Source organism: Arvicola amphibius, chromosome X (assembly GCF_903992535.2).
Source record: "Arvicola amphibius chromosome X, mArvAmp1.2, whole genome shotgun sequence".
Lineage (NCBI taxonomy): Eukaryota > Metazoa > Chordata > Mammalia > Rodentia > Cricetidae > Arvicola > Arvicola amphibius.
The window spans coordinates 130,684,693-130,756,781 of NC_052065.1; positions in this window are offsets into that span (position 1 = coordinate 130,684,693).

Below are 72,089 nucleotides of genomic sequence, written 5' to 3' on the forward strand. Positions count from 1 at the left end.
ATATGTTATAGATATGAATAATTTGCATTGGTATGGATTTTAAGGTCAATTTTGTTATATGGATATGTATTTCTGCTCTTGATTAAGGTATTGTGATAGTGTAGTTCAATTAAAAATATAATGTATATAATTAGGAAATATAGGTTGTTAATAGATAATCATCTATAATAGTCAAGCTTTTAGTCGTGTTAGTTAGATTTTCTAGATATATAAAGATATTTCAGTTAAATAGGCATTCTTCATATCTTTCAAAGACTACAGAACATGGCATTTAATGTTTTAATAAGTTAGGACTGTCCATGACAATGAGACATGTCTGCTCCTGGCAGTACCAGTGACTTCAAAAGAAAGATGGGCATTGAAGCAGCTCCTTATGTAGTTTGATAGCCATTTGGGCAAGAAACTGCTCTTGCCTGGACTGTTGCATAAACTGGACACAAAGAACTCACAGAGAGAGGACAGTTGAACTTGCCTAATGGTGAGACGGTCTTTTGGGGTTCTTGAAAGAGTCTGTGAGACATTCTGCAGGACACAGCAGATAGTAACTGAACTCCCTTTGATTTTTCTGATTCATGGAAATGTCTGCTGGAAACTATGGGCCTGTAGGCCGAAGATAGATGCCCCAATGGTACAGAGGAACTTTGGGTGACTGTCCAGGCAGTGAGATGTCTCTGTCATTTCTAGAGTTTTGAAGTTGCTTATCTCTTTTTAATTAGGTAATATTATATCCTTCTGGAGTCTTTGATGGAGTTGAAGAATGGATAGTTATAGTTTTCCTTAGTTAAGATAAAAGATAAAATAGATATAAATATTGTAACTGTAATTCTTGCTTGATAACTGTTTTGTTATATGTAATTTTACTATGCTAAAGTGAAAGCCTTTCTTTTTTGTTTAAACAGTAAAAGAGGAAATGATATAGGTGGGTCTTCTGTTTTGTGTTGATTTCATTGGTTAGATAAAGAAAATGCCTTGGCCCTTTGATGGGACTGAAAATTAGATAGGCAGAGTAGACAGAACAGAATGCTAAGAAGAAGGGAAGTGAGTCAGTCACCTATGATTCTGCAACCTGAGATAGACACAGGCTATAATCTTTCCTGGTAAGCCACCACCTCATGGTGTTACACAGATTATTAGAAATGGGTTAAGCAAGATGTGAGAGTTAGCAAATAAGAGTCTGGAACTAATGGGCCAGGCAGTGTTTAAATGAATACAATTTGGGTGTTGTTATTTCAGGTATAAGGCTAAGCAGGTGGCAGGACACAGCCTGCCGTTCCTTCTACAAGTTACAGATTCACAATATGCATAAAGTCTTATCTTGCATATTGAAACTGCTGAATTTATTCCAGATGATACAGAGTTGACTTCATTGTGTATCCAGGTACAAGACATAATCAGCAATAGGCTTTGTCTGATGTACTTAACACACATCTGGTCCCATATGGGTCTGCCTGATCCTCTAGCAAAAGGTAATGTTGAAATTGGCCAATAATTGATTAGAAGTGTGTTGCAGGCCTCAGAATTTCATAAAAAAATCACGTCAATAGTAAAGCCTTACAAAAAGAGTTTTCCATGATATGACAACAAGCTAAAGGCATTATTAAGAGGTGTCCTACTTGTTCTTTCTATAATCAAACACTGTTGCCTGCAGAGCATAACCCAAAGGGTATTCAAAGGAATAAAATCTGGCATATGGGTGTGTTCCACTTTATAGAATTTGGTAAATTAACATATGTACACCACACCATAGACACGTGTTCGGGTTTTTAATGGGCAACTGCCCTGAGCTCAGAAAAGGCTGATTTGGTAATCACACATTTATTCGAAGATATGGCCGTCATGAGTATATCTGCACAAATAAAGACAGACAATGGTCTAGCATATGTATCTAAGAAATGAAACACTTTTTTGATTATTATAATATAAAAACACATTACAGGTATACCAAATAATCCTACAGGTCAAGCAGTTATAGAAAGTTCATATCATACTATAAAGGATATGCTGAACAAACATAAAGGGACAGAAAATACCCCCAGAAATAGATTGCATAATGCTTATTAATCTTGAGTTTTCTTAACGCTAATGAGAAAGGAACAACAGCTTGCAGAAATACATTGGATAATGGAAAAGTCTGCTGAAGTAAATCAACCAGTTTATTTCAAAGATGTGCTGACCTCTCAATGGAATCCAGGAGATGTGTGGCGTTGGGGAAGGGTTTTTTGCTCTGTTTCCACAGGAGAAGAAAAATTGTGGATACCATCCAAAGTAATAATGGTTCAATTTGAAGAGAAGAAATCTCTTGGAAAGGAGAAATGACAGCTCATCGACAATGATGATATTCATACAGGTGGTAAGAAAAACACTTAGAATGGGGGCAGGGTTCTGTTCTATACTCTCTGCAGGAAAACACTCATTTTCAAAAATTCAAGTGACCTTGGATGTTTGAATACTGACAGATGGAAACTATTTACAACCCAATAAGAATCGGCCCAGAAAATTGAATAGGTCCATAAGTGAAATTATTCTACAACATATTTTTAAACTATGTATTAATGTGCATTTATTTATAATATATAGAGTTGGTTTTAAAGTTGGACCTCTGGCTCAGTCCCTCTCCAATTCCAAGCCTGTGGTAAGAGGAATCCAGAGTTTCTGTCTCATGTCAAGAGCCATGATATGGGACAGAATAATCATAACAACAACAACAATAATAATAATAATAAAATAATAATAATAATAATTTATAAACTTTCTTTGCCTTTCCTCATAATTGTTCTTTCTTTATCATACCTTTCATTGAATATGTCTGTATATACTTTATATGATTAATGTTTATGTTTTCCACAATGAACAATGAGTTTTTCCTGCAGTGACATTTGAAGTTTCAGGAAGAAGATGGGGGCCCCATAACAACAATTCCACCTGGTTGATATGATGTCATGATACTGATAGCGCTCCTACTAGACCTGTTTTGGGTACCAGCTGCACTAAGACGGATCCAACTTGGTTAGCTGAAATGGTGCACATCTTGTACAACATTCTGGCCAGACCTCCACAAAATACTCAGAGACTATTTGCAATTTTAAAAGATATTGATCTTGAAATTTAACCATCATTTTACTTTCACAGGATCTCCCAGAAAAAAATGTCACCCCCATGACAGCTGGAAGTAATTATAGAAGACGACATCCCCTCTCTCAGTAAAGTTTGTCCTTGTGTTTAGGGGACATCATTTAGGGGTGATTATAATTAGTATACGGTTAGAGGGATAGGGTTGGGGAAGGAATTTTCTTAACTCAGGGATTTTTTTTTTTTAAAAGGGATAATTAGATGATGGGATAATAGATTTGTACTTGTGAGTTATTTTTAGACAAATATTGGTATTGATTTTTGTATATTGATGCAAAGTTAAATTATGTTGACCATTGTATGCATGCATGCTTCTACCTCTGTTTAAAACATTTTTATGTATTTATATATATACATATATATGTGTGTGTGTATAAGATATGTGTGTGTATACACACATATATATATATTGTATTGATATATGTATATTTACCATATTGCGGTATACATTTCTACCTCTGATTAAGATAATTATATTGTTTATATATTGCTATATGTTTACCATATTGCAATGTATATTTGTACATTGTTTATATTTGGAGGTCATTGTCCTCATTTATTGGACAGTTGTTTATTGTCTTAGTCTTTAAATTAGATAGGTATTGAGAATTATACAGATCCATAGTCATCTATGTTTGTCATTTATAATTAGACTAATCAGGTTCATTAGATACATAGAGTTTATACTCAGTATAGATAGATAATCTTCAACCTCTTCAAAGAGCTGTAGAAAATAGCTTTTCTTTTAACTCAGAGTTCCATAGTAGTGAGACAAAATTCACTCCTGGCAACACCGATCTATTCCCAAGAGAATGTTGTAACACAAAAGACAGTCCACCTGGAGCCTTTCTTCTTGGCAAAAACTGGCCTTTGGGCAAAGAAATGCCCATACCTCAACCACTGACAGAGATAGAGAGTATCCGTAAATGGATAAAAACAGGATTGTCATATCCTGCCAAGACAGGGTAAGATAGTTTTGAAAAGTTTCTTGCTTTTGAAAATGGTTACGTCAGTTATGTTAGGCCTTAGCCAAAGTTGGTTGCTTCAATGCTGCAAGCATGATTTTGGGTGGTTGCCCAAGTAGCTAGTTGTCTCTGTGATTTGTTGCGTGTTTTGGAAGTTGTTTAATTGCAGTTCCCTAATTACTCGTGTAACATTATCTCCCTTCTCAGATCTTTGATGGGGTTGAATATTATATAAATGTAGTTACATTCCTCTCATGGACTTGGCCAAGTTTACTTATTATACAAGACTTAAGCTAGTTAGTATAGGTTTATTTGTACTTACTGTATATAATTTCATAGTAGGTTTAGAAACTCTCTTACTTAAACAAAAGGGGGAGGTGTTGTTGCGGGAGCTCCTTCTGCTGCTTCAGCCAATAGCTGCTGAGATACCAGCCCATTGTGGCATGGTTTCTCTCTCTTTAAAAAAAGCAGCATTTGCCCTCCCTCGCTCTCCTGGCTTCCTTCCTCTGCTTCCAGTGACTAGGCTCCCTTCCTGATTGAGCAGAGGACTGTTGTCTGGGATGGTGATCTGTAAGTTTTTCCCCTTTAAATAAATAACCATTCTATTAACCATAATTCTAAATTGGTGTAGGATTGTTTGTGATTTACACCTTCACCATACATCATCCATTGTGTGGTGTCATCAGCAGCTCAGCTTAGTAGGCACCTCCATGCAGCTTGAAGTTCTAAGGATGCTTAAAACGGGAGCAGGGCCAGAGATGCTCTGGACACAAGAGCCCCAAGCCAAATGGGGGTGTGGCCAGACTCATTGCTTGACATCTTTTGCCTCCTAGTGTACAGTTGCAGTATTGCACTCTTCAGTTGCCTTTCTTGTGACCTCTTCAGTAACATTCCCAGAAGTTCTTTTTTTCAGCTTTTTCAGACAGTCACTCATTTGCCCTCCCTCTCTTGTGCTCCCAGTTGATCAGAAAGAAAGTAGGTAATGTTGCATTAACCCATTCCTCTTCCTCAGAGTCTCCATGGATAAAAAAACATCACAAAATTTGATGAACAAATTCCCTTACCTTATAGGCTCACCCACTTCCCAGCAGTCACATAGGTATTCTCTCCTACTCAGGATGTTTCATATTTTGTATCATCTCAGTTCAATGCCAGTTTTGCTTTCTCATTAAGGTACCAGGCCTTCCCTTTTCATATTCCATTTAAAAATCAGAAAGAATGGAGCAGAAATTGCTTCAGAATCTCTTCAGTGGGGCTTCTTTACCTCCCTCTGTACCTAACCTTTCCTCATGCTAAAATAGAAGTTTCCTTCCTAACAGTGACACTGTTCTCTGTGTTCTGGATTGGATCTCTAACTCTCTCTGCAGCATCATGAAATCCTTTCTACTTCACCAGTCCCATCACCATGCACATTTGGTATTAATATCCCTCACCTTAAAAACCATTATTCCTTGACTTCTGTGTGTTCCCCTCTAGGAAGCACTACAGTTTTCTGCTCCATTTCTAAGCCCTTCTCTTTATTCCCTTATCTCTCCCATCCCAGAATACTCCTTAACATGAATGCACAGCCTAGGAGCCCACCCCTCCATGAAACCAGCTTATATCAAAGGGATTGAAAATTAGTAGGTTGACAAGTCTCCCTCTCACTCCCATGTTCTGTGGTTATTGGCAATGCTGATTCATCTGCCAACCATTCCCTTCTCTAGGTTCTTCATGGAGAGGAGCAGTCATCAAGGAAGTGTAACACTCTGCTTCATACACTGTGTCTCACATGCTTACTCTTCCTCTCAATATTGAAGGGCATCTTTGGGAAGTTAGATTTAATCTATATCCTTTTTACATCCTAGGTGAGCTCATGCACACACATACAAATGCATCCATGTACAAACATGACCCTTTATTAAGAAATGTTAAAACCTGTAAACTATTTACATTTACCACTAAAATATAAATACCTGGGTAGCCTCTCACTTCTAATTAACATGGAAGCAACTTCAAACCTGCTACTATCTTGCATCTTTCAGTGGATAGAGCCTCTATCTTCCAGTACAATTGGCTAGAAATGTGGTGTGGGGGTTTTATACATCTTTTCAAGATTCCGGTTATAAAATACAGTATGTGGGAATTTGGCATTTAAATTAGGCCACTGTAGAAGGAGACTGCTCTTTTTATTTCTTGGTTGTCCATTACCCAAATAATAACAAAGAATCTGTATTAATTATAAAACTGTTTGGCCAAAAACTTAGGCATATTTCTTCCTAGCTCTTACATCTTGAATTAATCCAATTGTATTACTCTGTGTATTGCCATGAGGCTGTGACTTACCGGGAAAAGGTTCTGTTCTGATGTCTCTTTCTCCTCTGTCAGCTACAAGGTGTCTCCTTGACTCTGCATACTCTCCTTTCTCTCTGTCTTTGTTTGGATTTCCTACAATGGCTTTGCTCTGCTAATGTACTGGCCCAAAACCACTTCTATTCATTAACCAATGATAATAAATAATAAAGCATATTCACAGCATACTCAGAGGTGAATCCCACATCAGGTTACTGTATCTCTACAGAATTCCTCTATTCACTGTGTAATGTCTGAAGACCCTAAGGCATATTCATGAAATCATGCACAGTAGTTGCTATAATAGTTATATGATGTTTAGGTGAAGTGACTTTGTGAAGTCATTAGAATTATATAAACTCATCAGAGTTCAAACTGTTTCATGCATATTATGATTGTATAGGAAGACAAGCAGTATGAACATGGTCAAATGTCACCATTCCCTACCTCTTAAAAATTCATCCTTCCACTGCTTTGAGACTCTGATAGCAAAGACAGCATTCATTTCCTCCCTTTGCAGCAAAATATTACCTACATCATACTGGTTGCTTTTTGAAAACTTATTGGCCCACTTTGTGTATTTTGTTATCAACAACAGAAAACAAAGCAAGTTCATCTTTTGTCACCCATGTTGAATGATCTCACAGCTGCCTGCAACTCCAGCTCCAGGGAATTCTGATTACTCTTTTCCAGTCCATTCCTCACATCTGTATGCATACAACACACACCCACCACAAAGAGAGAGCCGACGAGAGGAGATGCAGGACGGAGAGAGATGAGAGAGGCGTCAGTAGTTTGCTCCCGAGGGAGAACGACGCGACGGAGGAGAGAGGAGGAGAGAGGAGAGAGAGAGAGGAGGAGGGAGACCATACATAAATAATGATTATCAAATCTTATAAAGCAAATGGTATGTTGGATACCATTTGCATGGTGCCATTCGCCTTAGCCTACCTGTTCTTACAAATGCTCTACCTACACAGTAGTACCCCAACCATTCGCCTCTATCTTTCCATTTCTATGTTCCAATGCCTCTTTCTGTCACCATTCCTATTCCGTTGTTAGGTAGAATAGTCAATGAACATATGATGGATAAGAGGATCATTTTCATTGTGCACAGGAAATTATGAGATTTTTCTCATAGTATTCAGAATAACACATAAATCAAGATTTATGAATTATGTGTTGGAGAGATGGGAAATATGGAGGATGAGCAAAGTGGGTTTTTGTGTTTTTAATTAATTTTTTAAAACATATTTTTTGTGAGGGACACAACGGAAGGGAGGTATGGATATGGAGGTACTGGGAAAGTAGTGAGATTGGGGTGCATCATATAAAATTCTCAAATAATCAATAAAATTATGTTAAAAGTGGCAAACAAATGGAATTATTACTTGTGTGATGTAGGTGTGTCTTCTATATATCTGATGATTTCATTGGTTAATTAATAAAGAAACTGCATGGCCTATTAGGTTAGAACATATGTGGGTGGACTAGACAGAACAGAATGCTGGGAAGAAAGGAAGTTAGTCATTCATCATGCCTCTCCTTTCTTGCCAATCACCAAGCCTCTCCTCTCTGGGACAGTCGCCATGAAGCCAGCCAACAGGTCAGACATGCTGAATCTTTCTCTGTAAGACACCAGTTCATGGTGCTACACAGATTATTAAAAATGGGTTAATTAAGATGTGAGAATTAGACAATAAGAGGCTGGAACTAACGGGCCAGGCAGTGTTTAAATGAATACATTTTGTGTGTTGTTATTTCAGGGCATAAGCTAGCCAGGTGGCCAGGAGCCAGGTAGGAACACAGCCTGCAGCTCCTCACTACACTTGTGGTAATAAGCATAGAGTGGAGCATCTCTTGCATCCTCAGAACAATCATTAGGGTCAAAACCATGACCTAAGACTAGTCTACAACTGCAACACAGCATATTGCCCTTGCACAAAGCCACGATCATGGGTTAAAATGCGAATCCTCCATTTTTCTGTCAAAACTGTTACTTCCAATGCTACTATATTTGGAACAGGTTCTTGGGGGAAGTAATTAAAGTAAAGTGATATCAGAAGAAAGGGGCCCTAATGCAGTAAGTAGGCTGTGCACAGAAGAAAGTCATATTAATATAGAAATGTGGTGCTGGCTACACACCCTAAACAGGAATGACATTTGTAGTCACTGTGACCATGGAATTCTAGCTTTCAGCACTTTGAGAAACACATTACTATTGTTTAAGTCACTCCATCTATGGGTATTTTATTAGAATGACCCAAACTAGTAAATATAGGTACTCAGTTGGTGGCCCTTTGTTAGATAACTCAAGGAAAATAATATACCTAGGATATCCCTAGCTCTTTCTTTTTCTCAGCTCCCAACAGTCAAACAGTGAATCCTTTTGGCTCTGCCTCCAAATTTCATCTAGAATCCTTCTGCATTGTATCTCCAAAGAGCCATCATTATCCTTCACATGAGTTACTGCTATTTTTGCAACATTTTTTGAGACAGTGTGTCACTGTGTAACCCTGGCTGTGATGGAACTCACTATGTAGACCAGACTGGCCTGGAACTCACAGATATGCACCATCTTCTGGGACGGTGTGATGAGTGCAACCAGGCAGGATTTCCTTTCTTTCACTGAGCCTGCATGCAGCAAGCTAGTCCTTTTGTCTGTGAAGTCCCTGGACAGCAAAGTAGCCCTGTTCCTGTACCTGAAGATCCATTGGAGAGGTGAGTGTGTTCCTGCCTGGCCTGGAGAAGCCCCAGAAAAGAAGCACAGACACTCCCCAATCCCTTAAACTTTCTGGTCATTCTGCAGGGGATTCTCTCCGTGGCTACTTCCTCTCTCTTCCTATCCCATCCCAGCTTGCATCCAGTCACCCCTTCTCTTGTGTGGGGTCATAAGATCCCCCAGCTCAGCCTGTTTGGGGGCCAAGGCTCTGGGATGAGGTGGTAAGTGCAACTGGGCAGGAGTTCCTTGGTTTCAATGAGCCTGCAAGCCACAAGCTAGTCCTTTTGTCTGTGAGGTCCCTGACCAGCAAGTGGCCCTGATCCTGTACCAAAGGTTCCATCAGAGAGCATTTGAAGGAAGAGATGGGCTGGCGCCAGTGCAAGAATTCTTCCAACAATCTGAAAAATAAGCACAGCAAACATACAACAGGAAGACTTGAACACCCTAATTCAGAAAAAGTAGATAAAATAGATTATGAAATTGGTAGAGTCCCTTAAACGGGGGTGACAGACTCCCTTAAAGAAATGGATAAGAAGAATAACAAAAAGTTTGAAAACATGAATAAATCTGTAAAAGACACCATAGGAAACCAAGAAAAAAACAACCAAACTGATAATGGAAACAGTTCAAGACTTGAAAACTGAAATGGAGGCAAGGAAGAAAACACAAACCAAGGGTGGGCTATATATGGAAAATCTAGGTAAATGATCAGAGACTACAGAGACAAGCATAACCAACAAAATACAAGAGATAGAGGAAAGAATTTCAAATGCTGAAGACACCATAAAGAAAATAAATGCACTGACCAAACGAAACAGAAAATCCAACAAATTCTCATCACAAAACATCCAGAAAATATGGGACACCATAAAAAGACCAAACCTAAGAAAAATAGGGGTAGAAGAGGGAGAAGAATTACAGCTGAAAAACCCAGAAAATATATCAACAAAATTATTGAAGAAAACGTTCCCAACCTAAAGAAGGATATTCCTATAAAGGTTCAAGAAGCATGCAGAACACCAAATGGACTGAATAAAAAAATCCCCTCACCATATAATAAGCAAAACAAAACATACAGAATAAAGAAAGAATATTAAGAGCTGCAAAGGAAAAAGGTCAAATAACTTACAAAGGTAAACCTATCAGACTTACACCTGAATTATCTATGGAAATCATGAAAGCCAGAAGGTCTTGGATAGATGTGCTGCAGAAATTAAGAGACCATGGATGCAAGCTCAGAACTATACCCAGCCAAGCTTTCATTCATAATCAATGGAGAAATCAAAATATTCCAGGATAAAAACAAATTTATATAATAAATAGCCACAAATCCAGCCTTACCAAAAGTAATAGAAGGAAAAGCACAACCCATAAAATCCAACAATGCCCATAATAATGCAGACATCTAGCAACACTTCACCAGCACAACACAAAGAAGGGTAACACACAAACTCTACCAACAACAACAACAAAAAATAACCGGAGTTATCAACCACTGATCATTAATATCACTTATATCAATGGACCAAATTCACCTATAAAAAGGCACAGGCTAAGAGACTGGATGCGAAAATAGGATACAACATTCTGTTGTTTCAAGAAACACAAATCAACCACAAAGACAGAGATCTACTCAGAGAAAAGGGTTGGGATAAGGTTTTTCAAGGAAATAGACCCAAGAAACAAGCGGGTATGGCTATACTAATATCTAAAAAAAATGACTTCAAACTCAAATCACTCAGAAGAGACAGAGATGGACACTTTATACTCATAAAAGGAACAATTGATCAGGAGGAAGTCTCAGTCCTGAATATCTATGCCCCTAATATAAAAGCACCCACTTATATAAAGAAACATTACTAGAATTCAAGGCAGACATCAAACCCCACACACTAATAGGAGACTTCAACACTCTTCTCTCACCAATAGACAGGACAATCAGACAGAAACCTAACAGAGAATAAGAAAATTATTGAGGTAATGAATCAAGTAGACATAACAGAAATCTATAGAACATTCCACCCAAATAGGAAAGAATATACCTTCTTCTCTGCAGCTCATGGAACCTTCTCAAAAATTGACCACATACTCGGTAACAAAACAAACTTTCACAGTTACAAAAAAAAATATTAGTAACCACCTGTGTCTTATCAGAACACCATGGAATAAATTTGGAATTTAACAATAATTCTACCCCCAGAAAGCCTACAATCTCATGGAAGCTGAACAGTCAACTACTGAACCACTGCTGGGTCAGGGAAGAAATAATGAAAGAAATTAAAGAAAGTAAAGACACAACATACCCAAACTTATGGGGTACTAGAAAAGCAGTGCTAAGAAGAAAGTTCATAGCTCTAAGTGCCCTTATTAAAAAAATGGAGAAAACTCACATTAGAGTCTGAACAGCACAGCTGAAAGCTTACAAAAAGAAGAAGCAGATTCACCCAGGAGGAATAGAAGACTGGAAATAATCAAACAGAGGGCTGAAATCAACAAAATAGAAACACAGAAAACAATCCAAAGAATCAATGAAACAAAGAGCTGGTTCTTTGAGAAAGTCAACAAAATTGACAAACATTTATCAAAACTAATCAAAAGGCAGAGAGAGAACATGCAAATTAACAAGATCAGAAATGAAAAGGGGCGCATAACAACAGACCCTGAGGAGATTCAGAAAATCATTAGGTCATACTAAAAAAACTTATATGGCACAAAGTTGGAAAATGTAAACGAAATGGACTTGTTTTTAGATAAGTACCATTTATCAAAATTAAATCAAGACCAAGTGAACAATTTAAATAGATCTATAAGTCACGAGGAAATAGAAGCTGTCATAAAAAAACTTCCCAACCAAAAAAAGTCAAGGACAAGATGGTTTTAGTCAGAATTTTATCATAACTTCCAAAAAGAGCTGATACCTATACTCCTTAATGTGTTTCACATAATATAATCAGAAGAGTTATTGTCAAACTCATTTTATGAAGCTATAGTCACCCTGATTCCAAAACCACACAAAGACCCAACCAAGAAAGAGAATTACAGACCAATCTCACTCATGAATATCGATGCAAAAATTCTCAATAAAATTCTGGCAAACAGAATCCAAGAACACATTAAAAACATTATCCATTATGATCAAGTAGACTTCATCCCAGAGATGCAGGGCTAGTTCATCACATGAAAACTGATCAATGTAATCCATGATATAAATAAACTGAAAGAAAAAAAGATCATTTAATTAGATGCAGAAAATGCATTTGAAAAATTCAACACCCCTTTATGATAAGGGTTTTGGAGATGTTAGTTAAAAGGATCATACCTAAATATAATAAAAAGCAATATATAGCAAGCCAACAGCTAATATCAAATTAAATGGGGAGAAATTCAAAACCATTCCACTAAATTCAGGAACAAGACAAGGCTGTCCACTCTCACCATATCTCTTCAACATTGTTCTTGAAGTTCTAGCAACAGCTATAAGACAACATCACGAGATCAAGGGGATTCGAATCAGAAAGGAAGAAGTCAAACTTTCATTATTTGCAGATGATATGTTAGTGTATATTAGTGACCCCCAAAAACTCTACCAAAGAACTCCTACAGCTGATAAATACCTTCAGTGATCTGGTAGAATACAAGATCAACTCAAAAAAATCAGTAGCCCCCCTATACACAAAGGATAGAGAAGCAGAGAGAGAAATCAGAGAAACTTCACCTATTACGATAGCCACAAATAGTGTAAAGTATCTCGGGGTAACTCTAACCAAGCAAGTAAAAGATCTATGTGACAAGAACTTTGAGGCATCAAAGAAAGAACCTGAATAGGATACCAGTAAATGGAAGGCTCTCCCATGCTCTTGGATGGGTAGGATCAACATAGTAAAATGGCAATTCTACCAAAGGCAATCTATAAATTCAATGCCATCCCCATCAAAATTCCAACAAACTTCTTCACAGACATTGAGAGAACAATAATCAACTTTATATGGAAAAAAAAAATCAGGATAGCCCAAACAATCCTATACAATAAAGGAGCTTCCGGAGGCATTACCATTCTTGACTCCAAACTCTATTACAGAGCTATAGTATTGAAAACAGCTTGGTATTGGCATAAAAACAGAGAAGTTGACCCATAAAATTGAATAAAGGACCCAGATATTAACTCACAAACCTATGAACAACTGATTTTCAAAAAAGGAGCTAAAAGTATTCAATGGAAGAAAGAAAGCATCTTAAACAAATGGTGCTGGTATAACTGGATGTCAAACTAGAAGAATGAAAATAGCCTTTGTCTGCGAGCTCCTTGGCCAGCAAGGACACCTGATCTTAGCACCAGAAGATACATCCAGGAGGTGAGTGAGTTCCTGACCCCTTGGCAGCAGCCCAGGAGATGGAACACAGCCACTCCTCAACCCCTACACTTCCTGGTATTCTGGCTGAGGCTATTCTCCCTGGCTACTGCCTCTCTCTTCCTACCCCACCCAGCTTGCATCCAGAAAAACCCTCCCTTCTTCTTCCCCTCTTCGGGTTCATAACGTCTCCAGCTCAGCCTGATCGGGGCTCTAGAACTGGGTAGGGAGTGTAACCAGGTGGGCGGGAGTTTCTTTGTGTCAATAGTCTGCCTGCAGCAAGGTAGGCCCTTTGTCTGCAAGCTCTTTGGCCAGCAAGGATACATGATCTTAGTACCAGAAGATACATCCAGGAGGTGAGTGAGTTCCTAACCAATCGGCAGCAGCCTGGAAGAGGGAGCACAGCCACTCTTCAACCCCCTACACTTCCTGGTATTCTGCTGAGGCTATTCTCCATGGCTACTGCCGTCCTCTCTTCCTACCTCCCAGCACAGCTGCATCCAGAAAAACCACCCTCCCTTCTTCCTCCCCGCTCTTCAGGTTCATAATGCCTCCAGCTCAGCCTGATCGGGATGCTGGGACAGATAGGGAGTTCAACCAGCAGGCACTAGTTCTTTGTTTCAATAGCCTGCCTGCAGCAAGGGTAGGCCATTTGTCTGCGAGCTCCTTGGCAAGCAAGGACAACCTGATCCTGTAAAGAAGATCCATAGAGGATGCATTTGGAAGAAGAGATGGGCAGGCACCAATGCAAGAATTCCTCCAACAATCTGAAATACAACATGAAATCACCAGAACCCAGCAATCTTATACAAACAGGAGGACTTGAACAACTCAATCAAGAAGTAAAAAAAAATGATTTTTGAAAAAGTTGATAGAGGACCTTAAACAGGAGGGTGAAAAACTACCTTAAAGAAATGGATGAGAAGAATAAAAAAAAGTTTGAAGAATTGAGTAAATCCGTAAATGAATATCCTAGGGAAACCAAGCAAAAACAATCAAACAGATAATGGAAAACAAGCTCAAGACTTGAAAACTGAAATGGAGTCAAGGAAGAAAACACATCGACGAGGGCTGGCTGGATATGGAAAATCTAGGTAAATGAATAGAGACTACAGTAACAAGCATAACCAACAGAATACAAGAGATAGAAGAAAGAATCTCAGATTCTGAAGATACCATAGAGGAACATAAATGCATTGATCAAAGAAAACACAATCAAACAATTCTCATCACAAACATTCAAGAAATCTGGACAACAATAAAAAGATCAAACCTAAGAATAATTGGGATAAAGAAGAAGGAGGAAGAAGTACAGCTCAACGGTCCAGAAAATATATTTAATAAATATAGAAGAAACTTTCCAAATCTAAAGAAAGATATTCCTATGAAGGTTCAAGAAGCATACAGAACACCAAATAGACTGGATCACAAAATCCCTTGCCATATAATAATCAAAAAACACAAAACATATAGAATAAAGAAAGAATGTTAAGAGCTGCAAAGGAAAAATGTCAAGTAACTTATATTTATATCCTGTAGAGGCCATACAGATGCCAAGATTCTGGAGTAATTATACTTACATCTGCTCCTGTGTCCAGCAGGCCAGTATGAAAATGCCATTTACACACACTCTTAACTTTGGTGCTTTGATCACTTATAGAAGTTTTCCAAAATACACGTAATTCTTCTTCAGGCAGGCCGTTTTGCTTCTAACAGCAGACATGTTTTCTAATTGTTCTGACAAGGCATGTTTCTCCATAGTAACGGGAAAATGACTGGACCATATGTTGCCATGGGGGGCCTGCGAGAGGCCCCCATGGCGTTTCCTCACCACTTGTAGTGGATTTCCTTTGCCTATCTCTTGAACGATCTGTAGTCACTATCCCAATGTCTATAACCTTTTCCACATCTCCACATAAACCTGAAGGCTGAGGCCTCCTATTCCTGTTATTCGTGGATGGGGTGCATTATTATTATTTGTTCTGTAAATCCTGTGTCTGTAATTCCATTTCATATGTCCCATTTTGCCACAATTAAAACATTTGGCATGTTGATGTTTCTTTTAGACCATTGGCAATTGCTTCTTCTTCTCACCCAGGGCCTCTGTGCCAAGGTCGAACAATTTAACATTCATTGTATGTAAGACACATTTATCCAAAGGTGCTGATCTGATCTTTAGAGGCATCAAAACCCTTTTGGCACTCCACATGGGCATTCTCCATAAGCCAAGGGACTCAATTATTATATGTCTTGCTTCTGGGTCAGATATCCCTATTTGTACAGCTTTAGGTTAGTCTATGTAAAAAGTCAACAAATGGTTCTCTCGGACCCTGTGTTAAAACTCTGATATATGATTCCGTTCTCTGTCTTGGGTCTTGAACCCTGTCCCAAGCCTTTAAGGCTGCGGTAGTACTATGGATAAAGTGTGTTCATCATAATTAGCTTGTTCTAGAGGATCAGATTAAAGTCCTTCACCCAGAATTTCATCTAGGGTAATGTCAAACTCCCTTTGATCTTTCCTGCTGTTTTAAAAGCCTAGCCTCTTGTCTGAACATACACTTTCAGTTTGATTACGATCTGCTCTCTAGAACCACAGATACTAGATCAATCCAGTCCCTTGGCGTTGGTCTCGCATTGATGGACCACAATTTTAGCATCTCCTTAACAAAGGAGCTATGTATCCCAAAATTTATGACAGGCTTGTTTAATTTCTTTCAGATCATTCATATGGATGAGTTCCCATGTATATTCCTTGGTGACGTTAGGGTTTTTAGAACCAGTCACCTTCTCTGTTGTTATTACCGGAAAAATAGGCAGAGTCTTGTTTAAACTATCCTGGAGAGTTCTATTTACTGATGGGGTCAAGATTTTTTTTTTTGCACTATTTGCTCCTGTTTATCAGAGTCTATAATTTCCTCAATCTTTTTAAGTCTGTTACCATTGCCTTCTGCAATGCCTGAATCTCTTGCCCAGTATTATGTTCCAAGGCTTTCATAGAGGATTTAAAAGGCATGAAGTTTGTCTAACACCGATAATGTCCTCATCCTTGGACAGAATTTTTATGGCATGAATTGTGCCATCCTGTATTGAAATTCTGTCCAGTAATCTTTTATAGCCCTTTGATAAAGTCCTTGTTAATACATTCAACAATTCGGATCTTCTCAGATAATGCTTCAGTTCCTACAGACAGGGATTGTAATTTTGATTCAAATCAGCTGTTCCTGTCCGCCATATCCTGTACCTTTTTCTCAAATAATAAAGCCATCTACAGGGAAAGATCTATTATTCCTTTCTTTGAGAACTTTAAAACCTCTCCTCAAGAACTTCAAACTGTTTACAAATATCCTGCATATTTTTCTCAATTGACAAAGCCATCTCAGAGGAGATCTATTATTCCTTTCCTCGAGAATTTCAAACTTCTCCTCAAGAACTTTAAAACTGTTTGTTGGAGTGGTTGAAGCTGGTTTCCCAAACCAGTCTTGTCCTTCTTTAATTTTTAAACTTTTGCCTGTAAGGACTGTATCATTTTCTATGGTCCAACCACGTTGTAATGAAAAAAAAGAAAAATAAAGAAGATACCAGCCCTGTAGATATCCAGCCAAAAGAAACCACATTTGCAATCGCTCCAAACTTCAGTCATCGTGTAATTATACAAACTATAAAATCTGTTAACCGTGATATTATCAGACATTTTCAATCAGAATATTTAATTCAATTGAAAGAAAAATTACCTGTAATGACCGTTGTCTGCCAGTAGATGGAGCAATGCACCTAGATCCATGCAGCAGGGAAAATCAAAGATGGCGTCCTGGATCAGGGCACATGGATCGAGCAGCTGTGCACAGGGGATAGAAGGCGGTGGGCCTTGTGGAGGTGGGCAGCGGGTCAGGCAAGTAGATGGTGGATGTCCGGCCAGCTCCTCTCTCTTGGTTCCTCAGCAGCAGCAGCCAGTGGAGGGGGTGCGGATCAGGGGCCGATTTGTAGACGGGGGAACTCGGGCAGCTCAGAGGGGGAAAAAAAAACTGTGCACTGACGATCCGCTAGATTAAAATCATGTTGAATCTCTACAAAAGCTGCACAAGCGGAGTTTTTCCGCGTACCCGAGGGAGCGGGGTGGGCCGGCCGGGGAAACAGCGGTGCAGGACCTGGAACGTGGGGCTGAGGGGCGAGAAGGCGGGCCCCACGTTGGAATGCCAAACTGATGTGTGAGATTTGAAAATAACCCAAAATAGTCCTTTTAGAAATAATCAGTTTTAATAAGGGGAGAAAATAAATTTAAAGAGCCAAGATTCCAGGGAGAGCTGCGAACCAGGAGGAAGAAGCAGAGAGAGCACCTACCCCAAACCCGGTTCTTTTTAAGGTATCCTCCACCCCTTGGGGCAGCCATGCCCCGCAAAGAAGGGAGTGGTTAGCCACCCCAACAAAACCTATCAAACTTACACTTGAATTGTCTAAGGAAAACCAATGATAGCCAGAAGGTCCTGGATAGACGTATTGCAGAAACTAAGAGAACATAGATGCAGCCCAGACTATTATAACCCAGCCAAGCTATCATTCACTATAAGGGAGAAAACAAAATTTTCCAGGATAAAAAACAATTTAAAAAATATGTAGCCACAAAGTCAGCCTTACAGAAAGTAATAGAAGGAAAATCACAAACCAAGGAGTCCAACAATGCCTACAATAACTCAGACATCTAGAGACCCCTGCACCAGCACATCTCAAAGAAAGGAAACATACAATCTCTTACTACCAAAAAAAACTGATGACCGGAGTTAACAACCACTGTTCATTAATATCACTTAATATCAATGGACTCAATTCACCTATAAAAAGGCACAGGATAAGAGATTGGATATGAAAACAGGATCCAACATTCTGCTGTTTACAAGAAACACACCTCAACCACAAAGACAGATATCTACTCAGAATAAAGGGTTGGGAAAAGGTTTATCAAGCAAATGGACCTAAGAATCAAGCGGGTGTGGCCATACTAATTTCAAACAAAGTTGACTACAAACTAAAATCAATCAGAAGAGATGGAAAGGGACATTTATACTCATAACAGGAAAAAATCCATCAGAATGAAGTCTCAATCCTGAATATCTATGCCACTAATATAAAAACACACCCACTTATGTAAAGAAGCATTACTAGAACTCAAGGCAGAGCAACAAACCACACACACTAATAATAGGAGACTTCAAACACTCCTCTCTCACCAATGGACAGGTCAATCAGACAGAAACCTAACAGAGAATTAAAAGACTTAATGGAGGTAATGAAACAATGGACTTAACAGAAATCTATAGAATATTCACCCAAATAGGAAAGAATATACCTTCTTCTCTGCGGTTCATGGAACATTTCGAAAATTGACTATATACTCGGTAACAAAGCAAACGTCACAGTTACAAAGAATTAGTAACCACCTGTGTCTTAATCGGATCACCATGGATTAAAATTAGAATCAACAACAATGCTACCAACCCCCAGAAAGCCTACAAACTCATGGAAACTGAACAGTCAACTACTGGACCACACCTGGTCAAGGAAGAATAAAGAAAGAAATTAAAGTCGACCTTGAATTTAATGAAAACAAGACACAACATACTCAAACCTATGGGACACTATGAAAGCAGTGCTAAGAGGAAAGTTCATAGCACTAGTGCCCACTTAAAGAAAAACGGAGACAGCACACATTGGAAAATTAACAGCACACCTGAAAGCTCTAGAAAAAAAAGAAGCAGACTCACCTAGGAGGAGGCAGAGACTGGAAATAATCAAACTGAGTGCTGAAATCAACAAAATAGAAACACAGAAAATAATCCAAAGAATCAATGAAACAAAAAAGCTGGTTCCTGGAGAAAATCAACAAGACTGACAAACCCCTATCCAAACTAATCAAACGGCAGAGAGAGAACACACAAATTAATAAGATCAGAAATGAAAAGGGGACATAGACCACAGACGCAGAGAAAATTCAGAGAATCATTAGATCTTACTACAAAAAGCCTGTATGCCACAAAATTGAAAAATGTAAATGAAATGGACATTTTTTAGATAAGTACTATATAACCAAAGTTAAACCAGGAGCAGGTGAACAATCTATATAGTCATGTTAGTCCGCGAAGAAATAGAAACTGTTATCAAAAATTCCTACCAAAAGAGCCCAGGACCAGATGGTTTCAATGTAGAATTCTACCATAATTTCCAAGAAGACCTTATACCTATACTACTTAATGCATTCATAATATAGAAACAGAAGAGGTCATTGCAAAATTCCTTTATGAAGCTACAGTTACCCTGCTACCTAAACCACACAAAACTCAACCAAGAAAAAGAATTACAGCCAAATCTCACTCATGAACATTGATGCAATAATTCTCAATAAAATACTGGCAAACCGAATCCAAGAACACATTAGAAAAATTATCCACTATGATCAAGTAGGCTTCATCCCAGAGATGCAGGGCTGGTTCAACATATGATAATCTATCAATGTAATCCATCATATGAATAAACTGACAGAAAAAAAAAAACTATATGATCATCTCATTAGATGCTGAAAAAGCATTTGACAAAATTCACAACCCCTTTATGATAAAGGTCTTGGAGAGATTAGGGATACAAGGTCATTCCTAAATATAATAAAGGCTATCTACAGCAAGCCAACAGCTAATATCAATTAAATGGAGAGAAACTCAAGACCATCCCACTAAATTCAGGAGCATGACAAGGCTGTCCACTTTCTCCCTATCTCTTCAATAGAGGTGCTTAAAGTTCTAACAATAGCAATAAGACAAAATAAGGGGATCAAGGGGATTTGAATTGGAAAGGAAGCAGTTAAACTTTGTTATTGCAGATGATATGATAGTGTACATAAGCGTCCCCAAAAACTCCACCAAAGAACTCCTACAGCTGATCAACTCCTTTAGTAATATGGCAGGATACAAGACCAACTCCAAAAAATCAGTTGCCCTCCTATACACAAAGGATAAGGAAGCAGAAAGGAAAATCAGAGAAGTATCACCTTTCATGGTAGCCACAAAAAGCATAAAATATCTTGGGGTAACACTAAGCAAGGAAGTAAAAGATCTATGTGACAAGAACTATAAGTCTTTGAAGACAGAATTTGAAGAGGACACAGAAAATGGAAGGATCTCACTTGCCCTTGGATTGGGAGTATCAACATAATGAAAATGGCAATTCTACCAAAGGCAATCTATAGATTCAATGCAATCCCCATCAAGGTACCATCAAAATTCCTTCACAGATCTTGAGAGGACAATAATCAACTTTATATGGAAAAACAAGAAACCCAGGATAGCCAAAACAATCTTATACAATAAAGGAACTTCTGGAGGCATTACCATCCCTGATTTCAACACTATTACAGAGCTTACAGTATTGGAAAACAGCTTGGTATTGACATAAAAAACAGAGAAATAGACCAATAGAAATGAATAGAAGACATGGATCTCAACCCACAAACCTATGAACACCTGATTTTTGATAAAGGAGCCAAAAGTACACAATGGAAGAAAGAGGGCATCTTCAACAAATGGTGCTGGCAAACTGGATGTCAACCTGTAGAAGAATGAAAGTAGATCCATATCTATCACAATGCACAAAACTCAAGTCCAAATGGATTAAAGACATCAATATTAATCTGAAGACACTGAACCTGATAGAGGAGAAAGTGGGAAGTACACTATGACATGAGGGCAAAGGAGACTGATTCCTATATATAACCCCAGCAGCACAGACATTATGGGCAACATTGAATAAATGGGACCTCCTGAAGCTGAGCAGCTTCTGTAAAGCAAAGGACACTGTCACTAAGACACAAAGGCAGCCCTCTGACTGGGAAAAGATCTTCACCAACCCTGCAACTGACAAAGGTTGATCTCTAAAATATATAAGGAACTCAAGAGACTAGACTTCAAAATGCTAATTAACCCAATTAAAAAATGGGGCTCTGAACTGAACAGAGAATTCTCAACAGAAGAAGTTCAATGGCCATAAGACACTTAAGGTCATGCTCAACCTCCTTAGTGATCAGGGAAATACAAAATCAAAACACTCTGAGATACCATCTTACATGTCTCAGATTTGCTAAAATCAAAAACACCAACGATAGCTTTTGCTGGAGAGGGGTTGTGGGGTAAGGGATACTCTCATCCATTGTTGTGGGAATGCAAACTTGTGCAACCACTTTAAAAAAGCAGTGTGTTGGTTTCTCAGGAAATTCGGGATCAACATACCCCAGTACCCAGCAATTACACTCTTGGGAATATACCCAAGAGATGCCCTATCATATTACAAACATATTTGTTGTACTATGTTTCATAACAGCAGTACTTGTAATAGCCAGAACCTGGAAACAACCTAGATGCCCTTCAGTGGAAGAATGGGATGAAGTAACTGTGGAATATATACATTAGAGTTCTACTCAGTGTTAAAAATCAATGACATCTTGAATTTTGCATGCAAATGGATGAAATAGGAACATTATTCTGAGTGAGGTAACCCGACCCAAAAATATGAACATGGGATGTACTCACTCATAATTTGGTTTCTAGACATAATAAAGGACATCGAGCCTATAATTCGAGAGCCTATAGAACTAAATAAGAGATGACCAAAGAAAAAACCTATAGTTATCCTTTTGGATATTGGAAGTAGACAGATTGCCGGGCCAAAAATTGGAACTTGGGGCTGGTGGGATGGGGGTTAAGGGAGAGTGGGGGATAGAAATTTGTGAAGGGTTGGATGGGGAGAACTTGGGGGAATGGGATGGTTGGGATATAGGAGGGTGGATATGGGAGCAGGGAAGCATATATACTAATTAAGGGAGCCATTTTAGGGTTGTCAAAGACTTGACCCTAGAGGGGTTCCCAGGTATCCAGGGAGATGCCCCCAGCTGTTACTTGGGCAGCTGAGTAGAGGGAGTCGAAAAGGCCAGATCCCATAGCCATAATGATGGAATATCTTGCATATCACCATATAAACTTCATCTGGCATGGATGGAGCTAGAGACAGACCCACACACATGGAGCAACCAGACTGAGCTCCCAAGATCCAAACGAGCACAGAAGAAGGGAGAACATGAACAAGGAAGTTAGGACCACGAGGAGTGCACCCACCCACCAAGATGGTGGGGGGCTGACCTAATTGGAGCTCTCCAAGGCCACTGGACTGGGACTTAAAAACCATGATGAAACCGGACTCCCTGAACATGGCAGACAATGAGGGCTGCTGATAAGCCAAGGGACAATGGCATTGGATTTTGAGTCCTACTACACATACTTTTCTTTGGGGGGGCTAGCCAATTTGGATGCGCACCATCTTAGACCTGGATGGAAGGGGGAGGAACTTGGATTTCCCACAGGCAGGGAACCCTTACTGTTTTTCATGCATGAGAGGGAGGGGGAGGTAGAGGGAGAAGGGGGAGGTAAAATGGGAGGGTGGGGAGGAGGTGGAAACTTTTAATAAAAAATAATGAAAATAGATCCATATGTATCGCCATGCACAAAACTCAAGTCCAATGGATTAAAGACCTCAATATGAATTTGAAAACACTGAATCTGATAGAAGAGAGAGTGGGAAGTATTCTACAACACATGTACACCCAAGTAACAAGAACAATAAGGGCAACACTGAATAAAATGGGACCTCCTACATGAGAAGCTTCTGTAAAGCAAGGCACTGTCATTAGACAAAAGGCAACCTACTGTTTGGGAGAAGATCTTCACCAACCCCACAACAGACAAAGGTCTAATCTCCAAAATATATAAAGAAGTCTAGAAACTAGACTTTCAAATTCTAATTAACCCAATTAAAAAAAATGGGGTACTGAACTGAACAGAGAATTTTCAGCAGAAGAAGTTCAAATGGCCAAAACACACTTAAGGTCATCCTCAACCTCCTTAGTGAGCAGGGAAATGCAAATCAAAACAACTTTGAGATACCATCTTACACCTGTCAGAATGGTTAAAAGCCAAAACACCAATGATAGCCTCTGGTGGAGAGGTTGTGGAGTAAGGGGAACACTCATTCATTGCTGGTGGGAATGCAAACTTGTGCAACCACTATGGAAAACAGTGTGGCCGTTTCTCAGGAAAGTTGAGATCAACCTACTTTAGGATCAGCAGCAATACCACTCTGGGAATATACCCAAGATATGCCCAATCATACTACAAAAGCATTTGTTCGACTATGTTCATAGCAGCATTATTTGTAATAGCCAGAACCTGGAAACAACCTAGATGCCCCTCAATAGAAGAATGGATTTAAAAAGTGTGAAATATATAAGCATTAGAGTTCTACTTAGTGGTAAAAATCAATGGCATCTTGAATTTGCATGCAAATGGATGGAAATAGAAAACACTATCCTGAGTGAGGTAACCCAGACCCACAAAGATGAATATGGTATATACTCACTCATAAGTGGATTCTAGCAGTAAATAAGGGACACAGAGCCTATAATTCGTGATCATAGAGAAGCTAAATAAGAAGAAAAACATATATTTATCCTCCTGGATATTGGAAGTAGACAAGATTGCCAGGCAAATTTGGGAGCACAGGTCTGGGGATGGGCTGGTGTTCAGGAGAGATCCTGAGAGAGAAGGGAGAAGGGGAGGATGGGGAGAGCTTAGAAGAATGGGATGGTTGGGATGGAGGAAGGGGGGATTTGAGAGCAGGGAGGTAGATAATTAAGGGAGCCATTTTAGGGTTGGCAAAGAAGAGACTGGTCTCTAGAGGTGTTCCCAGGTGTATAAGGAGATATTCCCAGCTTTTCCTTGGGCAGCTGAGGAGAAGGCACCTGAACTGTCCTTATCCTATAGCCACACTGATGAATATCTTGCATATCACCATAGAACCTTCATCTGGTGATGGATGGAGATAGGACATAGAGACAGAGACCCACATTGGAGCACTGGACTGAGCACCCAAGGTCCAAATGAGGAGCAGAAGGAAAGAGATCATGTGCAAGGAAGTCAGGATAGGGAAGGGTGTACCCACTGACTGAGACGGTAGGACTGATCTAATAGGAGCCCACCAAGGCCAGCTGGACTGGGACTGATGGAGCATTTGATCAAACTGGACTCTCTGAATGTGGCTGACAATGAGGGCTGACTGAGAAGCCAAGGACAATGGCACTGGGTTTGGATCCTACTGCATGTACTGGCTTTGTGGGAACCTAGACTGTTTGAATGCTCACCTTCCTAGACCTTGATGGAGGGGGGAAGACCTTGGACTTCCCACAGGGCAGGGAACCCTGACTGCTCTTTGGACTGGAGAGGGAGGGGAATGGGAAGTTGGGGGAGGAGTGGGAAATAGGAGGAGAAGACGAGGTGGACATTTTTAACAAAAAATAAATTAATAAATAAGCCTTTCTTACACATTTAAAAAGAAAGAAAGAAAGAAAAAGAAAAAGAAAGAAAGGAAGGAAGGAAGGAAGGAGGAAGAGAAAGAAAGAAAGAGAGAAAGAGAAAGAAAGAAAAGAAGAAAGAAAGAAAGAAAAGAAAGAAAAAAGAAAGAAGAAGTCATAAAAAAATCTAATAGAAGCAAGTGGTAGCTTTAAAGTGAAGGTAAACATGAAGGAAAGGTAATTTCTAGCTAGTTTTGCAGGCTTTTCTTGGATTTTTACATAAAACCTCACCATGTAACTACAGAACAATGCATTTATCTTTAAAAGAAACTAACAAAAATACTTCAAGCAAGGCAACAAAGAAAAGAAAGGTGTAACAAATGTGTTACATCATGTGCCAAAAATCATGAAAAATTAATAAGGAACAACTAAACTCTTTAACTTTGCAATTTTTATCTACTGGATCCAAACTAGGTTCATGTTCTAATTTGAGAGAGTAACCATTTTCTGTACCTGCAAAATTTTAAGTCTACATACAAAGGAATAATTTATAATCATTTTAAAAATCTTTCAAATAAGAATTATATACTCAAAGCACAGTGTATACTTATACAAACATACTTTTATATGGCCCAATAGTATGTATAATAAATACAGAATATTAAACAAAATATGTAAGTTAAAAACAAAATTCTTAAAATAGCTAGAATCATTCGATAAAATATTTTAAAATTTATTAGTAGTATTAAATTATATTTATACCTTTGTCATTATTTGCAGATTTTGTGATTATACTTTCAATAACCAAAGATGACTAATACACATTTTAACAAAATATATGATTGTAGATTTTTTTACAAAAATTAGCATGTTTCTCACAAGCCAGAGATAACTAAAATATTAAGAAATCTTATTCAGAAGTCCAAGAAAATGTATGTATGTATATATATATATATATATATATATATATATATATATATTACATAGAAAATAATTTAAAACTAGAAAATTTATTGAGGGACTTTAAATAACCCTTTGGAAAACACAAAGCTTGGTGGGAGGGGAATATATATACATATACATATATATATGTATATATATGTATATGTGTGTGTATAGAGAGAGGGAGGGAGAGAGAGGAGAGAGAGAGAGAGAGAGAGAGAGAGAGAGAGAGAGAGAGAGAGAGAGAGAGAGAGAGAGAGAGATGTTAAGACAGGGTCCTGCTCTGTAGTCCCAGAAAGGCCAAAATTTCTTAAGAAAATCATGAAGACATTGAACTTTGGTGATCCTGTAGAACTCACTGGGAGCAAGAGCTGAGAGTGCCTATGGCTCTCCATATTATAACAGCTCTGCTAAAACCCCATGGCATCAATAGGCTGCTGCCAGCCTCAGAAGAACCTGGCAAATACCATCATGATACATGTTGAAATCTGGAAATAGCAGTTTCTAAAGATCAAAATCCCAAATGTCATAGTTCAGGAAGATTAAAAATACTGGATGTTAAAGTCCTAAAAGCCCCAAGCCCTGAAAACTGCAATCCTAGTAGGTTTTAAATAACACAAATATGTTAGAAGTGTTGACAGCTGAATTTCATAGACATAATTACTGTGTTTTCCATTTTATACAGAATAGTTGTTCAATTATTCAATAGGGAACTACTTCTCTCCTTTCACAGAAGGTATTATAGTTGCCTTCAAATAAAAGCAAAACAACAACAAAACTAAATGAATAACCAAAACCAATGTTTTAAAGTCCAGAAAATGGTGAGCAGTTCCCATAAGAAGCAGTTGTACACTCACCACTAGATCCACTTATTCTTCTTGGTGTGTTGTGAATCAAACACAGGCCTTCTGTATGCTAATCAAACATTGTATCACTTAGGAAAAGTTTAGTCCTTGTATCCACTGTTCATTTTTCAGATTTATTTATTCTATTATTTAATGTATTTGAGTGTTTGGCCTGTGTGCCTGTCTGTGTACCACATATATACCTGATGCCCAAGGAAGTCAGAAAAGGGAGTTGGATTCCTCCTTCCTTTCTTTTCTTTTCATTCATCATACTTTCCTTACTCCCACCCTCTCTTGTCCCTTTCCTCATTACCAGTAGTGCTTCTGCTAAATCAGTGTCAAAACAACAGTTCAGCACAGCTCACAAGATTGAAACTTTTTAGTATAGTATACATGTACATTGAGTCACAGAAATTTTTCTAAGAAGAACAGTGTGTGGCAACCACAGCTACTTATATTCACATAGTGCAAAGACCCTGTCATGTCCAGGAGACTCTTTCCCAGCAGTCTTTTCTGACCTCTAGTTCCTACAATCCTTCCACCTCCTCCTCACAGATGCCACCTTAGATTAATGTGCCTCTTGGTTCTCATCAGAGAACTTTCTGTACTGACTGTCATAGTTCACTGTAAAAAGAAGCCTTTGTGATGAGGGCTGGGAGCTGCACTCATCTGTGCTTATGATTACAGTTAAGACAGTTTGACACTATGTCTGTTTCACAAAGTAATAGTGGTGATATTTTTCCTTAGGTCTTACACCTCCTCTTCCATGGGTTACTGGACAGATACGAATTCCAGGCACAAGGTTTTTGTTGTAGAGTGGACCTTAAATCTAATTAGAAAGGTGTTGGTTACCACACAACAGTCAATTCCCAGCATGAATGGTGGAGGGATTAAGGAGGCCCAGCATACCTGAGAGACAATCTGCAGTTGATGGCTAAAGGGGGTACTTCAGGGCTGCAATCCATGGTAGCTGCTCATGCTCCAGTGAATGGTGTTAAGTCCATGCACATCCCAACAAAACTAATTATATACAATGAGTTATAGAATGAAAACAGAAGAGGACAGGAAGTAGCAAGCAGAAGAAAAGTTGAATAGTTCTTCACAGTGCAGGGTGAGTCATCTGCCCCTACAGCCTGCTTCCTTGCATGAGATTCTTAGTCTCTCTAACACCCTCTACCATGTTTTCTTTTTTATGCTATTTTCAGAAGTAGATATTAGTTTACAAAATTTGCTTTATTGTGTATTTCATCTGTTCATTATTCCCACTATTGAAAATATAAATGTAGTAGAACTTAAGAGACCCTTATTTTCTTTTGTGCTTTTTTTTCAAATGAGATGCCAAAGGTGCATTATGACAATGTTGAATTTGTGTGCAAGATTCCAGAATTTCCATATTAAGGAAACATTGTATCTTTCAGGGCTACTAAAAATGAGCAGAATAATTCCTCCCAAAAGCAAGTAAGAGTTAGCTATGATATATAATCTGTACTTAATCAGCAAAAACTCCACCCATGAAATCACCAAGATAATATTAAGAGAATAAATTTTTGTAATTCCCTTTGGGTGTTTGTGTGAAAAATGTTATGTGTTGAAAAAACATACAGTAATAGAAACCAACGTATTACAGGTTTATTTTACCAGATAATAGGTCATGGAGGGCTTTTTTAAAATTTATTTTATTCTTGCCCATGATATGGTGTGGTGTGTGTGTGTGTGTGTGTGTGTGTGTGTGTGTTGAGTGCAAGTATACCTGCCATGGTGCATATGTGGAGGTCACAAGACAACTTTTTGACTGTGATTCTCTCCTTTTATCTTTATATGGACTCCATATAAAGTGATTGAACTAAGGTCTTCAGCAAGTACCTTTAACCTCTTACTCATCATGCTGGCCTGGATGATAAATAATATATGTAATACAAATATTTCACCTGAATATTTTAATATTTTTAAATTATAATATAATTATATCATTCCCTCCTCCCCTTCTCCCTCCAACCTTCCAATGAACCTCACTTGCTCTCCTCAAATTCATAGCCTTTTTTCATATACCATATGTGTATACTATATATATGTGTGTGTGTGTGTGTTTTAAAACACAACACAACTTTCTTAATATGTAATATTGTACACACACACACATTCTCAGGCGAACCACTTATATTAGATAACCAATTGGGTTGTCCCTTGCAAAATGCAGATACACATGGAGACTCATCAACATGGCTAGCTAAACAAGATCTGAACAGTGATAACATCAAGGGACATGCTAATATGAAGAAATATTGTAGTGTCCAGCCCTAGAAAGAGAGCTACAGGCAACTGGGGAATGCTATGTGTAGCCTTCACTCACCTGAAGATTTTTCTAATGTGTACTTCGTGACTATTAATTTATGTGTTTCTTTGTTTTGTATCACAGACTCCACTTGAATTGTTTATGTATCTAAGGATAACCTTCAAATTCTGATTATCTCTACCTCCTAAGGGCTGGTATTAAAGGCCTGTGCTACTGCTTGCTTTGCTGGGTGCTGGGTGCTAGAGATAACCAGAGCTCAGGTTTTCCTGCATACTAGGAAATATTGTACCAAGTGAATTATCTCTCCATTTCTGTTCTTTTCAAATGAGAGCAAAATAATTAAAAATGCAACATACTAATTAAATGATATTAAATTGGTTTTGGATATTAAAATGAAACATATAATAAGCATTAAATAGTTTGCTCTGAGTAGAAAGATTTTGAATATTTAATTCCAAACATACAAGATATTAGGCTATGTGATGGAAATGAGAAAAAGAGCCACAGAGAAGCTGAGATAGCTCTCCTGTCCCTGTGCCTATGGAATTAACAATCTCATATGAGCATTTAGATTAAAATTTCAAAGTGTAAATATTCTAGAGAAAAGGAGCTGTTGTTAAGGCACAGAATGGAGAAGGTAATGCTATTTTGTAGTTGGGACATTAGACTACATCTACTGCAGAGGCAGCTGATGAAGTGGATTTGCTGAGCTCGCCTCCTGCCACTTTGTCCTGGTAATCACAGCTCTAGACACACTGAACTCATGTTTATATCCCAGGACCCTTTTCTACTAGAACTGGGATCAAGTGATCAAACAATAGGCAGACAATGGAAATGTGTTGTGTTTGTAAGGAGGCATTTCTGTGCTGCAGCAAAACATCTCATGTCTGAAGCTATGTGACAGAAAAGATGCAGACACCTAAGCTTGTAGGCTGCTAAACAAGGAACCAAGAGAGGTAACTTGTGAATAAAAAAGCATATCGTTCTCAGTTCTGGAGAATAAGAAGAATGAATTTGAAATAACAGAAGGTTCAGATCCTCACAGAAGAAACCTTCTCAAATGACTTCACATGTTCTAAAGACAGACTTCCTCAAGCTTCAATAATGCTGTTGTTCATGAGGGCTACATTGTTTAAGGCTCCATCTTCAAAAGTATCACATTGAGAATTAGGTTGCCATATATATATACTTTGGAAGTGCACATACATTTTGAGAATGACAGGACAAGGTGGAAAGTGGTATCCCTTGGAGAATGAAAATTCATGTCAGAAATTGCCCATTGTAGCCTTACCTAAGTGAGGAAAGGGAAAAAGCCTCTTTGTCTGCTTCTCAAGAAGCTTTCATCTTCTGATATCCCTGAGAGAACCAGGGACATTCTAATAGTTTAGTCACACGAGCCTTTTTTTGTGACTAGTGTTCAGTATTATACAGGGTTGCTTGGGTGTCACAAAGAGAAACTTTTGAATCTCAGACATGTCACTAACACTTTCCTGAGGGCCTTGACAATTGTAGTTTACTTTCATAGAATATTCTCCAAATAATACATAACTCTTCTTACCTCCCTTAAAGGAGCTCAACTGTTACTTCCCAGGAGCCATTAGCACAGTGAATGTCCAACTGTCATTTCTACTGCTACTCATACTACCTTTCTTCTTGGTCTTCCCCACAGGCCTGACACCATTACACACATTGGCACAGGTCAGAGATCCTAAAAGATATATTCCATATAGTTCCCACTTTTCCACTCTATTGTGTGTGTTGGGCTCTGAAGTGAGGGTGGCTTTCATGTGGCAATGCTGCACCTGCATTGGAGAAGAGACCCTAAATATGTAGGACATAGACATATGTGAGTCCAAAAGGGATTTAAGTGGAAGTAAATGTGAGCAAGTGCACTTCAACTTTATTCTGCCTGTAATTTACTTTTAAGGAAATAAATGGACAGAACTGTGATGATAAAAATTAATGACTGTAATACATTAATTAAGGTATTTTGAGTATAAAACAAGCACTTCACAGCTTAGCTGGCATTTCAGCTTATTTAATGGGTCATAAAATAGTTGTCACCTTAGATTTTATGGGATCTGACCTATACTGTGCTTATTTACTACTATGGCACCTGTTCTTTGTTGTGATGGCCCTGAAGGCACAGTCTTCAGTATTCTTGGCCTATTGCTATATTCTCAGCATCATGAGCACATCTGTACTTTATGGAGCTCAAGAGACACACGTGTGAGATACCTTGATCAGACTAATTCCAGATAGAAGGACAGACTCAAGGACTTGGGAGGCTACTATGACTCCACCTTGTTATAGGACCTCTCAAGTCTATCACCAGCCTCCTCAATCTTAAAGCTGCCATTTTGACCATTAGAAGTTCATTTAGTTTTCTTCATATTTTATTTGTTTGATATCCAAGGCAGTCTTGAAGTCTTTGTTATATTTCTATCTTAAGTTCTAATATGTTGAAATCACAGGTGTATACCAAAGGGCAGAGAATTCTGGTGGCCAGATAGGAAAGGAATATGTTTGCGAGAACAGAGACAAGACAGGGACAGAGAGAGAGAAGAGAAAGAGAGAGATACAGGGAGACTGGCAAAGGGGCACTAAGGCCGATATAGAAGCCTTATAGGGAAAAACTTTGGGCTAGAGCGATAGTTGTGGAAGTTAGGTTCTCCCAGAATCCTACATCCAAGTCACTGGACACACTGAGTGCTGCATGCAGAGTTCTAATTCTCCTAGAATTACTAGCCCTCTACAACATACAAATGAAGACATGAGAATAGGATGATTGAAAGGAACCCAGATGACTTCTGGGCATTATAGTGTCTGACAAGTGTTAATTATTGGCTTTTTTATCTTCAAACAGAAAAGTTTTCTGAAAGGATAATGATCATACAGTGAAAGGCAGTATCACTGAAGAAACACCTTTTTTTTTTTCAAGACAGGTTTGCTCTGTGTAGTTTGGAGCCTGTCCTGGAATTCACTCTGTAGACTAGGCTGTCCTCAAACTCACAGAGATCTGCCTGTCGCTGCCTCCCAGGTGCTGGGATTAAAGGCATGTGTCACCACCACCTGGCAACTTCTTCCTTTTTTTGGAAGGGCCAGCTTCTATCTTTTTATCATTCACTGATATCCCTGAAGTCTCAGGGTCCTGCACCATAGGATGAAGGCTTCCAAGGAATACTATTGGGTATTTGCATAAAAGAAATTGTTATGGGTTGAGTGAGTCATAAGCTGAACTAACAACACAAGCCCCAACCTCTATATCCTTGCTTCTTGAGCCTGTTTATCCTCCTAGTGTTTGACAAGAGAAATTCAGAGATCATTGGTACCAAGTCAGGCAGTGGATGAAAGTAGAAACTTCCACCCCTCTGCTGACATGAAGACTCCCAGGCTTAGTTGAAGACTGAGATATCCAGAAGAATTAAAGATGCTGTTGTATCTTCCACTCAGAATGCAAGAAGGCAGACACATTGATTTACTCGTAGTAGGTACTGAATTAGATGTGTGGGGTTTCTACTTATTGGCTGTTGGAAATACTGCTTTAGTAAATATGAAAGCACAGGTATCTCCTTTCAGTGTATACTCAGTATCATTACATGCTGGAGAGAATATGACAATTCTATTTTCAATGTTTGGAGCAACTTTCACATTCATTCAATAATGACTGTATTAATTTATATTCCCTCCACAGCATACAAGGCGTCCATTTTCTCATGTCCTTGTCAAAACTTATCAGGATTATGATGTATACACACAATGAAATAATAATTTGGCACAAAATAAGAAAATCCTGTCATTTGTAATATAATGTATAATATAATGTAATATAATATAATATAATAAATATAATATAATAGAAGTCACATTAAGTGTAAAATCTGTCAGGCACAAAAGAAAAGTATCACAGGCTTTCACTTTTATGTGGAAACTAAAGAAATCAAACAAACAGAAACCCCTAGAGTATAAAATGTCGACAATAGGGGTTAAGGTGGCAGAAGTGATAAGAATGAGGAGAATCTATCAGAGGGCATAAGATTTCCCCACAACATAATATTTTATTGAACTCCAATTTCTTGCTCTGATATTTTATTAATTGAAGAAGAAGAAGAAGAAGAAGAAAGAAGAAGAAGAAAGAAGAAGAAGAAGAAGAAGAAGAAAGAAGAAGAAGAAGAAGAAGAAGAAGAAGAGAAGAAGAAGAAGAATCTCAGAGGCAAGGATGAAGAAGGGTTGAGAGGCTTCAGCTCAGAGAGTAGCTCATGTGGTGGAAACACTCAGTGGTGGGATGACAGGAAGGACAAAGAAGCTTAAGGGATCAATGAGGCTTTGGGGTGATGTGACAGATGGGGATGCTGCAACCCTCAGGCTCACAATGAACCCAAGGTACAGGATAAGTACTTTTTAGACAGAAGCCTTCAATGGGCTGCCATTAGTCTTTGGCAAGTTTCTACTCCCAAAATTATTGCCCTCCTTACTACTATAGCTGCTTACTTCTATAAGCAGCATCCCTTTAGAATCTTCCTAATGTGCATCCAGCTCTTCAACAGGCAACTCATTGTTCTGAGTATAGAGAGATTCTGTGTCTGGGTAACCAAATCTTGACTCTCACCAAATCCTGGTTGTCCTTACCTCCTTCCTTATAGAGCCGGAGTCCATAATTAGTTATGTAAATTACTTTCTTGAATATACACACATTTTGAGCAGTCTTCTGTCATTTCCTTGTACTTACCTGGCAAAACCCCAACCCTGAGTCTACACCAGTGCAATTGAATGTGGCTGCAGAAATCGGCACAGACATGCTGAATACTTTCACTTTAAAGGGCCAGTAATCCTCAAGTGGGTCCTTGATGCAGTCTAGCAATCACTCCACAGTTCCAGAGAACACACACACTTCTGTTTCCCAGGAGACTATTCAAGTTTTTCTCCCTTCAAATCACCCCTCCCTGTTAAATATTCGCCTGGGCTGGCACTCCTATTAAGTCAAGAATATCCTTAAACTCAGTCTTTTGTATTAATCTCCTAACGGAGTGCTTGGACTAATGGTGCTTCCCCAGGTCAGTCTTCATTCTGCTGTTGGTCAGTTTCCTACATATTTTGGTGGGTTTAACACTTGCCAACACATCTTCCTTTTCATATGTTTTATTTGCTCCTCGTCTTCTATTGCCTTGAAATACAGGATTGCTCATGGCTTAATTCTGAAGATGCTTTTGTTTCTGCACATAAAGAATCTTGCTGATGGTCTGTGTAGCTTTATATTAACTAAATGATATATTTCCATTAAAATTTCTAGTCCAGATTGTGAGTCAGGGTTCCAGACTCATCAATGAAACCATCCCCACCATGTCTTCTACACCCCAGGAAAAGCACACCAGACTAATTAATGTAACCACCTCCACACTGTCTTCTGCACCCAAGTTAAAGCACTTCGGACACTTCAATGTAACCATCCCCAATCTGTCTTCTTCATACCTGTTAAAGGACTACAGACTTTTAATGTAACTATCTCCACACTCTTTTCTGCACCCCTTTTAAAGCACCCCATGCTCCTAAACGTAACCATCACCATCAAGTGCTCTGAACCCAGTTAAAGCACTCCAGACTCCTCAATGTAACAAGGCCCACCCTATCTTCTGCACCCCAGTTAAAGGAGTCCACCATTTAACCATCTCAACCCTATATTCTGAACACCAGTTAAATCACTCTAGACTCCTCAATGTAACCATCTCCCACTGTCTTCTGCATCCCAGTTAAAGCGCTCTGGAATCCTAAATGTACCCATCTCCATATTGTCTTCTGTACACCAGTTAAAGCACACCAGGCTCCTCATTGTAACCATTTCCAAATTGTTTTAGCACTCAAGTTAAAGCACTCTGAACTCGTATATGTAACCATATCCACCCTGTTTTGGGTACCCCAATTAAAGTACTCAGAAATCCTCAATTTAACCATCACCCTCCTGTTAGTTGCAACCCAGTTGAGGCACTCTGGACTCCTCAATGTAAAGAACCACACCCTGTCTTCTGCAGCCAGTTTAAAGCACTGAAGACTCATAGTGTAACCATCCCTACCCTGTCTTTTGCATTTTAGTTAAAGCACCCCATACTCCTCAATGTTACCATCCCTACTCTCTCTTCTGTACCCCAGTTAAAGCATTCTGGACTCATAAGTATAATCATCTCCATCTTGTCTTCTGCACCTTAATTAAAGCACTCCAGACATCTTAATGTAACCATCTTCTCCTGACTTCTGCACCCCAGTTAGAGCACTCCGAAGTCCTCAATGTAACCTTTTTCACCCTTTCTTCCGCACCCCAGTTAGAGCACTCCAGAATCTAGAATTTACCATCCCTACCCTGTCTCTGCACCCACAGTGAAGCACTCCAGACTCCTAAACGTAAACATCTCCACTCTCTCTTCTGCACCCCAGTTAAAGCACTCCAGTAAACTCAATGTAAACATATCCACCCTGTCTTCCGCACCATAGTTAAAGCACTCCTGACTCTTCAATGTAACCATCTCCACATTGTATTCTGAACCCCAGTTAAAGCAGTCTGTCAATGTAACTATCTCCACCCTGTCTTCTGCACCCCAGTTAAAGCAATCCAGACTCCTAAATGTGACAATCCCCACCATGTCTTCTGCACCACAAATAAAGCTCTTTGGACTCCTCAATATAAATATCTCCACCCAGTCTTCTGCACGCCACTTATAGCATCCTATCTCTTCAATATATCAATGGCCAGCCTGTTTTCTGCATCTTAGATTAAGCACCACATACTCCTCAATGTAACCTTCACCACCCTGTCATTTGCACCCCAATTACTGAACTCTGGACTCATCAATGTAACCATCACCACCCTGGTGTAGGAGGTCCTTACATATTTGTGTTGCTTTCATTGGTTGAATAAAGAAAACTGTCCTGGCCTTTTGATAGAACAGAACCTTAGGTAGGCAGGAAAGACAGAACTGGATGCTGGGAGGAAGAAGGCAGGCAGAGAAAGCTGCCATGGAGTCACCAGGGTCAGACATGCTGAATCTTTCTCGGTAATCCACGGACTTGTGGTGACATAAAGATTATTAGAAATGTGATGAATTAAGATGTAAGAGTTGGACAACAGGAAATTAGAGCCATTGGGCCAGGCCATAATTTAATTAATACAATTTCTGTGTGGTTATTTTGGGGTTAAGCTATATGGGCGGTCAGGAGCTTGGCAGTGAGATCCAGCCTGCTCCACATACTACAGAGTGGCACCCAACATGGTTGAGACTAACTCCACATAAAACCTGAGAGGGCTTTCAAAGGAATTCTAGACCGAAATATAGAGCTTAACACAGCCTTTTGCTGTTTGTTGGAAGGCTGCCACAGAGAAATTTTCCTGACTCAACAGCCACAGGAGGAAAAAAGCCATGCCATTTTAAAACAAGGCTTCCTGGTTTGTGCTGCCACAGCAAACTCCAGCTATAAAGCATTTCAATGACATTTGTGAGCCCAGAAGTTTCTGTGCCCACCCAGGGGAGGGAGAAAACTGGCTGAGACTATGCCTGTTACTCAATGCTCCCTGCCTGGGCAGGTGGTGGGATGAGGTTTACTAGGCGTGCACAAGGAGGAAAGCATGGCAGATTTCTGCTGCCATTCAGAGAGATGTTTCCAGGATGGCAGTGCTCTGCCTGGCAGATTTGGCTGTATGTTCTGCATCCTCAGTCTCAGAGTTAAAATGCTGAGTGCAGCTCCTACCTAGTGACCCCAGAGCCAGCAGAATTGGTGCGTCCACCATTTTAAAATTAGATAGAGGTGGAGCCAACATCCAGAGGAGCCACAACCTAGCTGCTTAGCATTTTAAAGGCTCTTCAAGACAGTAGAGGATTAAGGACAATGCAGTAAGACAGACTCAGACATAAAAGACCTCTAAATTGGTCATAGTGTTAGATAGGCATATGTAGGCTTGGGAGAGAGAAGAAAAGGAGTATTAAAAAGTCATAAAATAAAGTTAATGCTTAAGAAAAGGGTAAAGTCTTTAAAGAGACAGAGTACAGATAGTTATAGATTAAAAGAAGTAAAGAAAAATCAATAATAGTGAAGCTTGTAGTCATGTTAGTTAGATTTTCTAGTTATATAGAGATATATTTCAGTTAGATAGGCATTCTTCATATCTTTCAAAGACTACAGAGTATGGCATTTAATGTTTTAATAACTTAGGGTTTTCATGACAATAAGAAACATCTGCTCCTGGCAGCACCAGCTACTTCAAGAAGAAGATGGGCATTGAAGAGGCTCCTTATGGAGTTTGATAGTCATTTGGGCAAGGAACTGCTATTGCTTGGACTGTTGCATAAACTGAACATATAGAACCCACAGAGAGAGAACTGCTAAACTTGCCAAAAGGTGAAATGATCCTCTGGGGTTCCTGTTTCATAAAAGAATCTGCGAGACATTCTGCAGGACACACCAGAAAGTGACTGAACTATCTTTGAAATTTCCTGCTTCATGGAAATGTCTCCTGGATACTATGGGCCTATAGGCCAAAGATGGATGTCCCAACAGTACAAAAGAACTTTGGGTGACTGTCCAGGCAATGAGATGTCTCTGTCATTTCTAGAGTTTTGGAAGATGCTTATTTCTTGTTTACTTAAGTAATATTATATCCTTCTGGAGCTTTTGTTGGAGTTGAAGAATGGTTAGTTATAGTTACAGATATCCTTTGTTATGGTAAAAGATAAAATATATCTAAATATTGTAATTGTAATTCTTCTAGATAACTGTTTTGCTATATTTAATTTTACTATGTTAAAGTTAATGCCTTTCTTTTTGTTTAAACAGAAAAAGGGGAAATGGTGTAGGAGGGTCATCTGTCTATGTGTTACTTTTATTGGTCAATAAAGAAACTTCCTTGGCCTTTTGATAGGCCAGCCCTTAGGTGGGTGGAGTAGACAGAACAGAATTCTGGGAGGAAGAAAGCAGAGTCAGGCAGATGCTATGACTCTCTTCACCAAGATGGACACTGATTAGACTCATGCCGGTAAGCCAGTCAGCATACAGTGGCAATACAGATAATAAAATGGGTTAAATCAATATGTGATAGTTAGCCAATAAGGGACTGGAAATAATGGGTCAGGCAGTATTTAAATGAATACAATTTGTGGGTTGTTATTTCGGGTGTTAAGCTAGCCATGTGGGAGTGGGGCGGGACAAAAGCAGGCCTGCTTGCCTCATCACTACAGTGTATTATTGTGTTTCCTTAAAATGTTTGACTGTAAAGGAGCTAAGTACAGAAAGACATTTCTTTGTGTGGTCTGCTAAGATAATCCAGCATGTATATCATAAAGGTATCTTGACTTCAAAATTTGGGTATGAGGATATGATGTTCTGGAACAGAGGATCTTCTTTTGATTTCACAGGGGATGAGACTCTGTGGATTGCTTCTAGACCAGTATGGTATGATAGACCATGCCCTCCTGAAAGGGTGCCATGAACACCTTCAGAAAATTATTACACTTAACTGCCAACTGAGATAAACCTAGCACACTTGTTATACTATGAAAGACCTGAATAACAGCGCCCCCATAAAGCATGAAGCAGTTTGGAGAGAAAAAACTGTGCCCATATTCCCAAATACTGTTTATAAATGTTCTTTTATATTTAAAGGGGGATATGATATAGATATAAATAATTTGCATTTGTATGAATCTTGATTTATTGATATAAATTTAAGGTCAATTTTGTTATATGTATATATTTCTGATCTTGATTAAGGTATTGTGATTTTGTAGTTCATTTAGAAATGTAATGTATAATTAGGAAATATAGCTTTTAAAAGGATAGTTATTAATAATAGTCAAGTTTGTAGTCATGTTAGTTTTATATATATACATATATACACATATATATGTATATATGTGTGTGTGAGTGTGTATATATATACATATATATGTATATATATGTATATATATATTTCAGTTAGATAAGAATTCTTCATATCTTTCAAAGACTATAGAATATGGCATTTTTAAAGTTTTAGTAACTTAGGGCTTTTTATTCCAATGAGACACGTCCCCTCCTGGCATCATCATCTACTTCAAGAGGAAGATGGGCATCAAAGAGGCTCCTTATGAAATTTGATAACCATTTGGGCAAGAAACTGCTCTTGCCTGGACTGTTGCATTAACTGCACATAAAGAATCTTCAGAGAGAGGACTGCTGAACTTGCCTAAAGTTGAGAAGACCCTTTGGGGTTCCTGATTAATAAAAGAGTCTGTGAGACATTGTGCAGGATAAAGAAGAAAGTGACTGAACTGTAATTCAAATTTCCTGCTTTACAAAAATTTTTTGCTGGATAATATGGGCCTGTAGGCTAAAGATGGATGCCCCAATGGTACAGAATAACTTTGGGTGACTGTACAGGCAGTCAGATGTCTCTGTCATTTCTAGAGTTTTGGAAGTTGCTTACTTCTCGTTTATTTAGGTAATATTATATCCTTCTGGAGTCTTTGATGGAGTTGAAGATATATAGATATTTGTAGTTTTCCATTGTTATGATAAAAGATAAAATAGATATAATATTGTAACTGTAATTCTTGCTTGATAAGTGTTTTGTTATATGTAAGCCATTCATTTTTGTTTAAACAGAAAAAGGGGAAATGGTGTAGGACCCCCTCCTATATTTGTGTTGCTTTCACTGGTTGAATAAAGAAAACTGCCCTGGCCTTTTGATGGGGCAGAAACTTAGGTAGGCAGGAAAGACAGAAATGGATGCTGGGAGGAAGAAGGCAGGCAGAGAGAGCCACCATGTAGTCACCAGGGTCAGACATGCTGAATCTTTCTGGGTAAGCTACAACCTCATGGTGACATACAGATTATTAGAAATGTGTTGAATTATAAGTGTAAGAGTTGGCCAATGGGAAATTAGAGCTAATTAGGGCTAGGCAGATTTTAATAAAATTTCTGTGTGGTTATTTTGGGGTTAAGATAGCTGGGCAGCTGGGAGCTGGACAGCAGGCCGCAGCCTGCTCCACATACTACACCACCCTGTCTACCTCACCCATTTAAAGCACTCCAGACTCATCAGTGTAACCATCTCCACCATGTCTTCTGTGCCACAGTCAAAGCACTCAGACTCCTCAATGTAACCAACTCCACCCTGTCTTCTACACCTCGGGTAAAGCATACCACTCTTCTCAATGTCACCATCTCCACGCTGTCGTGTACACCCTGGTTAAGGTACAAAGGACTCCTCAATGTAACATCTACAGACTGTCTTCTGCACCCCAGTTAAAGCACTCTGGACTTTTTAATGTAACCATTTCCACCTGGTCTTCTGCTCCCCAGTGAAAGTTCTCCAGACTCCTCAGTGTAATGATCCCCAGCCTGTCTTCTGCACTGTAGATAAAGCACCCCAGACTCCTCAATGTAACCATATCAACCCTCTCTTCTGACCCCAGGTAAAGCACTCTAGACTCCTCGATGTAACATCATCAACCCTGTCTTCTGCACTACAGTTAAAGCACTCTGGACTCCACAATATAACAAATTATAGCCTATCTTCTGCACCCTAGTTAAAGCACTCCAGATTTTTCTATGGGACCATCTCCACACTGTCTTCTGCACCACAGTTAAAGCACTCCAGTGTTGATGGATGGCGGGCTGTGTCCCACCACCCAGCTAGCTTTACCCAAAATAATTACACGGAAACTGTATTCTTTTAAACACTGCCTGACCCATTAGTTTCAGTCACTTATTGGCTAATTAACCCATATTTAGTAATCTGCATAGTACTACGAGGTGGTCGCTTACCAGGAGAGATCTTAACCTGCATTTCTGTCTTGGAGAGGAGAAGGATGGTGACTGCCTATGGTGAATGTCTGAAGCATCTGCCTCTCTCCCAGAATTCTGTTCTGTCTACTCCGTCTAACTAAGGGCTGGCCTATCAAATGGGCCAAGGCAGTCTCTTTATTAACCAATAAAATCAACGCAAACAGATGACTCTCCCATATCACTCCAGAGTCCTCATTGTAAGCATGTCCACCATGTCTGTGCAAACCAGTTAAGGCACTTCGGACTTCTGAATGTTGCCATCTCCATCCTGTCTTCTGACTCCAGTTTAATCCCTCCAGACTCCTCATTGTAACCATCTACAAGCTGTCTTCTGCATGCCATTAAAGCACTCTGGACTCTTCAATGTAACCAACTCCACCCTGTCTTCTGCACCACCGCAAAAACACTCCAGATTCTTCAATATAACAATCTACCCTCTCTTCTGAAAAACAGTTAAACACTTCAGCCTCCTCATGTGTCCATCTCCAAATTGTCTTCTGCACCCAAGTTAAAGCACTCTCAATTCCTGTATGTAACAATTTCCACCCTGTTGCTGAGACCTTAATTAAAGCACTCAGTACTCCTCAATGTAATAATCACCCCCTGTCGGTTGCACCTCAGTTAAGGCACTCCAGACTCCTCAATGTAAAGATCCACACCCTGTATTGTGTACCCATTTTAAAGCACTCCAGAATCTTAATGTAATCATGCCCACCCTGTCTTCTACATTTACTGGAAGCACTGCATACTCCTCAATGTTACCATCCCCACCCTGTCTTCTCTAACCCAGTTAAAGCATTCTGGACTCCTAAGTGTAACCATCTTCACCCTTCTTCTGCACCTCAATTAAAACTCTCCAAACACCTCAATGTAACCATGTCCTCCAGACGTCTGCACCCAAGTTAGAGCACTATGAACTCCTCAATGTAACTATTTCCACCCTGCCTTCCACACCCCTGTTAAAGCACTCCATCCTCCTCAATGTAACTATCTCCACCCTGATTTCTGCACCTCGGGTAAAGCCAACACACTCCTCAATGTCACAATCTCCACCCTGTCTTGTACAGCCTGTTAAAGAACAAAGAATTCCTCAATGTAACCATCTCTAGCCTGTACTATTCACCCCAGTTAAAGCACTCCAGACTTATCAATGTAACCATCTCTACCAGGTGATCTGCACCCCAGTTAAAGCATATAGACTCCTCAATGTAAGGATCCCCAGATTGTCTTCTGCATCCTAGATAAGGCACTCCAGATAAACCAATGTAACTATCCCCACTCTGTATTCTCCACCACAGTTAAAGCACTCTGTTGCGGGAGCTTCTGCTCCTTCAGCCAATAGCCGCTGAGATACCAGCCCATTGGGGCGTGGTCTCTCTTTTAAAAATGCGGCCACTTCCCTCCGCTCTCTCTCTGGCTTCCGGCTCCGCTTAGGACGACTAGGCTCCCTTCCTGATTGCGCAGAGGGCTGTTGTCTGGGACGGTGATCTGTAAGTTTTTTCCCCTTTAAATAAATAACCATTCTATTAATCATAATTCCAAACTGGTGTGGGATTGTTTGTGATTTACGCCATCATCTGGCGCCCAACGTTTGGTTTTAGGCCCCTCCTTTCCCCGCTCGGCTGCCTGCCGCCAGCGCGGCTTGGCGCGAGCCTTCCCTCCCTCAGCTGAGGCCTGTGCCTTGTGCATGGAGACAGCGTTTAATGTAAATTACACACAGTGGCTTTTCTTGCTGAAATTCTTTATATTTTCTCTTTACACACCTCAGATTGACTCCAAGTCCCCACACACCCTATCTTTTGCCTCCCCACGTGGATTTAAACTCCACAGGCCCGCACAGTCTCTGCCCGCCTGGCCTACTTTTTCTGAGAAGCTTTTAAATCCCCTTGCAAGCGCAGCGCTTGGGTGGCGCAAACCAGTTTGCAGGCGGTGCCGAAAAACTGCAACCCCTCAGGGCGACTCTGTCACGTGGAGGCCATACACAGCTGCGGCTTCCAGGTTACTCTTCTTTTCCCTTGGATTCTGGGTTTCTAGTTCTGTGTGTGGAATTGATTTAATTACATTTTCTTTGTTGAGCAACTCGCATTTCCCAGTTTTTAACAAATACTAAGGCGGACACTGAAACAGGACCCCGTTTTAATCAACTTTGCAGCGGTTCTAGTCGTGACTCTGCAACAGCACCACCGGCTGGATAATAGGTAATATGGCAGTTTTCGTTTCCAACGCAAATTTTACTGTTTTGTTTATTAATACATTGGACTATATCATGCAAGGTTTATATGATTATGGGGACACCTTAATTTGCTTGTTACTAGGTTTCAGTTTTATTTTCCATATTCTATCATTAAGGAAGAATAAGGCACTCGTAAGAACAATACAATCTCTACGGACTAATAATGAACAACTAGTAGAAAGGATTAAAATTATTAAAAATCAGAGGTTATCTGAACAAGTGGATACTATGATAGACAAAATTGACTCCATATACAAGGGTACTAGGAAGTTACCTGAAAGGGTTCAGGCTGTTGAATTTGATGTTCAGACGTTATCACAAAGTTTTGATAAGGTAACAGACAGAATGTACCTCCAAGATGGGAATCTACATGATATACAAGAAAAGTTTAAAGAGGACATATTATCTTTGAAGGAAAAAATTAAAACTTTGGAAACACAAGTACAGAATAGAGACCAAAAATTTGATACCTTAGTGAAATCACTAGAAACACATACAGGTCAGGAGATTCAGGATTTAAGAGAGATGATGATAAAAAGATTTGAAAAGATTGAAGAACTTATTGGAGCTGGTGAACAGAGTAAGGAGGCACAAGGACAGGCTACAATGCCACCACCAGCTATTAGAACTGGCTTACCCAGGGTTTTAGCGACATACCCTGTAATTAATTCTGACAAAGCATCAACTTCCAAAGGCTCAAAGGGAGTCAAAGATGCTAGATGGAAGCCAATAGAACTTAATGATCTAAAAGAAATTAAGCAGGCTGTTGTTAATTATGGCTTGCACTCTGCATTTGTTAAGGAAATGATAAAGACTTGGGCCTCTAATGTAAGAGCTACCCGCCATGATTTCTCTCAGTTAGTGTCTGCAGTTTTAGATGATGGACCTTCCTTGATGTTTGGAATTTATTTCAGAGAAGAATCCAAACATATGGAACAGCAAGGAAGAGCAAAAGGTGTGGAGGTTTCCCAAGATCAAATTCTTGGTGTAGGAGCATATGCTGATCCACAGGTCCAAGCTCTTTACGACGAAGAAGTATTATGTCTATGCCACCAAGCAGCCTTAAATGCTTGGAATAGAATACAAGATCCAGCGAAAAGGGTCGAATCATATACAAGGATTAGGCAGGGACAGAGAGAACCCTTTATTGACTTTTTGCAAAGATTAATTAAGGCTCTGGACATAGGGGTAACAGACCCAGAAGCTAGACGAATACTTCTTGAATCTCTAGCTTTTGAAAATGCAAATGTAGATTGCAAAAAGATAATTGGGCCTTTAAAGTCTAGATCAGCAAATATGGATGAATGGATTCAGCATACGATGAATGTTGAGACATTTAGCTATAATGATGAATCTTGGGTAGGAGAAGCAATTTCCAAAGCAATGAGGAGACATCAAACTGCCAGGTGTTTTAATTGTGGTAAATTAGGGCATCTGCAAAGGGATTGCAGATAAAGAACTTCTAGGAATAATATCTCCTCTGGGAATGACAAAAATAGGAGACCTCGGCCTTCAGGTATATGTAGGAGATGCGGTAAAGGCCAACATTGGTCCAACGAATGCAGGTCAACAACAGACAGACAAGGAAACCCGATACCATCGGGAAACCCCTTGAGGGGCCTCTCGCAGGCCCCCAAGCCAACAGTGGCCCAGTCATTCCCAGTCACAGTGGAGAACGTGCCTCACCAAGAAAACTAAAAGCTCCAATTTCTGCTGTAAAAAGTAATACTGGTCTAAATGATGAATTACATGTGGAGGACGAGTCAAAAAATCCAGTAGGACAGAGTAAACGTATATTTTGGCAGACTTCTATTAATGATCAAAGACCAAAGCTAAGAGTCTGTATAAATGGCATTTTTATTGAAGGCTTATTAGACACAGGTGCGGATGTAAGTATCATTACTCCAGAATCTTGGCATCCGAATTGGCCTCTTCAAGAGGTAGATGTTCAGTTCCTGGGAAGTGGAACCCTGTCTCGTGTAAAACAAAGCACAAGATGGGTCGAATGCATAGGGCCTGAAGGGCAAATAGGAAGACTAAGGCGATATATAGCCAATATTGCAATAAATTTATGGGGCCGTGACCTGCTACAACAATGGAATACCCAGATTAACATTCCTGCAGTCTCAGGAACTCATAATTCTGGGAAGGATGTAATATAGTACCATGCACAAAGGTCACCAGCCATTCAGGCTGTACAAGAACATAAAGCAACTAACAAACCTTTAGAGGTACCAATAGCCCTACCTTTAAAATGGCTAACTGAGAAGCCAATATGGGTTAAACAATGGCCTTTAGCTGAAGATAAATTACAGGCATTGGAACAGCTGGTACAAGAGCAACTAGATGCTCACCATATTGAGGAATCAACCAGCCCTTGGAATTCTCCTGTGTTTGTTGTAAAAAAGAAATCTGGTAAATGGAGAATGGTGACAGATCTAAGAGCTGTCAACAAGGTAATTCAACCTATGGGCCCACTACAATCTGGAATTCCTTTGCCTTCTCTATTACCAAAAGGATGGCCTCTTATAGTTATTGATTTGAAAGATTGTTTTATCACTATACCTTTACAAGAAAAGGATAGAGAAAAATTTGCCTTCACAGTGCCTACTTATAATAATTCTCAGCCTACTAAGAGATATCAATGGACTGTCCTCCCACAGGGAATGCTCAATAGTCCCACATTGTGCCAATATTTTGTAAGTAAGCCATTGGAAATAATTCGTAAACAATTTCCCAAGTCAATAATTTATCATTATATGGATGACATTTTGTTATCTGATTCAAATAAAGATACTTTAGAAAGGATGTTTGAAGAAGTAAAGAAAGTCTTGCCTAAATGGGGATTACAGATTGCCCCTGAAAAAATTCAAAGAGGAAATGCTATTAATTACCTAGGTTACAGAATAGGGTTAGAGAAAATTAAAACGCAAAAGGCACAAATTAGGAGAGACAGGTTACAGACTCTTAATGACTTTCAAAGATTGTTAGGAGACATTTCCAGTCTACGACCAGCTGTTGGGATAACACCTGATCTAATAGTTCATTTAAACAAAACCTTAGATGGTGATAAAGATTTGAAGAGTCCCAGAAAACTGACAGCTGAAGCAGAAAAGGAACTGACAATGATTGAGGAAAAATTACAGGAGGCACATGTGGATAGGGTGAACCCAAATCTTAGCTGCATCCTAGTCATATTGCCTTCCAGAATTTCTCCTACAGGGATTTTAATGCAGAGGGAAGATATTATTTTAGAGTGGATATTTATGCCTAATAAACCAAATAAAAAATTAAAAACTTATGTGGAAAAAGTCTCTGAATTAATTATAAAAGGTAAGCTGAGACTTCGTCAACTAGCAGGTATAGACCCAGCAGAAATTATAGTGCCTTTTACTACTGAGGAAATAAAAAGTTATGGGAAGACAATGAACCATGGCAAAGAGCTTGTGCTAATTTTTTGGGAGAAATTAATAGCAACTATCCCAAAAGTGATAGACTTAACCTCATAAAGAGAACTTCTTGGATTCTTCCTAGAATTGTACGTGATGCTCCAATAACTGGAGCCCATACGTTTTATACTGATGCAAATAAATCAGGGAAAGCTGGTTACAAGTCAGATGAATTGAGTAAGGTGGAACAAAGCCTTTATAATTCTGTCCAAAAGGCAGAATTATATGCCATTCTTATGGTGCTAAGGGACTTTAAAGAACCTCTTAATATAGTTACAGATTCACAATATGCTGAAAGAGTTATCTTGCATATTGAAACTGCTGAATTTATTCCAGATGACACAGAGTTGACTTCATTGTTTATCCAGGTACAAGATATAATTAGGAATAGGCTTTGTCCAATGTACATAACACACATCCGGTCCCATACGGGTCTGCCTGGTCCTCTAGCACAAGGTAATGCAGAGATTGATCAGTTATTGATTGGAAGTGTGTTGAAGGCCTCAGAATTTCATAAAAAGCATCATGTCAATAGTAAAGGCCTAAAGAAAGAATTTTCCATTACATGGCAACAAGCTAAGGACATTATAAAGAGATGTCCTACTTGTTCTTTCTATAATCAAACACCGTTGCCTGCAGGGAGTAACCCAAAGGGTACTCAAAGGAATGAAATCTGGCAGATGAATGTGTTTCACTTTATGGAATTTGGTAAATTAAAATATGTACACCACACCATAGACACATATTCAGGTTTTCAATGGGCTACTGCCCTGAGCTCAGAAAAGGCCGATTCAGTAATCACACATTTATTAGAAGTTATGGCCATCATGGGTATACCTGCACAAATAAAGACAGACAATGGTCCAGCATATGTATCTAAGAAAATGAAACGCTTTTTTGATTATTATAATATAAAACACATTACAGGTATACCAAATAATCCTACAGGTCAGGCAGTTATAGAAAGATCAAATCGTACTAAAAGGATATGCTGAACAAACAAAAAGGGACGGAAAATACCCCTAGAAATAGATTGCATAATGCTTTATTAACCTTGAATTTTCTTAACGCTAATGAGAAAGGAACAACAGCGCGGAGAAAGACATTGGATAATGGAAAAGTCTGCTGAACTAAATCAACCAATTTATTTCAAAGATGTGCTGACCTCTCAATGGAAGCCAGGAGATGTGCTACGTTGGGGAAGGGGTTTTGCTCTTGTTTCCACAGGAGAAGAAAAATTGTGGATACCATCAAAATTAATAAAGGTTCGATTTGAAGAGGAGAAGCCTCTTGGAAAGGTGAAATGACAGCTCATCGACAATGATGATATTCATACAGGTGGTAAGAAAAACATATAGAATGGGGGCAGGGTTCTGTTCTTATCTCCACAGGTAAACATTCATCTTTGAAAAATTCAAGGGACCCTGGATGTTTGAATACTGACAGATGGGAAAATAACTGCCCAATAGGGATTATCAAGAAAACTGAATGGATTCTGTAAGTAGAATATACTAAATTATATTTCTAAATTATAGAGCTGGTTTTGGAGTTGGACTCTGGCTCTGTCCCTCTCTAATTCCAAGCCTGTTGTTAAGAGAAAACCCAGAGTTTCTGTCTCATGTCAAGAGCCATGATATGGGACAGAAAGAAAGATGAGTTTAGAAAACATCTTTGCTTTTCTTCATACCTCTCATACTTTTCATTGAACATATCATGTCTTTCATTGAATATATGTTTGTCTGTATATGTCTATATGATTAATGTTTGAGCTTTTCACAATGAACAATGAGTTTTTCCTGCAGTGACATTTGAAGTTTCCAGGAAGAAGATGGGGCCCCATAACAACAACTCCACCTGGTTGATATGAAGTCATGATACTTATAGCACTACTACAAGACTACAAGACCTGTTTTGGGTACCAGCTGCATAAGACAGTTCCAACTTGGTTATCTGAAATGGTGCACATCTTGTACAACATTCTGGCCAGACCTACACAAAATACTCAGAGACTATTTGCAATTTTAAAAGATATTGATCTTGGAATTTAACCATCATTTTACTTCCACAGGATCCCCCAGAAAGACGTCGCCCCCATGACAGCTGGAAGTAATTCTAGAGGACGACGACCCCTCTCCCTGTAAAGTTTGTCCGTGGGTTTAGGGACATTATTTAAGGGTTGATTATAATTAGTATATGGTTGGGGGAGGAATTTTATAAGCTCAGGTATCTTTTTGAAAAAAAAAGAGGGATAATTGGATGATGGGATAATAGATTTGTAATTGTGAGTTACTGTTTTTAGACAAATAATTTGGTATCAATTCTTGTATATTGATACAAAGTTAAATTATATTGACTATTGTATGCATGCATGTTCTACCTCTGTTGAAAACATTTATGTATTGATATATATTGTATTGATAATATATATATATATATATATATATATATATATATTGTATGTTTTTACCATATTGCATTGTATATTTGTACATTGTTTATATTTGGAGGTCATTGTCCTCATTTATTGCACAGTTGTTTATTGTCTTAGTCTTTACGTTAGATAGGTATTGAGAATTATATAGATCAGTAGTCATCTATGTTTGTCATTTATAATTAGACTAATCAGGTTCGTTAGATAAATAGAGATTATACTCAGAATAGATAGATAATCTTCAACCTCTTCAAAGAGCTGTAGAAAATGGCCTTTAATTTAACTCAGAGTTCCATGGTAGACAAATAATTTGGTAGTGAGACACAATTGCTCCTGGCAACACCAATCTATTCCCGAGAGAATGTTGAGCACCAAAGACACTCCACGTGGAGCCTTTCTTCTTGGCAGAACTGGCCTTTAGGCAAAGAAATGCCCATACCTCAACCACTGACAGATACAGAGCATCCATAAATGGATAAAACAGGACTGTCATATCCTGCCAAGACAGGGTAAGATAGTTCTGAAAAGTTTCTTGCCTTTGAAAATGGTATGTCAGTTACGTTAGGCCTTAGCCAAAGTTGGTTGCTTCAATGCTGCAAACGTGACTTTGGGTGATTGTCCAGGTAGCTAGTTGTCTCTGTGATTTGTTGCATGTTTTAGAAGTTGTTTGAATGCACTTGCTAATTACTCAGGTAACATTATTTTCCTTCTCAGATCTTCGATGGGGTTGAAGACTATATAAATGTAGTTACTTTCCTCTCATGACTTGGCCAAGTTATTTATTATACAAGACTTAAGCTAGTTGGAATAGGATATTTGTGCTTATTGTATATAATTTCATAGTAGGTTTAGAACTCTCTTACTTAAACAAAAGGGGGAGGTGTTGCGGGAGCTCCTTCTGCTCCTTCAGCCAATAGCCGCTGAGATACCAGCCCATTGGGGCGTGGTCTCTCTTTTTAAAAATGCGGCCACTTCCCTCCGCTCTCTCTCTGGCTTCCGGCTCCGCTTCGGACCACTAGGCTCCCTTCCTGATTGCACAGAGGGCTGTTGTCTGGGACTGTGATCTGTAAGTTTTTTTCCTCTTTAAATAAATAACCATTCTATTAATCATAATTCCAAACTGGTGTGGGATTGTTTGTGATTTACGCCATCAGCACTCCCAAATCCTCAAAGTAACAATTTCAATCCTGTTTTCTGCACACCAGTTAAAGCACTCGACACTACTAAATATGACCATCTCCATTCGGTCCTCTGACCCCATTTCAAGCAATCCATACTCCTCAATGTAACCATCCTCACCCATTCTACTGGATCCTCATTAAAGAACCCCTGACTGCTCAGTGTAACCATCTCCAGCCTCTCATGTACATTTTAGTTAAAGCACTCCAGACTCCTCAATGTAACCATCTTCATCCTGTCCCTGGCAGCCCAGTTAAAGCACTCCAGACTCCTCAATGTAACCATCTCTATTCTCTCTTCTGCAGCACAGTTAAAGCACACAGGCCTCCTCAATGTGAACATCTCCACAATGTCTTTTGTGCACCAGTTAAAGTACTCAGGGCTCATCAATGTACACATCTTTATCCTGTCTTCTAAACTCACTTGAAGCACGTCAGAGTCCTCAGTGTAACCATCTCCATCTTGTCTTATGCAAGCCAGTTAAATCACTCCTGACTCCTGAATGTAACCATAACCATTGTCTCTTATGATCCCCACTTAAAACACTCCAGACAACTCAATGTAACCCTCCCACCCTGTCTTATGCACCCCATTTAAAATACTGTGGACTCCTCAATGTAACCATCTCCACCCTGTCTTCTGCACACCAGTTAAAGCCCTCAACACTCCTCAATGTGACTATCTTCATTTGGTCCTTTGCTTCCATGTAAAGCAATCCAGACTCCTCAGTGTAACATATCCACCCTGTATTCTGCACCTCAGGTAAAGAAAACAGACTCCTCAATGTCACCACTTCCACCCTGTCTAGTGACCCCAGTCAAAGCACAATGGACTCCTCAATGTAATTATTTCCACACCAGTTAAAGTACTCCATATGCCTCAGTGAAACCATTCCCACACTGTCTTCTGGATCCTAGTTAAAGGACCCAAGACTCTTAAACGTAATCATCTCCATGCAATCATCTACATTTTATTTAAAGCACTCTAGACTCCTCAATGTAACAATCTCCAACCTGTCTTCTGCAAGCCAGTTAAAGCACTCCTGAGTCTCAATGTAAGCATGTCTACCCTCTCTTCTACAAGGCAGTTGAAACACTCCAGACTCTTCCATGTAACCATTCACACCCTGTCTTCTGCCCACAGTTAAAGCACTCCAGAAAACTCAATGTAACCATCTCTATCCTGTCTTTTGAACCCCAATTAAAGCACTCCAGACTCCTCAATATAACCATCTCCATTCTGCCTTCTGCATCCCATTGAAAGCACACTGGACTCCTAAACGTAGCCATCCCAACCCTGTCTTCTGAACCCCAGTTAAGGGACTCCAGATTCCTCAATGTAACCATCTCCGCCCTTCCTTCTGCATGTCAGTTAAAGCACTCAGGAATAATCAAAATAACAATCTTGACTCTGTCTTCTGCACCTCAGTTAAGAACTCTAGACTCCTCATTGTAAACATCCCCACCCTGTCTTCTGCACACCAGTTAAAAAAACCTGGTCTCATCAATATAACCATCTTCACCCTGTCTTCTGACCCCAGTTAAGTACTCCAGACACCCCAATGTAATCAGGCCAACCCTATCTTTTGCACCCCAGTTAAAGCATCCAAAACTCTTCAATGTAAACATCCCCACTCTGTCTTCTACACCTAAGTTAAAGCTTACTAGCTTCCTCAATGTAAACATCTCCAGCGTGACTTCTGGACCCCAGTTAAATCACTCCAGATTTCTCAATGTTACCATCTCCACCCAGTCTTCTGCACCCCAGTTAAAGCACAACAAACTCCTGAATGTAATCATCTCTACCCTGTTTTCTGCACCCCAGTTAAAGCACTCCAGACTCCTAAACGTAACCATGTAAATACCATCTTCTGATTCCAGTTAAATCACTCCAGACTCCTTAATATAACCATCTCTACCCTGTCTTAGGGACCCCAGTCAAAGCACTCCAGACTCCTCAGTGTAATGATCTCCACCCTGTCTTAGGGACCCCAGCCAAAGCACTCCAGACTCCTCAATGTAATGATCTCCACCCACACATTTACACCACAGTGAAAGCACCCTGGCCTCCTCAATATAACCATCTCGACGCTGCCTTCAAAACCCGGTTACAGCACTCAAGACTATTCAAATTAACCATTTCCACCCTGTCTTCTGCAAGCCAGTTAGAGCACTCCGACTCCTCAATGTCACCATCTCCACCTTGTATTGTGCACCCTGGTTAAAACACTACGGACACTGCAATGTTACCATCTCCACTCTGTCTTCTGCGCCCCAGTTAAAGAACTCCAGACTGCTTAATGTAACCATGTCCAGTTTGTCTTCTTCATTTAAGTTAAAGAACTCCAGAATCCTCCATGTAATCATGCATACCCTGTCTTCTGCACCACTTTAAAGCTCTCCAGACTCCTCAATGTAACCAATTTCACATTTTCTTCTGCACCGCAATTAAAGCAATACAGACACCTCAATGTAACCATCTTTACCGTGACTCCTGCACCCCAGTTAAATCACACCAGATTCCACAACGTAACCATCTCCAACTTGTCTTCTGCACACCAGTGAAAGCACCTGGCCTCCTCAATATAACCATCTCTACCCTGTCTTCTAAACCCAGTTAAAGCACTCCAGACTCATCAAATTAACCACCTCTACCCTGTCTTCTGCAAGCCAGTTAAAGCATTCCAGACTCCTCAATGTAACCATCTCCACCTTGTCTTCTGCACCCGAGTTATAGCACTCCTAAAGTACCTCTAATGTAACCTCTCTACCTGTCTTCCACCCCCAGTTAAAGCACTCCGGCTCCTCAATGTAACAATCTCAACCCTGTATTCTGCACCTCAGGTAAAGCATAACAGACTCCTCAATGTCACCATCTCCTCCCTGTATTGTGCAACTGGTTAAAGCACAACAGACTTCTCAATGTTACCATCTCCCCTCTGTATTCTGCACCCCAATTACAGCACTCCAGACTCTTCAATGTAACCATCTCCACTCTGTATTGTCCAACCCAGTTAAAGACCTCTGGACTCCTAAATGTAACCATCTCTATCCTGTCATATGTACCAATTAAAGCACTCTGGACTCGTCAACGTAATCATGTTCACCCTGTCTTCTGCACCTGAGTAAAAGTACTCAGGACTCTTCAATGTAACCACCTCCACCCTGACTGCAACACCCCAGTTAAAGCCCTCCAGATTTCTCAATGTAACCATGTCTACCCTGTCTTCTGCAGGACAATTAAAGCACTCCAGACTCCTAAATGTAACTATCTCCACCCTGTCTTCTTCACCCCAGTTAAAGCACTCTGGACATTTCAGTAAAATCATCTCCACCCTGTCTTCTTACCCAAGTTAAAGCACTCCAGACTCCTCAGTGTAACCTTCTCCACCCTGTCTTCTGCACCCTAGATAAAGGATTCCAGACACGTTAATGTAACCATCTCCACTCTGTTTTCTGCACACATTTAAAACACTCTGGAGTCCTAATGTAAAATCTTCACCCTCTATTCTGCACCTCAGGTAAGGCATTCCAGATTCCTCAATGTAACCATCTCTACTAAGTCTTCTGCACCCCAGTTAAAGCACTCCAGACTCCTCAATGTAACAATCTCCACCCTGTCTTTTGCACCCCACTTGATACACTCAGCTCTTCATTTTAACCAACTTCACCCTGTCTTCTGCACCCCAGTTAAAGCACTCCAGAGTCCTCAGTGTTTCCATCCCCATCATGTCTTCTGCAGGACAGTTAACACACTCCAGACTCCTAAATATAACTATCTTCACCGTGTCTTTTATACATCAATGAAAGCACTGCAGATTCCCCAGCGTAACCATCTCCACCCTCTCTTCTACACTCATTTAAAGCACTCCAGACTCCTCAATGTAGCATCTCCACCCTGTATTCTGCACCTGCAGCAAAGCACTCCAAAGTCCTCGATGTAACTATCTCCACTATGCTTCTGCACCCCAGTTAAAGCACTCCACAATCCTAAATGTAACCATCTCCATCCTGTGTTCTGTTCCACAATGAAAGCACTCTGGTCTCCTATTGTATCCATTTCCACCCTGTCTTCTACACCAAATTAAAGCACTCCAGACTCCTCAGTGTAATAATCTCCACCCTGTCTTCTACAATTCAGATAAAGCTCTCCCATCATTCATGTTTGTTGACAAAGCTCTGAGCAGTTCTGGACTTTTGTTTCTAGGTCTTTGGTGTGGAACAATGGTCTGTATTTTATGGGGCTAGCATAGACAAGAATAATGGGCTAATCTAAGTTATAAGAGTTAATATGAAGCCTGCACTAATGGGCCAATCAGTTTTTAACTAATGTAAACCTCTCTGTGTTTCTTTTTGTCTTAACAGCTACGGGAGCTGGGCAGGACAGAAACCTCTGTCAAAAGAATAAACCATGCAGGACAGAAATCACAGTCAACATTTATAAGATGAGATCATATAAGATGATATCAAATGAGATTTTTTTTGCATATTTTAATCCCATTCCTAGGCATTCATGCAAAAGAACTAAAATTACTATACTAAATAGGTATTTACACTCCCATACCCTTTGCAATATTTTTATCATAACCTTGACATTGAAACAGCCTAAATATTCATTAACCTAAAAATGAAAAAACATGTGATATGTGAAGAGTACTATTGTATTCACTCACATAGAAGAATAAAATTCTGTAATCTATGAGTATATGAAAGTGTCTTCAGAACTCTGCTAAGAGAAATAAGCCTGACACAGAACAATAGATAAATCCTGAAAAAGACAGAGAAATCATGATCTCTCTCTCTCTCTCTCTCTCTCTCTCTCTCTCTCTTCTCTCTTTCTCTCTGTCTCCTCTCTCTGTCACACACACACAACACCACACACACACACACACACACACCCCAAAACCATTTAAAGTGTAAAATAACAGCAGAATGCTGGCCACTACAGGGTAAATTGGGGAATGTTTTTTATACATGTAATTCATGCTAGATTATACTTCATGTGTTTTTACCACATATAAACATACTGAAATCTATAAAACATGATGTATTTGTGAATTATCATGATTACAGTAATCATTTCACAATTTATACATATATTTAAACAACTTTTTATGCATCTTAAGTGTATACCATATATACGAGTTACATTTCTTTTGCTGGAATAAAATACCATGACCAAGGGGACTTATAGAAGAATTTACCTTAGCTTATTGTTTCAGAGGGTAAGGGTTATTAATCATGTCAAGAAGTCATGGCAGTAAGTATCAGACACTGCTGCAGGAACAGGAAGCTGGGAGATCACAACTTTAACTGCAAGGACAAAGCAGAATAAAACTGAAAGTGGTGTGAGACTGTATAATCTTAAAGCTTGTCCTCGTAATGTACTTCCTTCAGTAGGGCTACAATAGTTAAATGCCCCAAACAGTGACACTGATGGAACCATGTGTTCAAATACCCAAGCCCATTGTGAACATTTCTCATTAAAACCACAACACCATCTTAGTAGTCAGTTTTGCCTAAAGAAAGCTATGTAAAACTAAAGAAGTAAGACTTACTAAACTAAGAAAACCCTCAGTACATAGCTTACATTCAAAGTTTTCTGGTAGTTTGACATCAAGGCCTCCCAAGCATTAGAAGTCTCTCCAAGTACCAAGGAAAAGGGAAATGTAGTACTAGCAACCAGCAGGTGACTGCAGGGTACCCCCACAGAGGCCTGTGGTCAGAGTCCCACTTCTCTATTAGTTTAACTTCTTCTGTCTTGGCAGAACTACTAGCCATATATCCAAATTTGTATTTACCAAACAGTATGTTTGGGGATGACTCAGTTCAGCCTGTACATTGAGGCAGAGAACATATATAGGTTTTGGGGGTTAGGGTGTTGATATCTGTGGGAAGAGAATTGTTTGATCATCCAGATCTCTGTTCTGCAATGATTTTACACAGCATACTGTGTTGCCCTTTAGCTAATAGAGCACAGGTAAGGGCTCTGCCAAGAAACACAGTAGGAAGGACTTTGCCCCAAGGGCAAACTTAGCAAGAACTGGAATATTATTTATTTGTAGTATGGAGGAGCAGGCTGTGCCCTGCTGCCCAGCTAGCTTAACCCCCAAAATTAACACAAAGAAACTGTATTCATTTAATTACTGTCTGGCCCGTAAGCTCTAGCCTCTTATTAGCTAACTCTCACGTCTTGATTCAACCCATTTCTAATTATCTGTATGTCACCACAAGGTCGTAGCTCACCGGGAAAGATTCAGCGTGTCTGACCTGGCAGCTTCATGGTGGCTCAGCTCTATCTGTTGCTTTCTTCCTCCCAGAAAACATTTCTGTCTTCTCTGCCTATCTAAGTTCTGCCATATCAGGCCAAGCAGTTTCTTTATTGATTAACCAATGAAAGCAACACAAATACTGAAAGACCTCCTATACCATTTCCCCTTTCACTGTTGAAACAAAAGGGAAGGGCTTAACATTAACATAGTAAAATTACTTATAACAAAACATTTATTAAGCAAGAATTATAGTTACAATATTTATATTTATTTTATCTTTTATCATAAAAATGAAAAACTATCTATCAATTTTTCAACTCTATCAAAGGCACCAGAAGGATATAATATTACCTAAGTAAATGAAGAGTAAGCAATTTCCAAAGCTCTAGAAATGACAGAGATATCTTTCTGCCTGTATAGTCACCCAAAGTTCTTTTGTATCATTGGGGCATCCATCTTCAGCCTACAGGCCTATAGTATCCAGCAGAATTTTCCATGAACGAGGAAATGTCAAAGAGAGTTCAGTCACTTTCTTTTGTATCCTGCAGAATGTCTCACAGACTCTTTCATGAAGCAGGAACCCTGAAGGACCATCTCACCTTTAGGCAAGTTCAGCAGTCCTCTCTCTGAGGGTTCTTCATGTCTAGTTCATGCAGCAGTCCAGGCAAGAGGAGTTTCTTGCCCAAATGTTTATCAAACTCCATAAGGAGCCTCTTCGATGCCCATCTTCTTCTTCAAGTAGATTGGTGCTGCAAGGAACAGACGTGTATCATTGTCATGAAAAGCCCTAAATTATTAAAACATTAAAATGCCATATTCTGTAGTCTTTGAAAGATATGAAGAATGCCTATCTAACTGAAATATATCTCTATATATCTCGAAAATCTAACTAACATGACTACAAGCTTGACTATTATTGATGATTATCCATTAACAACCTGTGTTTCCTAATTATACATTACATTTTAAATGAACTATTCAATCAAAATACCTTAATCAAGATCAGAAATACATATACATATAACAAAATTGACCTTAAATTATTTATATCTAAAGGAAAATCCATACGAATGCAAATTAATCATATCTACATCATATTCCCCTTTAAATCTAAAAAAACTTTTATAAACAATATTTGGGAATATGGACTCAGTTTTTTTTTCTCTACAAACTGCTTCATGCTATATGGGGGTGCTGTTAATCAGGTCTTTCAAGGTGTATCCTATATTCTAGGTTCATCTCAATCGGCTGTTCAGCAAAGTAAGTTTTTGAGGGTGATCCCAGCAACCTTTAAGGAGGGTGTGGTCAATCATACCATATTTGTCTAGAATCAATCCACAGGGTCTCATCTTCTATGTAAACAAAAGAAGAACCTCTTTTCCAAAGCATCGTATCCTTAGACCCAAATTCCGAAGTCAAGATACCTTTATAATATACATCCTGGTTTATCTTAGCAGCATACACAATGAGATGTGCCTCTGTACTTAGCTCCTTTACAGTCAAATAATTCAAAGAAAACAAAATAATACTAATAATCCAGACTTTGTGTGAATTTTTCATTTTTATGTGCCTTATTTTTCTTTCTTTCTTTTTTAATCTATGACTATCTGTACTCTTTTTCTTTAAAGACTTTACCTTTTTTGAAGGCATTAACTTTATGGTATGACTCTCTATACTCCTTTTCTTCTTTCTCCCAAGAATACATACACCCATCCAACACTGTGACCCATTTAGGGGTCTTTTATGTCTGAATCTGTCCTATTGTGAATCTGTAATTCTTTACTATCAAGGAGCACTTCTTAAAATGCCAAGCACTTTTTAAAAACTTTAGTTTGTGCCATGTAGGGGTAATATGGAACCACCTGTTTCCTACCCAGTCTAAACCTTAACTGTGCTGTTATTATAATTATAATAGTTCCTGCCTGATATCAGCACAGTTCAGCATGGCAAAGCCACTCCTGACTCAGAGCCATTTGGTGCCCCTGAGCCACGCACAGTTTCAGGCACACAGCAGTCCACATTGCCATCAAGCAAGCCATAGCACTTTACTCACAAAACCCTATCCAAATTCTCTGTCTCCTGCAAAAGACAGAGGTTGCACTAGGAGCATATCCCAGAAAGCAGACATTTTAAAACTGCATGACTTTTTTGTCCACCTCCAGGTAGGAGCCACCTGCAGCACTTTAACTCTGAGAATGAGCTTTTTTATGTGAGTTACAGCCAAATCTGCTAGGCAGAGCACTGCACAGCCTGGAAACATCTCTCTGTATAGAGGCAGGAATCCACCATGCTCTCTTGCTTATGCACACCTAGGAAACCTTATCCTACTGCCTACAAAGGCAGGGAGCACTGCGTCACAGGCATGGTCTCAGCCAGTTTCCTCCTAACCCTGCTGGGCACAGAAATATCCAGGTCCCACAAATGCCATTTAAATGCTTAATAGCTGGTGTATATACTGGTGGCACAGCCCAGGAAGCCACATTTTAAAATGGCGTAGCTTTTTTCTGCTCCTATTGCTGAGTCAGGAAAATTTCTTTGTGGCACCCCACCAGCAAACAGCAAAAAGCAGTGTTAAACTCTATATTTGTGTCTATAATTCTTTTAAAGCCTTCTCAGGTTTTATGTGGCATTAGATAACCACATTGAGTACTATTCTGTAGTATGGAGGGACAGGCTGTGCCCTGGTGCCTAGCTAGCTTAACCCCAGAAATTACCACACCGAAACTGTATTCATTTAATTACTGCCTGGCCCATAAGCTCTAGCCTCTTATTGGCTACCTCTTACATATTGATTTAACCCATTTCTATTAATCTGGATGTCGCCACAAGGTTATAGCTTACTGGGCAAGATTCAGCACGTCTGACCTGGCAGCTTCTTGTTGGCTCGGCTCTATGCTGCTCTTCCTCCCAGAATACTTTTCTGTCTTCTCCACCTATCTAAGTTCTGCCCTATCAGGCCAAGCTGTTTCTTTATTGATTAACCAACGAAAGCAACACAAATACTGAAAGACCTCCTACACCATTCGTCTTTGCTTCTTAAAGTTGTTGCAAGCATCAAGAATTCCACTCTACTTTTTTGAGGCTCAGCTATGTAATCTGAATGTTGACTAATAGACACTTCCAAGTCTATATTTCCAGATTTCATAATGCAAGTCTGTGAGTGTCTGGCACATTAATAACACATATTTGAGGCTTGAGGTGTAACTCAATAGGTAGAACCTTCAGATGAAGAAAAGCCTTATAACTACCCTCAATAACTGTGAAAGAATATCTTACTGTTATTTCAAAATCCTCATTAATGCCATTTGAAATTAATACACATGACAAAAAAGTCTTTTGCTGATGTGAATCAAGGTAAAATCTTTGACATAGGGAAAGTTTCCTAGTTTATCAGGGTATGCTCAGTATAACCGAAACAATCTCTGTAACAGAGAGGCAAGAGTTATGGAATAAGACAGACTTGATAATGTTAACTCTGTTAATCATAGTTGTTTAGAGGTACAGAATAAAGAAAATAACTATATATTAAAATAATTTGTTAGACTGGCTTCCACAATGCAATCTGAGTAATTCAGTAATGGGTGCCACACAGTGCAGAGGCTGAGAACCCAGTAATTGTTCAGTACATATAGCTCCGTGTTTCAGAAGTCACATTGTGACAATGAAGAACCAGAAGATTCCTGGAATCCACTGTTCTCCAGCCCTTGGAATTGTAAAGAACCTGGGTTATGATGTCAATGAAGGAATAGCAAGCAGAAATATTATTTCAGCAATGAAAAAGCTAACATACTATATCAGTATCATCAAATATATTTCCAAGTTAGATGATTCTCTGGTAGTAACATAATAACATGTTGAAGTATATAAGCATCCAGGAGCCATGCAGAATTCCATGGCCTGTGTGATAACCAAAGGCTAAACTCTATGGAAGTCCATGATCCAGGCTGCCTCTGACAGTAAAGGAAAGGAAAGCGTCTTTTGCAGTGATGTTGATGACTGCAGACTCACAGTTGAGAATGAGAGATATAGAAGGCTTCTGTGACAACCTCTCCTCACCACTCTCACCCCGCCCCCCCAAAAATGGTGTAGACATGAAGCTATTTGAAGAGAACTCTTAAAAGTTGTGATAGGGATCCTGAAATGTAGCTATTCACAGTTGATGGTTTATGGCAAGAATTGAGGTAGGAAAAGACTCACTTTACTTTGAAATATTTTTCTTCTTGTTTTTTTTTTCCCTTTTCTTTTTCTTGGGAGAAGTCCCAAAGCATGGACAGTGAACTGAGGAGGACTGGGGAGTGAATGCAATCAGGGTGCATTATGTGAAACTCCTAAATAATGAATAAAATATTGCATTGGCAAAGAAGAAAGATATGTGTTGATTGAGGTTTCTGTCCTGCCTGGTTTCAGCATTCATTAAGTCCCAAAGAACTCATGCAGAGGTCTACATTAGTTATAAACTGATTGTCCAATTAGCTCGGGCTTCTTATTAACTCATAACTTATATTAACCCATTATTCTTGTCTATGTTAAAAAAGAGGGGCAAGTACTGTTGGACCATGGTCTATATTCTATCAATTATATTTTAAATAAACCCCGATTGGCCAGTAGCCAGGTAGGCAGTATAGGAGGCACAACCAGACAGGAAGTAGAGGTGAGTCAATGAGAATTGAACTCTTGGAGCCGGGCGGTGGTGGCACACGCCTTTAATCCCAGCACTCGGGAGGCAGAGGCAGGCGGATCTCTGTGAGTTCGAGGCCAGCCTGGTCTACAAGAGCTAGTTCCAGGCCAGGCTCTAAAAAAGCTGCAGAGAAACCCTGTCTCGAAAAACCAAAAAAAGAAAAAGAAAAAAAAAAGAGAATTGAACTCTGTGAAGAGGAAAGCTCTTTCTACACACCTGATCCAGCCACAGAACATGCAAGATATGATGGCCTCGCCAAAAAAGTAACAATCCATGTGGCTAACACAGACAAAAATAATGGGCTAATATAAATTATAAGGGTTAATAAGAAGACTGAGATAATTAATCAATCAGTTTATAGTTAATATAGAAACCTGTGAAATTTCTTTGGGACTTAAAAACTGCAGGAACTGGGCAGGACAGAAAAGCTCAGTAAACAGATATGTTATAAAATAATGGGAACTAGAGAAGTGGCTTAACAGTTAAGAGCACATACTGTTCTTCTAGAGGGCCTGAGTTCTCTTCCTGGTACCCATGCCAAGCAGCTTATAACTACTTGAACCTCCAATTACTCGGGATGCAACATCTCTAGCCACCAGGTTCAATTGCATTCACAGAAATACATACTCATACACCGATATCCCTTCAACCTAAGTAAAAATAATAAAAATTTTAAAACAAATAAAATGAATGAAAATGAATGTCATTATAACCTATACCTAATATTTATAGAAAGTTTTACATTTCACAAAAATACTTTTTTTAAGTTCAATTTCATAGAGAAATTAGGGAGAAGACAAAACAGTGAACATATCTCCTGGATGAGAACACTTGCATTTCACAGACATTAAAATATTTAGTCAAGCCAGATTAGGTGTCAGAGGTGTTACAAGGAGAGGCAGCTTGTTTGTCCTCGCTGCCTGGTTAGTTTATACCCAAAATAACCACACTGAAACTTTATTAATTAAAATAGTGTGTATCCATTAGCTCTAACTTCTTATTGGCTAACTCATACATATTAGTTTAACCCATTTGTATCAATTTGTGTATCACCTTGAGGTCGTGGCCTACTAGAAAGGTCTTAGCACATCTACCTCTGGCCACAGATCCATGGCATCTCTCTGACTCTACTTTCTTTCTCCCAGAATTCAGTTCTGTCTTCTCCACCTACCTAAGTTCTTCCCTATCAGCTAGACCAAGTCAGTTTCTTTATTTATTAACCAATGAAAGCAACACACCAACAGAAGAAACTTCTAGATCATTTCCCCTTTTCTGTTTAAAGAAAAAGGAAGGCTTTAATTTTACATGGTAAAATTACATATAACAAAACAGGTATGAAGCAAAAACTACAGTTCTAATACTTATATCTATTTTATGTTTTATCATAACTGAGAAAACTATAATAATAACTATTTTTCAAATCCATCAAAGACTCCAGAAGGATATAGTGTTACCTAAGTAAACAGGAAGTGAATTGTATGCAAGTTCTAAAACATTAGAATTGGCAGAGACATCTTGCTGCCTCAACATTTACACAAACTTCTTCTGTACTGTTGGGGCATCCATCTTCAGCCTACAGTCCCATAGCGTTGCAGGAGCTCCTTCTGCTCCTTCAGCCAATAGCTGCTGAGATACCAGCCCTTTGAGGTGTGGTCTCTCCTTCTTTAAAAAAGCAGCAACTGTCCTCCACTCACTCTCTGGCTTCAGGCTCTGCTTCCGGCAACTAGGGCTTATTTTCTGATTGAGCAGAGGACTGTTGTCTGGGACTGTGATCTGTAAGTTTTTCCCCTTTAAATAAATAACCATTCTATTCATCAGAATTCCAAACTGGTGTGGGATTGTTCGTGATTTATGTCTTCATCTGGTGCCCTAACATTTGGTTTTAGGACCTCTCCTTCCCCCCTTGCACCCCACCCTTGCTCGGCTGCCTGCTACCAGCTCTGCTTGACACCAGCCCTCCCTCAGCCGCAGCCTGTACCTTATGCGTGGAGACAGCGTTTAATATAAATTATCACACAGTGGCTTTTCTTGCTGAAATTCTTTATATTTTCTCTTTACAAGCCTCAGATTGGCTTCCAGTCCCCACGCACCCTACCGTTTACCTTCCCATGTGGATTTAAACTCCACAGGATACTCTCTGCTTGCCTGGTTTGCTCTTACTGAGTCGCTTTTAAATCTCCCTTGAAAATGCAGCATGGTTGCCAAAAACTGCAACCCCTGGGGCCAATCTGTCACATGGAGGCATAAGCAGCTTCTGGGTTTCTGGTTCCATGTATGGAATTGATTTAATTACATTTAGTTTGTTGAGTAATTCGTATTTCCCAGTTTTTAACAAATACTAAGGCAGACACTGAATCAGGACCCTGATTTCATCACCTTTGCAGCTGTTCTAGTCGTGACTTGGCAACAGCGCCACCTGCTAGATAATAGGTAATATGGCAGTTTTTGTCCCCAATACAAATCTTACTGCTTTGTTTACTAATACAATGGATTATATCATGCAAGGTTTATATGATTATGGGGATACCTTAATTTACTTGTTACTAGGTTTCAGTTTTATTTTCCATATTCTATCATTAAAGAAGAATATGGCACTCGTAGGAATGATACAATCTCTATGGACTAATAATGAACAACTAGTTGAAAGGATTAAAATTATTGAAGATCAGCGGTTATCTGAACAAGTGGATACTATGATAGACAAAGTTGACTCCATATCCAAGGGTCCTAGGAAGTTACCTGAAAGGGTTCAGGCTGTTGAATTTGACGTAAAGACGTTTTCACAAAGTTTTGATAAGGTAACAGACAGAATGTAACTCCAAGATGGGAATCTCCATGATATACAAGAAAAGTTTAAGGAGGACATGTTATCTTTGAAGGAAAAAATTAAAACTTTGGAAACACAGGTTCAGAATAGGGACCAAAAAGTTGATATCTTAGTGAAATCACTAGAAACACATGAAGGTCAGGAGATTCAGGATTAAAGAGAGACAATGAAATAAAAAAGATTTGAAAAGACTGAAGACATTATTGGAGCTGGTGAACAGAGTAAGGAGGCACAAGGGCCGGATATAATGCCACCACCAGCTATTAGAACTGGCTTACCCAGGGTTTTAGTGACATACCCTGTAATTTATTCTGACAAAGCATCAACTTCTAAAGGCTCAAAGGGAGTCAAAGAAGCTAGATGGGCACCAATAGAAATGAATGATCTAAAAGAAATTAAGCAAGCTGTCATTAATTATGGCTTGCACTCTGCATTTGTTAAAGAAATGATAAGGACTTGGGCTTCTAATGTAAGAGCTACCCTCATGATTTCTCTCAGTTAGTGTCTGCAGTTTTAGATGTTTGGAATTTATTTCAGAGAAGAATCCAAACATATGGAACAGCAAGGAAGAGCAAAAGGTGTGGAGGTTTCCCAAGATCAAATACTTGGTGTAGGAGCATATGCTGATCCATAGGTCCAAGCTCTTTATGATGAAGAAGTATTGTCATAATTTCACAAGGCCACCTTACATGCTTGGAATAGAACAGAAGATACAAGGAAAAGGGTCGAATCATATACCAGGATTAGGCAGGGACAGAGAGAACCCTTTGTTGACCTTTTTCAAAGATTAATCAAGACTCTGGACATAGGGGTAACAGACCCAGAAGCTAGACAAATACTTCTTGAATCTCTCGCTTTTGAAAATGCAAATATAGATTGCAAAAAAAAGATAATTTGGCCTTTAATGTCTAGATCAGCACCTATGGATGAATGGATTCAACATACGATAAATGTTGAGATGTTTAGCTATAATGATGAATCTTGGGTAGGAGAAGCAATTTCAAAGCAATGAGGAGACATCAAACTGCCAGGTGTTTTAATTGTGGTAAATTAGGACATCAAAGGGATTGCAGACAAAGAACTTGGAAGAATAATATCTCATCTGGGAATGACAAAAATAGGAGACCTCGCCCTTCAGGTACATGTAGGAGATGTGGTAAAGGCCGACATTGGTCCAAGGAATGCAGGTCCACAACAGACAGACAAGGCAACTCAATACCATCAGGAAACTCCTTGAGGGGCCTCTCGCAGGCCCCCAAACCAACAGTGGCCCACTCATTCCCAGTCACCATGGTGAACATGCCCCACCAAGAAAATTAAAAGCTCCAATTTCTGTTGTAAAATGTAATACTGGTCTAAATGATGAATTACACGTGGAGGACAAGTCAAAAATCCAATAGGACTGAATAAATGTATATTTTGGCAGACTTCTATTAACGATCAAAGACCAAAGCTAAGAGTCTGTATAAATTTTTTTGAAGGCTTACTAGACACAGGTGCGGATGTAAGTATCATTACTCCAGAATCTTGGCATCCAAATTGGCCTCTTTAAGAGGTAGATGTTCAGTTCCTGGGAACTGGAACCCTATCTCTTGTAAAACAAAGCACAAGATAGGTTGAATGCATAGCTCCTGAAGGGCAAATAGGAAGACTAAGACCATATATAGCAAATATTGCAATAAATTTATGGGGCCGTGACCTGCTACAGCAATGGAATACCCAGATTAACATTCCTGTAGTTCCAGGAACTCATAATTCTGTACCGGCAGGTACCGGCGGTACCGGCGGTCGGAGGGGTTAGGAAATAACCAAAATAGTCCTTTTATAATAAATCAGTTTTAATAAAAGGGGAAATAAGGGAACTTACAGAACCAAGGGTCCAGCGGAGCAGAAGGTAACTCGGGGGATAGAAAACGGGGCTCCTTCCGGTGCCCCGATCCTATTTAAGGGTATCCTACTCCCCTGGGGCAGCCACGCCCCTGAAGGCAGGGATTGGGCCAGATGCCCCAACATCTCCCCCTTTTGTCTAAATAAGGCAGATTCAAAAACCAAATACAACTATATACAACGGGAACAGATCATATAAAATTAGAAGAAGTAAACAATATCAGGCAAGGAACATATAACAAAAAATTTTTCTAATCACTCTACTTTGGGAAGTCTAAATAATGTAGAAGGCAGCTACCATTATCTAATCTTCAACCCCATCAAAGATCTGAGAAGGAAAGTAATATTACCAAACCAACCAGGAAGCACAAACGAGAAACTTCCAAAATGTGCAACAGAAAACGGAGACAATTGACTACCTGGGCAAACACACGAAGTCTTGATAGCAATGTTGAGGCAACCAACTTTGGCTGAGGCCTGAAAAAACCTGACATACCATTATACAACGGCAAGGAACCTTTAGTAGAACTATCCTATCCTGTCTTGGCAAGATAAGACAATTCTGTTTTATCCACTTATGGATATTTCGTAGTTTAGTCAGTAATGGAAGTATGGGCTTTTCTTTGCCCCAAGGCCAGTTCTGCCAAGTAGAAGACAAACTCCCAGTGGAGTGTCTTTGGTGCTCAACGTTCTCTCGGGAGTAGAGCATTGTTGCCAGGATTGATTGTGTCTCATAAATACAAAACTGTAGGTTAGATTAAAGGCCATGTTCTACAGCTCTTCAAAGAGGTTGAAGATTATGCTATCTATACTAAATACAACCTCTATGTGTCTAAAAAACCTGGTTGTCCTAAATATAAATATGACCAACATATAATTCTCAACACTTATGTAACTGTATGACTAATAGAATAGACAACTGTGCAATAAATGAAGACAATGATTTCCAAATGTAAACAGGGTCATTACATAAATAATATCTGAGGTAGAAATGTACATTGCAATATGGTAAACAATGTCATTAAATAAATAATATCAAAGGTAGAGATGTACATTGCAATATAGTAAACAATGTCAATATAACAATTGTTTCAAACAGAGGTAGTATCATACTCTCATACAATGTTCAATATATCAATATACAAGAATCAATACTCATATAGTTTTTCAAAAAACAATAACTCAAAAAAATCAATTATTCCTTCAGATCACCAGTTAATCCCTCCCCCCCTTTTTTGATATATATATATATATATATTATATATTTGATATATATATATATATATATATATACATAATTTATACCCCTGAGTCCATATAAAGCCTTCCACAACCCGACAACCCTATACCAGCCACCAATTAGTGTCCCTAAACCTGAGGGTAAACTTTGTTGGGAGGGGGGGCGTCGTCATCTAAGATTGCTTCCAGCTGACATAGGGGCGACTTTTCTTCTCAGGGGTTCCTGTGAAAGCAAATGATGGTAGAGTACCCAGGGTAACATTTCATCTAGGAAAAATGTGTCCAGCCTCTGAATATTTTGAGGAAATGAGGCCAGAATGTTGTCAAAAATGTGCACTATTCAAAAGTGTTCTGTGCAATTGGTACCAAAAAACAGGCCAAATATTAGCGCTACAAAAACATGATGTCATAATAACCACCTGGAGATGATGTTGTGGGGCCCTGTCTTCATCCTGGAAACTGCAAAGATTACTGAAGAAAAAATTTGTCGTTTGTTGTGAGAAAGATAAGCATTATCTACAAAGACACATACAGACATATACGTGCATATCTTCAATGAAAGGTGCATTAAAGACAACCATAGATATGAAGGAAGGCAAAGAAGGCAAATATATTGGTACCATTATCAACATTATTGTTATTAATATTCTGTCTCATAACATGACTCCTAACCTGAGACAGAAACTCTGAGAAATCTCTTATAAACAAGCTTGGAATTGGAGAGGGACTGGGCCAGAGTCCAACTCCAAGAAACCAGCTCTAAATATCTATAAAGAAATGCATATTGACACACATTCAAAAAATTGTTTTTTTATACTCACGGAGCTTACCCAATGTTAATGCTGATCCTTGTTGGGTTGCAATTGGTTTCGATCCATCAGTATTCAAGGTATCCAGGGTCCCTCAGATCCTTCGAAGGTGAGCGTCTTCCTGTGGGGATAAGAAAAGAGCCCTGCCCCCGAACTATAGGTCTCTTACCATCAGTATGTTCACCATCCTTGTGTATGAATAGTTATTTTTCTTTTCCAAGGGGCTTCTCCTCTTCAAACTGAACCTTTATTAACTTTGATGGTATCCACGATTTTTCTCCTCCTGTGGAGACAAGAGTAAAACCCCTTCCCCAACGTAGCACATCCCCTGGCTTCCATTGTGAGGTTAGCACATCCTTGAAATGAACTGGTTGATTTAATTCAACAGACTTTTCCATTATCCGATGTCTTTCTGCAGCCGTTGTCCCCTTCTCATTAGTGTTGAGAAAATTCAAGGTTAGTAAAGCATTATGTAATCTATTTCTGGGGGTATTTTCCACCCCCTTTTGCTTGTTCAACATATCCTTTATAGTCCTATTTGACCTTTAAATGACTGCTTGACCTGTAGGATTGTAGGGTATACCTGTAAAAATGCTTAATGTTGTAATAAGCAAAAAAACGTTTAATTTTCCTAGAGACATAAGCTGGACCATTATCCATCTTTATTTGTGCAGGTATACCCATGATGGCCATAACTTCTAATAAGTGAGTGATTACTGAATAGGCATTTACTGAGCTTAAAGCAGTTGCCCATTGGAATCCTGAATAAGTGTCAATGGTATGGTGTACATATTTTAATTTTACATATTCTGCGAAATGGAACACATCCATCTGCTAGATTTCATTCCTTTTAGTGCCCTTTGGGTTAGTCCCTGCAGGCAGTGGTGCTTGGTTATAGAAAGAGCAAGTAGGGCATTTCTTTACGATCTCCTTAGCTTGTTGCCATGTAATAGAAAACTCTTTCTTCAAGCCTTTGCTATTGACATGATGCTTTTCGTGAAATTCGGAAGCCTGCAGCACACTACCATTCAATAATTGATCAATATCTGCATTACCTCGTGCTAAAGGACCTGGCAGACCCTTATGGGATCGGATGTGTGTTATATACATAGGGCAAAGTCTGTTCCTGATCATTTCTTGTACCTGGATAAACAATAAGGTTAGTTCAGTATCATCAGGTATGAATTCAGCAGTTTCAATATGTAAGATAACTCTTTCTGCATATTGTGAGTCAGTAAAATTTTAAGAGTTCCTTAAAATCCTTAGCACCATAAGAATGGCAAATAACTCTGCCTTTTGGACAGAATCGTAAGGACTTTGTTCCACCTTACTCAAGTCTTCTGATTTGTAGCCTGCCTTCCCTGATTTATTAGCGTCAGTATAAAACGTGCGGGCTCCAGTTATTGGAGCATCACGGACAATTCGAGGAAGAATCCAAGAAGTTCTCTTTATAAAGATAAGCCTTTTGCTTTTTGGATAGTTGTAATTAATTTCTCCCAAAAAGTTAGCACAAGCTCTTTGCCATGGTTATCTTCCCACAATTTTCGTATCTCATCAGCGGTGAAAGGCACTATGATTTCTGCTGGGTCCATGCCTGCTAGTTGACAAAGTCTCAATTTGCCTTTTATGATTAGTTCAGAAACCTTTTCCACATAGGTTTTGAATTTCTTACTTGGCTTATGAGGTAGAAAGATCCACTCTAAGATAAGATCATCTCTTTGCATTAAAATTCCTGTAGGAGAAATTTTTGAAGGCAATATGACGAGAATACAACTGAGTTCTGGATTCACCTATCCACATGTGCTTCCTGCAATTTTCTTCAACATTGTCAGTTCTTTTTCTGCTTCAGCTGTTAATTCTCTGGGACTGTTTAGGTCTCTTTCCCCATCTAAGGTTTTGTTTAAGTGAATTATCATTAGGTGTTATCCCAACAGCTGGTCGAAGGCTGGAAATGTCTCCCAACAACCTTTGAAAGTCATTAAGAGTTTGCAGTTGATCCCTCCTAATTTGTGCCTTTTGTGTCTTAATTTTTTCAAGCCTATTCTATAACCTAGATAATCAACAGAATCTCCTCTCTCAATTTTTTGGGAGCAATCTGTAATCCCCATTTAGGTAGAACTATTTTCACCTCTTCAAACAGTCTTTCTAAGGTATCCATGTTTGAATCAGACAATAAAATGTCATCTACATAATGGTAGATAATGGATTTGGGAAACATCTTGCTATTATTTGTAATGGTTGGTTCACAAATTATTGGCACAGGGTGGGAGAGTTCAACATGCCCTGTGGGAGGACGGTCCTCTGGTATCTCTTGGTAGGTTGAGAGTTATTATAAGTAGGCACTGTGAAGGCAAACTTTTCTCTATCTTTTTCTTGTAAAGGTATGGTGAAGAAACAGTCCTTCAAATCATAACATGAGAGGCCATCCTTTTGGTAATAAAGAAGGCAGAGGAAGTCCAGATTGCAGAGAGCCCATAGGTTGAATAATCTGTTAATAGCTCTGAGATCCATCACCATTCTCCATTTACCAGATTTTTTCTTAACCACAAATACAGAGAATTCCAAGGGCTGGTAGATTCTTCTATATGTTGAGCATCCAATTGCTCTTGTACTAGCTGTTCTAAAGCTTGTAACTTTTCCTCAGATAAAGGCCATTGTTTTGTCCATATCAGTTTCTCAGTAACCATTTTAGAGGTAGGGCCGTTGGTGATTCTGGAGGGGCATCCATTGGTTTGTGTTCTTGTACAGCCTGAATGGCTGGTTTTCGCCATCTGTAATACCTTTTGATGTTTTCCTCAGAAATATATGCTCGAGAGGCAGCAGGAATGTTAATTGGAATATTCCATAGCTGCAATAGGTCACGACCCCATAAATTTACTGCAATATTAGCTACATATGGCCTTAATTTTCCTATTTGTCCTTCTGTCCTATACACATAACCCATCTCGTGCTTTGTCTTACTCGAGATAGGGTCCCAATTCCCAAAAGTCGAACATTTACATCCTGTAGTGGCCAATATGGATGCCAAGATTCTGGACTAATGATACTAACATCCGCTCCTGTGTCCAGCAGGCCAGTAATGAAAATGCCATTTACACACACTCTTAACTTCGGTCTTTGATCACTTATAGAAGTTTGCCAAAATACACGTAATTCTTCTTTTGGGTTATTTTTGCTTCTAACAGCAGACATGGGGATTTCTAATTGTCCTGACAAGGCATGTTCTCCGTTGTAACAGGAAATGACTGGACCACATTCGCCATGGGGGCCTGCGAGAGGCCCCCCATGGCGTTTCCCGCTGCAGCGGATTTCCTTGCCTATCTCTTGACGATCTGCATTCACTGTCCCAATGCCTACCTTTTCCACATCTCCTACATAATCCTGAAGGCTGAGGCCTCCTATTCCTGTTATTCCTGGAAAAGGCATTATTATTATTATTATTTCTGTAAATCCTTTGTCTGCAATTCCGTTTCATATGTCCCATTCTGCCACAATTAAAACATTTGGTATTTTGATGTCTCCTTTTACCGTTGGCAATGGCTTCTTCTACCCAGGTTCCATATTGAAATCAGTCGATTCAATATTCATTGTATGTAAGACCCATTCCTCCAGGTGCTGATCTGATCTTTAGAGGCGTCAAAACCCTTTTGCACTCTACATTGGCATTCTCATAACCAAGGACTCAATTATTACCTGCCTTGCTTCTGGGTCAGATATCCCTATTTGTACAGCTTTAGTTAGTCTATGTAAAAAGTCATCAAATGGTTCTCTCAGACCCTGTTTAACTCTGATATATGATTCCGTTCTCTGTCTTGGGTCTTGAACCCTGTCCCAAGCCTTCAATCTGCGGTAGTACATATGGATAAGTGTGTTCATCATAATTAGCTTGTTCTAGAGGATCAGAATAAAGTCCTTCACCCATAATTTGATCTAGGGTAATGTCAACTCCCTTTGATCTTTCCTGCTGTTCTAAAAGCCTAGCCTCTTGTCTGAACATGCACTTCCAGCTCAATTGAGGTCCGTTCTCTAAAACAGCCAAGATTAGGTCCAACCAGTCCCTAGGGGTGGGGTTAATTGTTATGGACCAAGACTTTAGCATCTCCTTAACAAAGGAGCTATATCCCAAAATTCATAACAGCTTGTTTAATTTCTTTCAGATCATTCATACGGATGGGTTCCCATGTATATTCCTTGGTGATCTTAGGGTTTTTAGAACCAGTCACCTTTTCTGTAGTTATCACTGGGAAAATAGGTAGAGTTCTATTGAAGCTATCCCGGAGAGTTCTATTTATCGATGGGGTTGGGACTTTCTTTGTACTATTTGC